Source organism: Miscanthus floridulus, chromosome 6, assembly GCF_019320115.1.
Source record: "Miscanthus floridulus cultivar M001 chromosome 6, ASM1932011v1, whole genome shotgun sequence".
NCBI classification, from domain to species: domain Eukaryota; kingdom Viridiplantae; phylum Streptophyta; class Magnoliopsida; order Poales; family Poaceae; genus Miscanthus; species Miscanthus floridulus.
This window is the reverse complement of record NC_089585.1, coordinates 122,589,405-122,660,568: the sequence shown is the minus strand read 5'-3', so window position 1 is coordinate 122,660,568 and position 71,164 is coordinate 122,589,405. Positions and strand designations below refer to the sequence as shown.

General features: G+C 44.8%; 3 protein-coding genes across 4 annotated transcripts; 1 reads left to right on the top strand and 2 right to left on the bottom strand.

Annotated features, from left to right (window-relative positions):
- The first annotated feature begins 16,107 nt into the window (after nt 1–16,107).
- On the top strand, nt 16,108–18,746 carry LOC136459409 (protein PSK SIMULATOR 1-like). Its single transcript, XM_066459271.1, has one exon. The coding sequence runs from the start codon at nt 16,858–16,860 to the stop codon at nt 18,325–18,327; it is 1,470 nt and encodes a 489-aa protein (XP_066315368.1). The 5' UTR covers nt 16,108–16,857; the 3' UTR covers nt 18,328–18,746.
- A 16,445-nt stretch (nt 18,747–35,191) lies between these two features.
- On the bottom strand, nt 35,192–37,917 carry LOC136459408 (transcription factor PCL1-like). Of its 2 annotated transcripts, none has more exons than XM_066459270.1 (2): nt 36,762–37,917; nt 35,192–35,589 (listed from the first exon to the last, which is right to left on the bottom strand). In XM_066459270.1, exons 1-2 carry the CDS (start codon nt 37,502–37,504, stop codon nt 35,547–35,549), a joined length of 786 nt encoding a protein of 261 aa, XP_066315367.1. In that variant the 5' UTR covers nt 37,505–37,917; the 3' UTR covers nt 35,192–35,546. The 2 variants fall into 2 exon arrangements, with proteins under 2 accessions (XP_066315367.1, XP_066315366.1); XM_066459269.1 differs by having other exon boundaries at nt 35,192–35,595; nt 36,762–37,915.
- A 391-nt stretch (nt 37,918–38,308) lies between these two features.
- On the bottom strand, nt 38,309–46,463 carry LOC136456810 (pumilio homolog 1-like). Its single transcript, XM_066456794.1, has 10 exons — nt 46,070–46,463; nt 45,305–45,983; nt 42,953–44,469; nt 42,449–42,590; nt 42,212–42,319; nt 41,851–42,063; nt 41,664–41,774; nt 39,674–39,868; nt 38,950–39,124; nt 38,309–38,839 (listed from the first exon to the last, which is right to left on the bottom strand). Exons 2-10 carry the CDS (start codon nt 45,971–45,973, stop codon nt 38,802–38,804), a joined length of 3,168 nt encoding a protein of 1,055 aa, XP_066312891.1. The 5' UTR covers nt 45,974–45,983; nt 46,070–46,463; the 3' UTR covers nt 38,309–38,801.
- Nucleotides 46,464–71,164: the final 24,701 nt, after the last annotated feature.

The window sequence follows — 71,164 nt, the reverse complement described above, 5'->3', positions numbered from 1 at the left end:
GATATGCCTTAAGTCATTTTTTAAGTTTGACCAAATTTATAGAAAAGGGACAACAATACTTATGACTCAAAATGAACACATTATGAAAATATATTTCATGGTGTATCCAATGATACTAATTTGGTGTCATAGCTCTTGGCACTTTTTATAAATTTGGTCAAACTTAAAAACATTTGACTTAAAACCACTCTAGAAATTGATTTATTCAGGGACATAGAGAGTATGATTTAACATTAGTATGCAACTCACAAACTTACCTTTGTTGATTGCATAAATTAAGAACAATCGAATTACTATAATACAACTTAAATAAGATAACTTTGTATGAATTGGTTTGTTCAATCATCTCATGATTACTTGGCATTGCATAAGATCATCTACAAAAATAAATGTACTGGACCTTAACTCTCCATCCACATTAGCAAACAATGGCATGGCAACCGAGTTAATACTATGAAAACTATAATAGTTTCAAGGGTAGGTCTAACCTACGAAGGTGTACTACCGAAGTAAGAAAACGGTGGCATTGAAATCCCGTTTTGGTAACTGACTGAATTCAGTTGTTACACACTACCATTGCTCCTAATGGCATCGCGCCCAACACACTTCACGTTCACATGCTTATACAAATCACCGCAGATTAGTAGTTGTAGGAGGCCATAAACAAATTGCTAGTTCACTGATTAGGCGTGCATAAAGAAGCATTATTTCTGAAGGCATCTCGAAAGAAGCCTACAAGCAAATAAAAAGAAATGCCCCCCTGCCGCCGCCCTACTCCGAGGCGGAATGGCGTAATTCACATGGCTCGAGAAACTAGATTACAATACTTTGATTAGGGCAGTCTCAACGCTAGAAATTATATGTAGTTTTATATCTATTAATTTTTATAGACACTATATATAGAAATCATAGTTTCAATGGATAGTTTTCAATTAATTTTTTTTATCTAATCATATGCATTCTCTCTCCATTCTCTATCAATTACATCCCTTCATATCTTGGTTCTCGTGTAGACGTAGTTTCTAACTTAGACCCGATTTCTACGATTTTTGCTCTCTCTCTTTAATAACTATCTTGTTATATCAGTAAAACGTTTAGGTGGTAGTACAATTAATGTCTATAGAAACTATGATGATTTCTGTATTGAAAGTGTCCTTACTCTATTTCGCATTTGCGCAAACCATGCCTCAGAAACAAGTTAATTGCTGGTCAAAGCAGCAACAGCCTACCAGTAGTTAGTAGGTAGGTCGGGCCGTCGGCCTCAGGCTACTACAGCAGGGACATGATTTTTTAAACCCTAACAGTGACGAGCGGTCGCTAATCCTGTGCGTGCGAAGGCTTATCTAAGCACGCACATCGTGCAGCTGGGGTTTAATTTCAGTCAACCATCGTTATCTCTTCGTATTATTTTGAATATAATCCCTGGGATCGTCAAGACGCACTCGGCGCTGGCCGCATTTGGTGGCCACCGATCGGACGGAGACGGAGACCTATTGTTGTTGTTCTTGGTCGAGCTGTGCATGCAGTTGACGGCCAGAATGGATGGGCATGGGCATGCAGACGACTAGTATGAGGAGAGGAGGACAGGAGCAGGAGGCGACGACTCGGGAGAAACGTGCGCGTAGATGCAAACATGCGCATATGGTTAATTGGGTTCTTGATCCGTGTGCGCGTAGATGCAAACATGCGCATATGGTTAATTGGGTTCTTGATCCGTGCTTTGATCAGGGACATCCAACCATATATGGTTGGTAGGCCCCCAGCCACATAGCGCTATAAAAACACAGAGCTAGGGGCCGGCGGCTCTCTTCACGAGATTCACCGTGAGCAGCCACATCGCCCCACCAACAGACCCTAATCCGATTTAGAGGGTGCGCAGGCAGTGACAGGAAGCTCCATCGTCTCACCGCCATCGGACTGCGTCACCGGACTCCATTGCTACATCCCCACCGCCTTCACCGACTCGGACCGCACCACCGCTATCGACATGGATGGCTCCAGCAGCTCCTCCGCCAAGCCCTCTGACGGTCAGAGATCACTGCCCCTCTCCCTTCTCCTTAATCTCGTACTAGTAGATGTTTTAGGACTCGCTGATTATTCCAAATACAAGTACACGTGCTAGATCTATGGCTAGTGATCCTATGTTATGTCTATCAATGGTATCAGTCGCCTAACTAGGCGTAGATCTAGCGTATCGAAATAGAAAAAATCGAATAACAGCATTTAGAAGGAGGTGATAGATCCATTTCGGATCTAAGCAGAGGGTTCATTGAACCCTAAACCCAAATCGGGTGAAGAACAACAGTAAGAACAGAGTCCCGGCTTCAAGAGAACTCGAACCGAGCCCTAACCCGTGAAGAAACCGCACGAGGAAGCTGAACAGTAAGGAAACCCTAACCCTAATCTCGATCTTAACCCCATCCAACCCTAAATCGGATAGATCCGTGAAGAAAAGAAAGAAAAATTCAATTATAGAAGAAAAGGGGAAGGGGAAGAGGCCTACTTTGCTGCTGCACCGCGCTGCCACCTCGTCGGTGCGCGAGAAGAAGGGTCGAGCCGCCGATGCATGTTGAGCGGGCGCGTTCTCTGGCCAAGGGCGCCACGGGCAGGCCGCTCGATGGTGGCGCGCTCACCCGCTGGGGAGCGCACGCCGGCGACGGCGCCGTCATCCCCTCGCCTCACTCGGTGTTGTTGCGGGGCTGAGAGAGAGAGGAGGAGAAGAGAATGGCGCTAGGGTTTGAGGGGGCGCAGCCGGCCGGGGGTTTTTGAACACCCGAAATCGTTGCCTGGCCGTCAGATCTGGATGGACGGCTGAGAGCGCATTGGACCAGAATCGGCCCAAGCGGGAGAGAACTTTCCTAGCCCAGGCCCAGGTTGCGGCCTGGGAACGAGGGAGGTGCCACGAGCACATGCACGCGGGGCGCCGCCGCTGCCGAGCCACGCCCTGTTACTGCTGGGCCGCTCTTTGCTGCTGCAGGCTGGGCCAAAATGAACAACAGATGCAGTTTGAAGTTTATTTATTTTCAGAAGCAGATTTGAATGAATTTTGATGATTTTCGAAGGTTTAAAATTTCTGGTAAAATTCCACCACCGTGTTACTTTTTTCCAGAAAGTAGATATGAATATGAAAATGCTTCTGAAAAGTAGATAATTATTATTTATTCATGTTTCCGCTGAAAAATTAAAGTTTATTATCTTCTAATTAAATCCGAACCAACGGGAGGATTTAATTTTGAGGAGTAGATATAATTTTTCAGAAAATTTATGATTTTGCTATTTTCTGACCAAAGTTGTTGATAGCAATATTATAAATGTTTGATTTATGTGTTTATACATTAATTTTATTTTCTGCCCAACGGTGATATAGAATTAATGTAGAAGAAGTTGTTTGTTTTAATTTTAACCAATGTTAAATTATGGCATGCAATTATTTTGTTCTATTTTCTCACTTTCTCTAACACTATTTTTCAGGACTCCATCCTATGGCATTTATCTCGCATATTCTGCCTCTTGAAGGGGGCAACTACAGAATATGGCGAGAGAAGTATAAACTAGCACTTGCGCTGTCTGAAAATGACCTAGCGCTTATCTCTCTGTGTCCTACTGAGCCAGTGGACCCGATGAGGGAAGAAAATGAGTCTAATGCTGATTTCACTGCTTGACAGCGAGATCATGCAGAAGTGCGAATGAAGTATGGTCTCGAACGTAAGAAATGGGACATTTCAAACTGCAAGTGCTTGATGGTGGCTAAGTCCATAATTTCAGATGCTATAAGGGGGTCTATCCTAGACTGTGATACCGCCATGGAGTACCTTAAGGAGGTGGAGAGTCAGTTTATTGGCTCTTCAAAGGCTTATGCCAGTACATTGATCAAGAAATTGTTCAATGAAAAATATACTGGTGACGGTATCAGAGAGCACATATTGAAGATGAGTAACACGGCTTCGAAGTTGAAGCCAATAGATTTGGGGCTCAAGGATGAGTTTCTGATTCATTTGGTTTTTGCTTCCTTGCCAAAGAAATATGAAATATTTATTGTTAACTACAACATGCAGTCCGACAAGTGCGATATAGAGAAGCTCATAGCAATGTTTGTTTAAGAAAAGGAAAGACTGAAGTATTTACAGGGTGACTCTACTAACCTTGTGAAGGATAAGAAAAAGAACTTCAATAAGAATGCCAAACCTCAAAGGAAAGCCCCTCAGACTGAGCATCATCAGAAGAACAACAATGCTCAAGTTGAGAAGGATCAATGCAAATGGTGCAAGAAGCATGGATACTACCAGAGGGATTGTCCAGACTTCCTGAAGAGCCTGCTGAAGAGAGGAGAGAATTTCATTACATTCATAGATGAATCCTTGTATTTAAGTTATGTAAAATCTACTTGGTGGATTGATTCAAGTGTAACTGTTCATGTTGCAAATTCATTACAGGGATTCCGTACGAGGAGGACCCTGTAAAGAGAAGAAAGAAGAATTAAAGTAGCAAATGAAGTTGAAACTCAAGTTGAAGCCATTGGAGATCTTTCTCTACAGTTAGTTAATGGTTTTTTACTTAAACTTTCAGATGTTCTATTTATACCCTCTTTGCAAAGAAACTTAATAAGTGTTTTACGTTTATATGACGATGGATATGATTGCCATTTTGGTAATGGCAAATGTCATATTGTTTATAATAATAAATGTGTTGGTCTTGCCTTCCGACAAGACAAGCTTTATTTATTATCACTTTCTGAGAATGTGAATGATGTAAGTACTGAGAAAGAGAATGTTTTCTCGTCTATGAATGCAACAAATAAGCGGAAGAGAGTTCATGATGTATCTTCGAAATTATGGCACTATCGTTTAGGTCATATTTCGAGGGGGAATAAGGCATGCACGTCGGCGCTCTAGTCTCGTTTGAAAACAAACCAAAAGCAAGTAGGGCCGTTTGGATCGTTGGAATTAAATTCATTTTAATAATTATAATTTAGACATAGATTAATTAAGCCAGTATAGTTGTAATAGAATATGTTTGTATATTTATTGTTAAGCATACAAGGGACATACTTATATGTTGCATTTCTATGGTGGGGAAGTGAGTTGAAGAGTGTGTTATAAGTTAGAAAGTAGAATTATGGCACATTGATTTATAGAATCCATTTCCATCTTCCACCCCATGAATTTGAGATGGACTTATTTGTGGCCTTGGGAAAGTTATGGAATGTAAAATGCCAAGCCAAATAGCCTAATCCATTAAGTAGATTTCAATTCCTCCAAAATGAAGGGATCTAAATGGCCCCTTAGGGTACTTAGGGCAATTATATTGGTGACAAAGTCACCTTATATATAGACGGTATATTGATATTTTTTATAGGCTACATGGTGCCACCTAACATATCAAGAGTTATTCCAAAAAATAATAATCAAGAGTTGAGGCGACTTGGTGCATAACCAAAAGCAAAGTACCTTGTCTACTTAACGTATACAGCCTCTATGCTATGTTGTCTTTTAAATTGTCCCATACGGTTCTTTTAGTTTGTGTGTAGAACAAAGAAATGATGTGAGTTGCATATAACCACTCGTCGTACAAGGGTATAATAGTTGTCTAATACTGAATTTTTGCTCAAGACACTTGCACAACATTGAAATCGTTCTCTCACCTCCTCTCTCCTCATCACAAAAAATTGCTTGGCATTACATGAGATAGATTATGAGATCACTAAAGTGTACCATGCCAAGAACCAGCAGGTTTTAAAAAATGAATGTTGTGAAGTGTATCAATCTTGACCAATCCTTAGGAATGCAAGATGGGATTACAAGAGGTCCTGAATGGTGTAAGGTGAAGCCAAGCCGTCTCACGATAAGACCCTAACATTTTATCATACCCATTCTATGTTATCACACCCAACCTCATAACACCCCGTATGTGAAGTTTTTGCACCCGTCTCGTAGGGTCGCCCATGGGTTTCGAGCACCTATTGTATACATCAGTGGGACAAGGAATTTTCAGTCTATTTCACTAATTTTTTAGCGTGTTTGGAACTTTTTAGGGCCTTGCCTCACCTTGCTACACTGAGTAAGGAAAAGCTTGCCAGCCTAGACAAGCCAATTTGGCTCACCCGTAGGAGCAAGGAAAAGCTTCCTGGTGCCGAAACCGAGGTAAGCATGTTAGGGATCCAAACGCGTTGCCTAATTTAATTCCTAGCTCAGCAAGGTAAAATAGTGCTGGGCAAGAGTTCCAAACATGCCTTATAATTCATTGTTGATGTTGTTCACTGTGGTTTCATATCTATGAGATTTGTTTTAATGTTGTTATTTAGTTTTTCGGTAACATTTGCTATAGTTCATCTTTTGCACTTAAAGAATTTTGAGTCTTGAATGGTCTTTGCTTTATGTTATTGTTTAGTTTATCTATGAGATTTGTTTACACTGTTTTTGATATTGTCCACGGTGGTATCATATCATGAAAAAATGTGTACTAAAAGCCCATGGCTGATAAAGTGATATCCAAAGAACAATTAGATAGTATTCCCTCCGTTCCAAATTATAAAACTTTTTAGTTTTTCTAAATACATTGTTTTTACTATGCACTTAGATATATACTATGTCTAAATATATAGAAAAAAAGTGTATTTAGAAAAGTCAAAACGTTTTATAGCTTAGAACGGAGGAGGTAACAAATGTTCTTCTTGATTTTATATGCAGTACCTTCATATTTTGACATTTATTCAACCCATGAGAGCGCTAGCTGATGACGCAAAACAGTCCTCAAGGACACATGACCAAGGCAGGCCACAAGTTAGTCTGACCAAAGAAGTGGAAGGTTTCTGCCTTTACAAAATGAACGGACAACAGGAACCAGCGATTTTCCAAGAGAAATGTGCGTCGTACTGACTTTACACGGGTTATTATTGTCGAATTAATTGCCTATTAATAATGGGAATAAAACATGTTCTGGTTGAAATTTCCACATAGACGTGGGTAATAAAGGTGGATACAGTAGCTGTAGACTTGCATGTTCAGTCCTACCATCCCATGACTCGAAGTTGGTCGTCGTTAAGATAGATTGACCTTTCTTACGGTAAAGCAGATTGACTTTTATGGCTAAATAAACAAGATCAACCCAAACGATGGATTCCTCTAAGATAATTTTTTATGAGTGTTTGAAACTACAAAATAATATATCATAGTGTAGCAGGTATACAAGAGGAGCTTACTCTTTTTCTTTGCAAAACCTCACGGTGGAAAAATTCTCATGTGCAAGTATGTTGAAGCTAAATGATTACTTAATCTATTTTTCATTGTTCCTCTGGTCCTTCCAAACGGTAATGTGTTTTAGTTTTGTCTTTTGTCAAACTTCTATAGTTTCAACTAAATCCATAAAAATATAGATTTCATCTACAAAAGCAATTAAAGTATTTTGATATTGTAGGTGTTGATGTATATTTCTATAAAAAAATGTTAAGAGTTAAAAGAAGTTTGACTTACCACAAAACCAAAACACTTTATATTTTGGGAGTGAGTGAGTGAGAGAGAGAGAGAGAGCGTATACCTATCGCAATATATTTTGATTTTTACCTATCTCAATATATTTTGATTTTTAATGTTGAAATTTCTCGTGGAGTTATGTTGTAGAACTTGCCAAACAAACCCCATCTACAAAAAAAATTGGGGACGATGCCAGGGCGGGGGCGTTCTCCCCAAAGCCACCACCGCTTGGAGCATGCAGCCTCTTTTAAATGTCACCTACAATTCGCCCAAATTTTTTACATTTTAACCCTTTTTTTTGAAAGTTTCTCATAAATAGACCTCTGGCGGAAAGAATTAAGAAAATGGACCCTTAGCTCAGCGCCATTGATGCTGGCGCCGAGCTAACACGTCTCGTCGCCAACGTCTCTGGCGCCGAGCTCCTGCACACGGTAGATGACATGGCAGTGAGCTCGGCGCTAGTCACTCTGGCGTCGAGCTCGGCGCCAGAGTAACTGGCGTCGAGCCTTTAATACCAGTGAGCCCCGTGCCTCTCTTCCTCTCCCTCTCTCGCCCTAGCAGAGCCGAGCTCCGCCACCGCCCACGCCCTTGCCTTGCCTCCACCGGCCGCCCTTGCCCGCGCCGCGCCCGCTCGCGCTCCCCGAGCCCCGCGGCCGCCCCGCGCCACGCCCTAGCGAACAGCCCACGCCCTGCAGCTGCGTCGTTGCCCGCGGCTGGCCGCCCGCGCCGCGGCCAGCAGCCCTCCTCCGCCCTCCACCGCCGTCCTCACCTTAGCCTCGCCTTGGCCTCCACCGCCGGCCTCGGCTGTGGCCCGCCTTGCCGCCCTCCACCACCACCCTCGGCCACGGCCGTCGTGCCTCCAGCGCCCATCGAGCCAGACTCGCCGCGCAGAGCCCCGGGCATCCCACGCCCGCCGCGCGCCGCCGCTGTCGTCGGCCGCGCCACCGCCAACCCCGCCACCTGCAGCGGACGGCCGTGCCACCGCCGGCTTGGATTGTCGGCCTGACCCACGCCCATCGTCCGCTGCGACTCCGTCGACGTCCGCGGATCAGTCGTTGGAAAGGTAAAAATTATGAATATGCAATGTACCTACTTAGTTGGCATTTGTTATTTACTAGTTAATGTGATGACTTAGGTAGTTGATTTAGTTAGTGATCTAGTGAGATATATATGTCGATAGATAGAAACATAGATATATAGGTACATAGATATAGTTAGATAGCTACTTAGATATGTAGTTATATATTTAGTTCACTACATATGTGAAAGGTCCTTGTTTGGTTTTGGTAATTGAGTGACAACTTAGGTGGACTAATTGTGTTTATGTGAGATACATAGGTGATTAGTCCACAGGTACATGTGTGTGAGCAACATATGCCATGAAGGTGAAAATGGCTTGGAGATGTTGCAAAGCTCACACATGTGATGATGAAGGAGCTTAAATGCACATGAGACATGACATTGAGTCATGTGATCAAAGCGGAGAAGATCAAGACAAGACTTGGCTTGATGGACCGGTTGCAAGCGTGAAGGGCAAGTCGAAGGCTTTGGAGTGATGGACCGCGTGGCGGTGAAGCTTGAGCAAGACTTGGCGCCGATGGACGATGGCAACGGTAAAGAGCAAGTAGAGTCAAGATCGATGAACCAATATAATCATGTGATGATATGAAGTGGATCATATCATTGTTGATCGTGTTGGTGCATGTGTTGCATCGACATTGAAGGAGATGGAATGGAATGCGCAAGGCAAAGGTATAACCTAGGGCATTTCATTTTACCGGTCATAGGTGTGTAGAGAAGTTTATGACCGGGTTTAGGATAGATGGCCGTACTATCAAGAGGGGCAAACTTGTTTGCATATCGGTCATCTAGTGCCACTCGAGTGATCTAACTTTGCATTGTCGCTAAGATCGAGTGGCGTGGCAAGTTGAGTGGCTAACATCCTTTGGGAAATGATTGTGAAAATGCTAACACACTTACACATGGTGGTGTACACTTGGTGGTGTTGGCACATTTACAAAGGAGGTGGTGTTCGGCGCTTTCGAGAAAATGGAATGCCTATTTTCTATTGCGCCAGATGCAAATTCTTATGGTTAGCACACTTGAGCAAGGGTGAAGAGAATGGAGAAGATGCTGGTGTCGGTCAACTGACCGGACACTGGATCTGAATACACCGGACGCTGGCAGGCTGTGTCCGGTCACACTAACGTGGAGTGTAGCAGTAGCTGGAGAGTGACCGGACGCTGGCTGCGTCCGATCGCGTTCGACCGGACGCGTCCGGTCATGCTTGGGAGCTTACTGGAAGCGACCGGATGCTGAGGGTTCAGCGTCCGGTCAATTGAGTGCTGCTGCGTCCGGTCAAGTCAAATGACCGTTGGAACCGGGACACGTGGTCGTCTGCGAGCGACCGGACGCTGAGGTCTAGCGTCCGGTCAACACGATTAGAGCGTCCGGTCGGCCCGACCGTTGCCCAGTGAAGGGGTAACGGCTAGTTTAGCCCTTGGGGCTATAAATAGAAGTGGCCTTCGGCCATGGCTGGTGGGGAGCACCAAAGGGGACTTAGTGTCCATGCTTGTGAGTGCTTAGGAGCCCTCCATCACACACATACTTGATAGTGATCATTCGATTGTGTGAGTGAGCGATTCTAGTGCGATTGCATCGTGAGGTTGCATCGAGTGGCACTAGGTGATCGAGTTGCAAGCCGGTGGTGCTTGTTACTCTTGGAGGTTGCCACCTCCTAGACGGCTTGGTGGTGGTCTCCGTTGAAGCGCGCAAGAAGCTTGTGCGGTGCTCCGGAGAAGTGCTTGTGAGGGGCATTGTGCTCGCCCCGCGGGAGCCGCGAAGAGCAACTTTAGTAAAAGCGTGTCATTGAGCTACCCTCACTCAAGGGGTAGGTTCTTGCGGCACCCGATGTGCGGGCTTAGCGGGGGATGCTAATTAGCCGCTGAACCACCAAGTGAGCGGTCGACACAACGGGGACTAGCGTGTTGGCAAACACGTGAACCTCGGAAGAAAAATCATCGTGTCAACTTTGTTCTTCCCGTTGGTTTGCATCCCCATTACACAAGCTTGCAATTACTTTTATACATGTTAAGCTTGTGTAGTTGCTCTTGTAATTAGATAGCTTGTGTAGCTTGCTAATTACCTTCTTGCTTGTGTAGCATAGAAGTAGCTCCCTTGCGTGGCTAATTTGGTTTTAGTAACCTTGTTAGTCACATTGCTTAGTTTGTGTAGCTAAGTATTTACGCTCTCTAATTAGGCATTGGTTGCCTTCTTATTGAGCATTGCTAGTGAGCTTAGTTAGCTTTGTGCTTTTGCTTACTAGCATGTGTAGGAGCTCCTTTGTTGCTTAAAGTACTAGTGGCATAGGTTTGTGTAACCTTGCTCCTAGAATTGTTTAGGAGAGCTCTAGTTAGCCCTGCACCTTTGTTGCATAATTGTTATCTTTGCAATGTGCTAGTGAACATATATAGTGGGGTGTAGTCTTGGCTAGACCGTTAGTTTAAATTCCGCATTTGTATCGGTTAGCCGACGCGATTAAGTTTTAGAAAAGACTATTCACCCCCCCTCTAGTCGTCATCTCGACCCTTCAATATGATCTAGCTATTTAGTGAGTACACTATATATATATAGGTAGTTATTATCTTATTTACTTAATTTGTAGTTAGAAAGTACTTATTAGGTATTATCTATCGTCTAATTTAGACTAAATGACATGTGTTTCGTTACGTGTTTGAACTAGATGTACAACTTAGTCACCATATATTATGGAGGCACCGTTGAAAGCGATATATTGAGTTTATTGACATGCAAAGCGTGCCTGTGCTATTCAATGATAGGCCTTCATTTAGTGAGATGGTTGCAATGGCTCGGGAGAAGCTGCATTGCCTTGAAGATGATGGCATTGTAGTTGATGGTGTACTGCACCTAGGTTCTCCTCCCAACATATTCAGGCGAATGATCTCAATTGGTTGTGCGGATCAGTGGGAGAACTATGTGAGATCGGCTATGAAGAGACTGCTGCAATGTTTGGACGTGGTTGTACGTCGGGTGTTAGTTGATCCCATCTCACATGCCATTTCATTTGTTTCGTGTGTTGAATTATATAATGTCGTACGTCGTTAGGTTTTATTTGCAGCACGTGTTCACATTTCAATACGTCCGTATCATTAAGTGGAATATTAAGACCATAAATAATGAAAACGACCACATAATGAAAAGTTCAATACTATACCACATTACACAACATATTAATACTAGAAGTACATGCCGACAGTAGACATAGGGGCAAATGCACTTTTAAATCCTCAGTCTGAAATGTACTAAGTAAGCAACTCATCATCTGAGTACCAGTCCTCTACTACAACCCTGTTGCCGTGGCTAGGCTCACCTACGTTTCTCTGACCTGCCTGTCGCCTGTAGTAAGCGGCCTCCGCTTCATCTACGGCCGTTGCGGCCTGAGTGAAGAACGCGTCATCTTCCTTCTCCACCTGTAAGCCCGTCTCTACTAGACCGATGAACTTGCTCAGTCTGCTAGTGTCTTCCTCTGCCTGCTCCGCTTGCAACCCCATCTCTGATAGAGCGATGAGCTCGCTCAGTCTTCCAGTATCGTCCTTAGCCTTCTGCGCCTGCAAGCTCGCCTCTGCTAGAGCAATGAGCTCACTTAGTCCGCCAGTGTCGTCCTCATCCTCGTCTCCCTCATCAGACAACACAATCGATGAATGAATAGTGCGACCAACTCAAGATCTATGCTCATCTAACTTCTTTTCCTCATACCTTGCACGAGCCAGCTCTGCGACATGTTCCTCGCTGCAATCAATCCCTTCATGTATAAAATACAATCAGTTAGCAACGTGATTATATTTCATTTAAAATCATGCAACAAAAAAAATACTTTCAAGCACTCACTGCCACATAATGCAACAATATGCTCGTTCAAGACCTGTATCTGTACTCTTGTATCCTCCCTTGCCGCATTCCTTGCCCTCTCCTTCTCTAACGTCATCCGCCTTTCCAATCCCCATTTGTTAAGCCCAACATCGATCAGGTTACATATACCGCGCTATCTAGCAAACTCACGCATCTTTTTTTTGTGATGTTTAACGAATAGGTTGATGTAGTCAGGTGCATATCCCATCTTTCGTACAATTACTTACCTCTTCTTCAGTTCATCCAAGAACTTAGCTTGACCATCATAACATTCCCACCTGCATTTCCTAGTGCTCTGTTCAAACAACAAATTCTATCATATATGTCTTAGTAAAAGAAACAAAATACGATTTCATGTTTACCACAAAAATAACCAACCTCATCATACTCAACCATATGGCCGTAATAATGGCTTATTCCAAGCTCCGAAGAGACTAGGCCATAGTTGGATTTAACACCACATTCGCACATGACAGGAGGTGCTTTGTAAATTACCCTTTCTTTCTTCTTTTCCTTAACCTTTCGTGGTTCTTTCAGACATTAGTTCTTAGGACCATACAACCACTCCTTGAAACGACACTTCACCATTGAAAACATCTAAATAAGTAGACATTAGTACATGAACACATATAGCTCAACATTTCAACACATACACTTTGCACTTACTTCATACTTATTTGGACACATAAACTACAACGTATTGTCAGGGTTTATCACAGCTCGATCTCCACAATCGCGCAGAGGAGGTTCCTCGAGTTGTCTAAGTGCGACTAGGTGCTTCTCCTTAGCCGTCATTGGTGGAGGGTTAGGGGGGTCGAACCCACCGCTTGAAGTGCTCACGTGGATGTCTCCCTCTAAACCAATCGTCGAAAAGGAGATACCTAGGATCAAACTTGTCTGCACCGTCGATTCACTGAAAGAAAAAGCACCTCTCATGGTTCTACACAACGAGATTCCAACAAAATATTAGTAGCATACTTACACAAATAAAGAAAAAGGATAGTGAAAACAATTTCTTATATTAAAACGATTGCATGTGTAGAAGCAACGCGCCACTATGTCTGGATGTTTCAATTGAAAAACATGGACCGGGAAACCACAGTCACAGTTAGGTATAGGGAGGTCAGGAGGGATGGGGATATCTTTGCTAGACGCGTCGGGGTATAATTCTCGAGGATGACCCCGTTTTCGCCAAAACTCCTCCTGAAATATTTCTTGCATCTAACAAAATAGATGTAATTTAACAAACATAAATCAAAACATCACAAATAAATGTCAATGAGAACCATAACTACAATACAACCAATTTCGTTCTAAGAACCCAAAGCAGTTAACATTAAACCATATACATAGGGTTTCTCATTTGATGCACAACAATGAACACATAACATAACTACATGCGTCTAGGTTTGCTAGCTTTTTCACGCCTTGGCATCATCCTACGGTTGTATAATACATATATTGATGGATACAATGAAACCCTAAGTGATGATGATTATTACGTTCAAAAATCCGACTAATACATACCGAATCGATGCGAAAAAAACTAGGAGGGGAGCGAGGATACCTTGCTCTCGAAGATCTATAGATCAAATCAAAGTTTTCAAGGTCCAATATGCCGATTCGTGAGGTAGGGTGAAGTGGGGAAAGAAAAAACATGAGAGGGAGGTGAAAGAAGAGGAAGAACGTTTGGACAGGAAGGTTGGCCGGGGTTAAATGGCAGGAAGCTCGGCGCCAGTCACTCTGGCGCCGAGCTCACTGTCGTGTCATCTACCGTGCCCAGGAGCTCGGCGCCAGAGACGTGTTAGCTTGGCGCCAGCACCAATGGCGCCGAGCTAAGGGTCTATTTTCTGAATTCTTTTCGCCAGGAGTCTATTTGTGAGAAACTTTTAAAAAAGGGCTAAAATATAAAAAAATTCGGTACAATTCACAGCTATATAAGTTTGGAAAGGAGAGTTTAGAGGTAAAAGATAATGAGATCCTCGTAGCATATTTTTCTAAATTTTCCCCTGTGCTACACAGTTTAGGCTTACTAGGGTCCCTTCTTTTTTACAAGAAAAATGGAACGGTATTAACCAATGACAAAAATTATGGCGCTTTATATTAGACTTACAAATTACCTTGGCACTTTTCTTCGAAGCAGCTATACTAATCGTCCAACTTAGGGCCTGTTTGGCATGGCTCCAACTCTAGATAGAGCAGCTCCACTCCAGAAATCCAGGTGGAGCTGGCTCTGAGTAGAGTTGGAGCTGTCTGTAGGGGGTGTTTGGCTAGAAGGGTACTCTCAACTCCAGAATGGTGTTTTATCAGTATGGATTGACCACTTTGCCCTTGGTTGAACAGACCCACATGTCATCCGCAGCTCTCCCCACTCAACTCTCTCCCTCTCTCACTGACGAGCTGACCCTGCTCGTCAGCACCTTCTTCTTCCCACTGACGAGTTGACCGAGCAGAGCCCTCGCCGGTGTCGACCGCCAGCGCCAGGGTTGGGGCAGAGGCTGCGCCTCGCCCGCTCCCGAGCCTAGGCAGGGCGGCGCTTCCGCGTCCATGCCGGATTGCCGGGGTTGCTTGCAAGAGCCCGCACCGAGGCCGTGACGGGGCAGGTCGAAGGAGCCCACGCCGAGTCCGCGCATCGAATCTTGCGCCGAGGACGCCGCCGGAGGGGAATGGAGACGAGGTGGCAGCGGCGCGCGCGCTGCTCACGCTGGCCTTGGACTTCCGCAAGCGGGGAGTGGAGTGGCTCACGCTGCTCACGCTGACGCTGGCGCCGTGGAGTGGCTCCACGCCCGCCAGTAGCAGGAGGGCGGCGGCGTTCGGGGGGGCTCGGCGGATGGGCGGGGCTCGGCGGACGGGCGGGGCTCGGCGTTCGGCGGATGGGCGGGGCTCGGCGGATTCGCGGAGAGAGAGAGGGAGGGAGAAGGAGTCGGCCGCACGTGGGTGTGGGAGGCAGAGCGAATAGAAAGAAAAACGGTTCGAGTTGTGTAATCAGTGGCAATTACGGGTAATTTCACCTCAACTCCACGTCTAGATCTATTTTGGCCAGTTCTAGAGTAGGAGAAGAGGTGCTCCGAAACTCCACCTCCATTTGCACTACAGCTCCATGGAGTTGGCAGCTCCATGAAGTTTTGGAGCTGGGGTGTTTGGCTGAAAAATTAGTTGGAGTTGCTGGAGTTCAGCTCCAGAGCTATGCCAAACAGGGCCTTAGTATATCGGAGCTTAATTCTTAAGCAAAACATGCACTTGCTTAGGTGCCTTTGTGCATATGCAAATATTCAACCCAAAGCTCGTTCCGGCCATGTGCTCTGGCTTCCAGAGATTTAGGCCATATTCGCTTGAGCTTATCAGAGACCAGAAGGCATGGGCGATCATATTACACTATGTGAACGCAGCTATATAAATTCACTCACGAAGCAAGCGATGTCCACGCGCATTCGGGTTTGAACGAACGCATAGTAAAACCTCCGATTTCCCGCCGTTCGTTCTTCCAGATAACGGTCAACCGCAACCATGTGTCATGTGTGTTTGTGTTCCAGCATAACATTTCGTTTCATTAAAGCAGGACCGAAATGCTTTTGGTCTAAAGAAAACAAAAAGAAATGGTAGTAATATCGCAAAGCCTGTGAAATGAAACGAAATGAAAAAATTCCGCCTGAATCGGCCCCCCTGAATCCTGGTCTTATACTCCAATCAGAATCTAAGTTTTGGTCGCAAACAGAGCATCATTGTTTTGTAGTGGTAGAAACTCTCAAATCCTGTGGGTTACGCGACTTACTTCGTCCGTAACCTCGGACTGAGTCAGGACAAACCGATCCCGGGCCTGCTCTTAAAATAACAAAAATAACACACGAGCTCGCGAGGAAATAAACAAATCCGGCGCTCCCCAATCAAACGCTTCAACCAACGCTGCTGCGTCTTCTGGTAAGCGCGCGCCTACCATTCGGGCAGGGCATTCCCACTCGGCGACCGTGTCTTCCTCCTCGTGCTTGGCTACTTACACACACCATCGCCGTCGCCATCGCCACCTCTGTCGACTGTCTCCTTCTCCGTCTGTTATTATATCCACTCTCCACAGGGGCAGCGGCAATAAGTTCGCGGGCGCCTTTCTCTCCTCTCTGCCCCAGCCGCCAAAGAGCTAGCAGCTAGACAGAACAGCACCACCAGCAGCGCCGGCGGTATATAAGAGGCTGAGGCTCCGTCACCCATACCGAATTACCAACCCAACCAGACCGCACCGGGCGCAAAACCGCGTGGAGGGATCGTGGAGTACCTGCGAACAGCACCAGCGAGGCCTCGGCCGACAGCGCTGAAGCTCTACCTAGATGCCTGCCTAGCGGAATCTCTTCTTCATTTCCGGTGGTATAACAAGCCATTGAGGAGAGCAGGCGGGGAGCTTCGATCAGGCAGGCAGGGGCGTTGCAGGAAAGTGAGCTGAGAGAGCTTCATTCATCATAGTTCACCCATGGTTGTGCAGAAGCCGTGGCTGCCCGTGGACCTGCGGCTGCCGGCGGGGCCGCAGGCGTCGCTGGGGATCCTGGCGTTCGAGGCGGCGGCGGCCATGTCCAAGCTGCTGTCGCTGCACCGGTCATTGTCGGACCAGGAGGTCTCCCGGCTGCGCTCCGACGCCATGCGCTCGCCGGGCGTGGCGTACCTCAACTCCACCGACCAGGCGTTCCTCCTCAGGCTGGCCTGCGCCGAGCTGGTCGTGTCGCTGGACGCCGCGGCAGCCGCCGTCGCTCGCCTCGGCCTGCGGTGCGGCCTCGACTTCGGCGGCGTCTACGCCTGCCTCAAGGCCGGCGCGCCCGACGCGCGCCTGGACCCGCTCGTGGCAAAGGGGCTCAGGGTGAAGGCCAAGAAGATGGAGCGCCTCGTCGCCGCCACGGCCAAGCTCTGCTCCGAGATGGAGGCGCTCGACGAGCTGGAGTCCGCCGAGCGGAAGATGAGCGTCCGGGGATGGAGCCGCCTTAGCGGCCCGATCCCGCAGCACCCACAGGCGGCTGCGGCGGCGGCGGCGGCGGCCCAGCAGCAGCAGCAGCAACTGGCCGGGGATTCACCCGGCGCGGAGTCGCTCCGGCAGGAGCTCAAGACGCAGCAGCTAAAGGTGAAGCGCCTCAAGGAGGAGTCGCTGTGGAACCAGAGCTACAAGAAGGCCGTCGGGCTCATGGCCCGCGCCGCCTGCGCGGTGTTCGTCCGCATCTGCTCCATCTTCGGCCCATTCGTCCCTGGCCTCCCGCCGCCGCTGCCGTCGGCCACCACGGACAGCGTCCAGACCCGGCTGTCGAAGCTGCTGCACCTGCGATCGGGGAAGGCGAAGGCGTCGTCCGGGCCGATCACGCGTCGGGACGGCCCGTCCCGCGTGCACCCGCCGGTGACGAGCAACTCGTGCCCGATCATCGGGCGTCCCCCGCCGGGCCAGCACAAGTCCCCCACCAACTGGCGCAAGCTCCTGGACGCGCCGCCCAGCACCGTCGGCGGGGCCGGGCTGGACCAGCAGTACGCGAACGTGATCGTGTCCGCGGAGGAGCTGCTGCGGATGGAGGCCGAGGGCCGCCAGGAGGAGGCCGCCGCGGAGCGCGCCGAGATGTACGAGATGCTCCCCGCGAAGCTCCGCGCGGCGGTGCGGTCCAAGCTCCGGGAGTGGTGGCGCGACCCGGGCCCGCTGGACGAGGCCCTGGCGCGCGGGTGGAAGGACGCCGTGGACCGCATCATGGCGTGGCTGGGGCCGATGGCGCGCGACACGGTGCAGTGGCAGGCGGAGCGCAACATGGACCGGACGCGCCGCTTCGACGGCGCCCCGCTCGCGTACGTGCTGCAGACGCTGCGGTGGGCGGACAAGGACAAGGCCGATGCGGCCATCGTGGAGGTGCTCGTCGCGCTCAGCTGCGTCTGCTGGTACGAGGAGCGCCGGCGAGGCTCCGTCCGTCTCGGTTGAATTGAACCGTTCAACGCCTTCTCGCCCTCGCTCGCTCGATCGGATCGGACGTGGTGGTCCGGTTGGGCGTTTCTTTCTTCTTCCTCTTCGCATGCGTTTGTCAAAGCTTTGATTTGAAGAGTTGATTTTTTTGGGCCGGTAGTAGAAGTGTAGAAGTTAGAAAACGTGGTGGTGCGTTCAACGGGTTAGGAAGGAAGGAGACAACACACGACTGTACTGTAGTAGCAGCAGCAATAGTTGAAACGGGAAATCGTTGATTGGTTTGCACGTTAGGGTTGCTGTCAGCGGCTTGACGCCGACACGTGGGGTCTCGCTCCCCCCTCTCCCGTCGGTGTCATGCCGGTGACAGAATCCGGTGTACAATACATAATGTCAAGAGAAAGTAAGGATTGTGTAATATATATTGATTCTTTGAAATTCATCTGGTCTAAGGCCCCGTTCGCGTGCCCTTAAATCTGACTTGATCCACTTTTTTTTTATCTAGAACAGTGTTTTTCTCTCACAGATTCCTCCAGAATTCCTCCAAACAAACGGGGCCTAAGTTTGGAACCAACCGTCCTTTCCTTTCCTGCCTCCCAACAAAGTGTCGTCCTAGCCTTCAAAATCTGTCCTACAAAAGAGTAGTAGTACCAATAGGAGTATCACTTCAGCTTCTTATTATTATTTTTGGACTAAAGGCACGAGATAGTGCCAATTTCTATTTATAAAGGAAGAACTTTAGCTTCTTAATAAGATAGGTGTGGGTGTGGCACATCTAAATTTACACCATTTGTAGCTGGTCGTGCTTTATTTAATTTATTTACCGAATACAACAACTGACCTTAGTGCATGCAAAATTCATTAGAGGCGAAATGGCGATTACACACAAAACGCATGCAAATGTCAGTTACCGCTAAAGAGGCGCATCTACGTCATGTTTCTTGATACTCATCTACACGGTAAATCAATAATGGCTAGATGATACTCTTTTTGGAAGTATGGAATACACTATATTAATGGTAGTGTGATTATCAGCATGTTCGTTGGTTGGTTTTCTGGACTGATAAGCCCGGCTGTTGCTGGTTTGTTGTGAGAGGAAAATATTGTACCATGGCTGAAACCAACAAGCGAACAGGCTGTATAGTTTCACTGACAACTGTGGGTCCGTGGCCTCATTGGATTTTTTTTCCTATTCCCTCTGTTCAAACCTAATTGAAGAATCGAACTTAAGATTTTTTGTTTTTTCTCGGTTCGGTAGCTCTAGTGTTATAATTGAACCATATTCCTTAGGGTCACTTTTGCACTGACTTGAGAGAGTGTACTACGTATATGTATCCAAATGCTCTCAACTCTAACTCTCATAAATCTTTTGTCTTGGACCTCCGTTAGTATGGTCAAACATAAAAACAAATACCGGAGTAACACTGCATCAAGTGCTCCAAGCACCTAGGTCCCACTTTTTTTGAAAGAAAACCATGGGGCAAAGTCCCCAGCCACCGAATAGATTAATTAAAGACCAAAAACAAAGGGCAAGTGTTACAAATGTTAGCCAAGGACTAACCAGAAGGACTTATCTCGAGCTAGAAAAAGGAAGATTACAACTTTCGTAGCCAATTCATAATTACAGGGTGTAAAGAGGGCTTCAGTCTACATAAATGAAGCTTAACTTCATTTATAGAGTTGCTTCCAAGATAAACCTAGGTCCCACTTGACCCTACAGTATCTTAAAATTCACGAATATCCTTGCATTCATACTTGAAATCCAACTATGAGACCAAGATTAACCAAGTGACTGCAATGTGACTAACCAATGTCATATATACACCCTGCGAAACACATGCTAGTCATAAACACTTACAAAACCCTAAATTCGGAATTGGGGCCTAGATGTGTTCAAATGCTTATTCTTGAGTGAAGGGACTATGTGGTTTTGCTTCTTGACATCATCAGAAGCCTATCTACACGTTCGGGTGTGAGGAATAGCTCATTTAGGCGGTTTTAACCATGTTTAATTTTTCATTACAAAAAAATTGAGTATCCGGTTTTGCAAAAGATGATATTCAAATTTTGGGTGGTTTTGTTATCAGTTCATTTAAACTGCAGGAAATGCCCATTCGACCCCTCTTAGGTGACACCTATGTCCCTTTCATGAAGGTTGCATGTGAGGCAAAGTTTTCAAGGAAAAAATTGGATCGTGTGGGGTACACGACAACGCGAGCATTGGTAGGCGAGCATTATATATGCGCAAGGAGCAGAGGAGCGCATGAGAGCTAGAAGTAGATCCGGTAGGAAGGGGAAAAGGTGTGGATGGAAATGATGAGGCCGCTCCAACGCTAAAGCGGGAGTTTCTTGGTACGTTGGTGGATTAGCCAACTTGGTGTCTTGGATGAGAATGATTTCCATCGTTTTCTCTTTCTTAGAGCAGGTACATTGCTACGTGTCAGCAATTTCAAAAGCCGTCTCATGCAATAGCACATAAAATTTTTGATGACGCGAAGGAGAGAGAGTAAGGTGAGAGAAAGAGGCGGTTGTTTTGTGAAGCAACCATCTCATGGGCAAAAATTTAGAACTATGAGACACCCTCCGTCTCTCTGAATAACTCAATTCCTAGATATGCCTTAAGTCATTTTTTAAGTTTGACCAAATTTATAGAAAAGGGACAACAATACTTATGACTCAAAATGAACACATTATGAAAATATATTTCATGGTGTATCCAATGATACTAATTTGGTGTCATAGCTCTTGGCACTTTTTATAAATTTGGTCAAACTTAAAAACATTTGACTTAAAACCACTCTAGAAATTGATTTATTCAGGGACATAGAGAGTATGATTTAACATTAGTATGCAACTCACAAACTTACCTTTGTTGATTGCATAAATTAAGAACAATCGAATTACTATAATACAACTTAAATAAGATAACTTTGTATGAATTGGTTTGTTCAATCATCTCATGATTACTTGGCATTGCATAAGATCATCTACAAAAATAAATGTACTGGACCTTAACTCTCCATCCACATTAGCAAACAATGGCATGGCAACCGAGTTAATACTATGAAAACTATAATAGTTTCAAGGGTAGGTCTAACCTACGAAGGTGTACTACCGAAGTAAGAAAACGGTGGCATTGAAATCCCGTTTTGGTAACTGACTGAATTCAGTTGTTACACACTACCATTGCTCCTAATGGCATCGCGCCCAACACACTTCACGTTCACATGCTTATACAAATCACCGCAGATTAGTAGTTGTAGGAGGCCATAAACAAATTGCTAGTTCACTGATTAGGCGTGCATAAAGAAGCATTATTTCTGAAGGCATCTCGAAAGAAGCCTACAAGCAAATAAAAAGAAATGCCCCCCTGCCGCCGCCCTACTCCGAGGCGGAATGGCGTAATTCACATGGCTCGAGAAACTAGATTACAATACTTTGATTAGGGCAGTCTCAACGCTAGAAATTATATGTAGTTTTATATCTATTAATTTTTATAGACACTATATATAGAAATCATAGTTTCAATGGATAGTTTTCAATTAATTTTTTTTATCTAATCATATGCATTCTCTCTCCATTCTCTATCAATTACATCCCTTCATATCTTGGTTCTCGTGTAGACGTAGTTTCTAACTTAGACCCGATTTCTACGATTTTTGCTCTCTCTCTTTAATAACTATCTTGTTATATCAGTAAAACGTTTAGGTGGTAGTACAATTAATGTCTATAGAAACTATGATGATTTCTGTATTGAAAGTGTCCTTACTCTATTTCGCATTTGCGCAAACCATGCCTCAGAAACAAGTTAATTGCTGGTCAAAGCAGCAACAGCCTACCAGTAGTTAGTAGGTAGGTCGGGCCGTCGGCCTCAGGCTACTACAGCAGGGACATGATTTTTTAAACCCTAACAGTGACGAGCGGTCGCTAATCCTGTGCGTGCGAAGGCTTATCTAAGCACGCACATCGTGCAGCTGGGGTTTAATTTCAGTCAACCATCGTTATCTCTTCGTATTATTTTGAATATAATCCCTGGGATCGTCAAGACGCACTCGGCGCTGGCCGCATTTGGTGGCCACCGATCGGACGGAGACGGAGACCTATTGTTGTTGTTCTTGGTCGAGCTGTGCATGCAGTTGACGGCCAGAATGGATGGGCATGGGCATGCAGACGACTAGTATGAGGAGAGGAGGACAGGAGCAGGAGGCGACGACTCGGGAGAAACGTGCGCGTAGATGCAAACATGCGCATATGGTTAATTGGGTTCTTGATCCGTGTGCGCGTAGATGCAAACATGCGCATATGGTTAATTGGGTTCTTGATCCGTGCTTTGATCAGGGACATCCAACCATATATGGTTGGTAGGCCCCCAGCCACATAGCGCTATAAAAACACAGAGCTAGGGGCCGGCGGCTCTCTTCACGAGATTCACCGTGAGCAGCCACATCGCCCCACCAACAGACCCTAATCCGATTTAGAGGGTGCGCAGGCAGTGACAGGAAGCTCCATCGTCTCACCGCCATCGGACTGCGTCACCGGACTCCATTGCTACATCCCCACCGCCTTCACCGACTCGGACCGCACCACCGCTATCGACATGGATGGCTCCAGCAGCTCCTCCGCCAAGCCCTCTGACGGTCAGAGATCACTGCCCCTCTCCCTTCTCCTTAATCTCGTACTAGTAGATGTTTTAGGACTCGCTGATTATTCCAAATACAAGTACACGTGCTAGATCTATGGCTAGTGATCCTATGTTATGTCTATCAATGGTATCAGTCGCCTAACTAGGCGTAGATCTAGCGTATCGAAATAGAAAAAATCGAATAACAGCATTTAGAAGGAGGTGATAGATCCATTTCGGATCTAAGCAGAGGGTTCATTGAACCCTAAACCCAAATCGGGTGAAGAACAACAGTAAGAACAGAGTCCCGGCTTCAAGAGAACTCGAACCGAGCCCTAACCCGTGAAGAAACCGCACGAGGAAGCTGAACAGTAAGGAAACCCTAACCCTAATCTCGATCTTAACCCCATCCAACCCTAAATCGGATAGATCCGTGAAGAAAAGAAAGAAAAATTCAATTATAGAAGAAAAGGGGAAGGGGAAGAGGCCTACTTTGCTGCTGCACCGCGCTGCCACCTCGTCGGTGCGCGAGAAGAAGGGTCGAGCCGCCGATGCATGTTGAGCGGGCGCGTTCTCTGGCCAAGGGCGCCACGGGCAGGCCGCTCGATGGTGGCGCGCTCACCCGCTGGGGAGCGCACGCCGGCGACGGCGCCGTCATCCCCTCGCCTCACTCGGTGTTGTTGCGGGGCTGAGAGAGAGAGGAGGAGAAGAGAATGGCGCTAGGGTTTGAGGGGGCGCAGCCGGCCGGGGGTTTTTGAACACCCGAAATCGTTGCCTGGCCGTCAGATCTGGATGGACGGCTGAGAGCGCATTGGACCAGAATCGGCCCAAGCGGGAGAGAACTTTCCTAGCCCAGGCCCAGGTTGCGGCCTGGGAACGAGGGAGGTGCCACGAGCACATGCACGCGGGGCGCCGCCGCTGCCGAGCCACGCCCTGTTACTGCTGGGCCGCTCTTTGCTGCTGCAGGCTGGGCCAAAATGAACAACAGATGCAGTTTGAAGTTTATTTATTTTCAGAAGCAGATTTGAATGAATTTTGATGATTTTCGAAGGTTTAAAATTTCTGGTAAAATTCCACCACCGTGTTACTTTTTTCCAGAAAGTAGATATGAATATGAAAATGCTTCTGAAAAGTAGATAATTATTATTTATTCATGTTTCCGCTGAAAAATTAAAGTTTATTATCTTCTAATTAAATCCGAACCAACGGGAGGATTTAATTTTGAGGAGTAGATATAATTTTTCAGAAAATTTATGATTTTGCTATTTTCTGACCAAAGTTGTTGATAGCAATATTATAAATGTTTGATTTATGTGTTTATACATTAATTTTATTTTCTGCCCAACGGTGATATAGAATTAATGTAGAAGAAGTTGTTTGTTTTAATTTTAACCAATGTTAAATTATGGCATGCAATTATTTTGTTCTATTTTCTCACTTTCTCTAACACTATTTTTCAGGACTCCATCCTATGGCATTTATCTCGCATATTCTGCCTCTTGAAGGGGGCAACTACAGAATATGGCGAGAGAAGTATAAACTAGCACTTGCGCTGTCTGAAAATGACCTAGCGCTTATCTCTCTGTGTCCTACTGAGCCAGTGGACCCGATGAGGGAAGAAAATGAGTCTAATGCTGATTTCACTGCTTGACAGCGAGATCATGCAGAAGTGCGAATGAAGTATGGTCTCGAACGTAAGAAATGGGACATTTCAAACTGCAAGTGCTTGATGGTGGCTAAGTCCATAATTTCAGATGCTATAAGGGGGTCTATCCTAGACTGTGATACCGCCATGGAGTACCTTAAGGAGGTGGAGAGTCAGTTTATTGGCTCTTCAAAGGCTTATGCCAGTACATTGATCAAGAAATTGTTCAATGAAAAATATACTGGTGACGGTATCAGAGAGCACATATTGAAGATGAGTAACACGGCTTCGAAGTTGAAGCCAATAGATTTGGGGCTCAAGGATGAGTTTCTGATTCATTTGGTTTTTGCTTCCTTGCCAAAGAAATATGAAATATTTATTGTTAACTACAACATGCAGTCCGACAAGTGCGATATAGAGAAGCTCATAGCAATGTTTGTTTAAGAAAAGGAAAGACTGAAGTATTTACAGGGTGACTCTACTAACCTTGTGAAGGATAAGAAAAAGAACTTCAATAAGAATGCCAAACCTCAAAGGAAAGCCCCTCAGACTGAGCATCATCAGAAGAACAACAATGCTCAAGTTGAGAAGGATCAATGCAAATGGTGCAAGAAGCATGGATACTACCAGAGGGATTGTCCAGACTTCCTGAAGAGCCTGCTGAAGAGAGGAGAGAATTTCATTACATTCATAGATGAATCCTTGTATTTAAGTTATGTAAAATCTACTTGGTGGATTGATTCAAGTGTAACTGTTCATGTTGCAAATTCATTACAGGGATTCCGTACGAGGAGGACCCTGTAAAGAGAAGAAAGAAGAATTAAAGTAGCAAATGAAGTTGAAACTCAAGTTGAAGCCATTGGAGATCTTTCTCTACAGTTAGTTAATGGTTTTTTACTTAAACTTTCAGATGTTCTATTTATACCCTCTTTGCAAAGAAACTTAATAAGTGTTTTACGTTTATATGACGATGGATATGATTGCCATTTTGGTAATGGCAAATGTCATATTGTTTATAATAATAAATGTGTTGGTCTTGCCTTCCGACAAGACAAGCTTTATTTATTATCACTTTCTGAGAATGTGAATGATGTAAGTACTGAGAAAGAGAATGTTTTCTCGTCTATGAATGCAACAAATAAGCGGAAGAGAGTTCATGATGTATCTTCGAAATTATGGCACTATCGTTTAGGTCATATTTCGAGGGGGAATAGAGCGATTGATTAAGAAATCAATTCTTCCGTCTTTAGAATTTTTAGATTTAGAACAATACATAGATTACATAAAAGAAAAGTATTTTAAGAAAATAAAGAAAAATATCAAATAAAGCGTAGGAATTTTAGAAATAGTTCACACAGACATCTGTGGTCCTTTTTATGTAAAGAGTGTGGATGGTTATGATTCATTTATAACATTTACAGATGACTATTCTCGTTTTGGCTATATTTATCCAATTAAAGAAAGATTGGAAGCATTGGATAAATTTAAGATATTTAAGGCTGAAGTAAAAAATCAGCACAACTTAAAGATTAAGATAGTAAAGTCTGACCGTGGGGAAGAGTAATACGGTCGACACACCTCATATGGCCAAGTTTCTGGACCTTTTGTAAGGTTCTTACAAAAAAAAGGGCATAGTAGCCCAGTATTCTACACCGGGCGAGCCTCAGTAGAATGGAGTAGCTGAAAGACGTAACCATACCTTAATGGATATGGTGAGAAGCATGATAAGTTACTCTACCTTACCGATAAATTTATGAATGGAGGCGTTAAAAACTGCTATTCATATACTTAATCGAGTGCCAAGTAAGTCGGTGACCAAAACACCATATGAGTTGTGGACAGAAAAGGAACCCTCACTAAACTATTTATGTGTGTGGGGTTGTCCAACTGAGGCAAAAATATTTAACACAAACATAGGGAAGCTGGACTCCAAGACAGTCAGCTGCCATTTCATTGTCTATCCAGAAAAGTCAAAAGGTTATCGCTTCTATTGTCCTAACAGACAAACAAAGTTTGTAGAAACAAGGCATATTGTCTTCTTGGAGGATGATATGATCAGGGAGAGCATGGTAGTGTGAGAAATTAGTTTTGAAGAGAAGCGGGTATACGTGCCACTCCTATGGTTCAGGAACCATTATTCATGCTACCTGTTGTTGTTGTACCAACGGTGCAAGATACTATAGTAATAGCACCTGTTGTTAGTTCTCCTGTAGCAACAATGAATGAACATGAGGAACATGTCCTTTAGGATCCCCAAGAACCCGTTGTCACACATGATGGAGAGCAACAACAGCTTTATGTAGAACAAGCGTCATCTAACGAGGCCCCTAGAAGGTCTCAAAGAGTCAGGAGATCTGTCATTCCTGATGATTATGAAATTTATGAATATGAGGAATTTTAAATGGAGGGTGATCCCACCTCATTTGAAGAAGCCATGAGAAGCGCTCACTCATTCAAGTGGCTTGAAGCCATGGAAGATGAAATAAAATCAATGAAAACCAATGGTGTTTGGAACTTAGAAACAATTCCTAAAGGAGCCAAGACAGTAGGTTGTAAATGGGTCAATAAAACTAAACATGACTCCAAAAAGAATATAGAAAGGTTTAAAGCGTGACTTATGGCGAAAGGTTTCACGCAAAGAGAAGGCATAGATTACAATGAGACATTTTCTCCAACTCATGTAAGGATTCTTTTAGAATCATAATGGCGCTTATAGCACATTATGATTTAGAGTTACATCAGATGGATATAAAGACGACATTCCTAAATGGGGATCTGGAGGAAAATGTTTACATGACACAACCAAAAGGTTTTGTTGTGGAAGTAAAAGGACGTATGTGATGCCACCTGAAGAAATCCATTTACGGATTAAAACAAGCTTCAAAATAGTGGTATTTGAAGTTTGATAGTACAATAAGAAAGTTTGGGTTTTAAGAAAATATAGAGGACAATTGCGTTTATGCAAAGTTCAAGAATGAGAAATATATTTTTCTAGTCTTGTATGTGGATGACATCTTACTCGCTAGCAGTTATGTTAATCTACTACTAGAAACAAAGAAGTTCTTGTCCTCAAAGTTTGATATGAAGGATCTTGGTGAAGCTTCGTTCGTCCTAGGAATAGAGATTCACCGAGATAGAGAAAATGGGGTCTTAGGATTATCACAAAAGGCATACTTAGAAAAAGTTCTAAAGAAATACAGTATACAAAATTATAAGTCTTCACCTGCTCCCATAGTCAAGGGCGATAGATATGGGGAATTTCAATGTTCTAGGAACCAATATGAGATCAATGAAATAAAAGCGGTTCCATATAATTCAGCTGTCGGAAGTTTACAGTATGCTCAAGTGTGTACTCGCCCTGACTTAGCGTTTGTTACCGGGTTGCTTGGCAGATATCAGAGTAATCCAGGAATAGAACACTAGAAATTAGTAAAGAAAGTTTTGTGTTACCTGCAAGATACGAAGGGTCTCATGCTAACGTACAGAAAATATGATTCCCTGCACATAGAGGGGTATACAGATTCTGATTATGCGGGAGATGAAAAAAAGTCCACGTTAGGATACATATTCACTCTCGCAGGAGGAGCTATATTGTGGAAAAGCTCAAAGCAAACCATCACTACATCGTCCATAATGTATGCCGAGTTTGTAGCATATTATGAGGCCACAGGGCAGGTGAATTGGCTAAAGAAATTCATACTCGGATTGAAAGTGGTAGACGACATACATAAATCACTCAAGTTATACTGCGATAATAATCTAGCAGTATGTTATGCTCACAATAATAAGTTAAGTGGTGCTGCCAAACACATTAACAAAAAGTATTATGTTGTGAAAGACAAAGTCCGAGATCATATAATTAGTCTTGAGCATATAAGAACAGAAAAGATGCTCGTGGATCCGCTTACAAAAGGCTTACCACCCAGCGTGTTTAGAGAACACTTAGCCGGTATGGGTCTAAGGGAAAGCCTATGATTCCTGAACAATAAGGGCCTAGTTAAGAATCTGTTTCAAAACAGAGATGTGCATTGTAGCTGATTAATCTAATGGCAACTGATCGTGATGATGAGGCACGCTCTATGCGCTGATTTGTGATGGAATGGGAACAAAATAAATTAAGTAAGTTGAGTTTAAGTAATAAGGTGAGATCAAGGGGGAGAATGTTAGATGATCTCGGCCAATTGGGTCCTTGGATCTGCGCCCTGACCGGGGGGCGCCCAACCCTACATGGTTGGTGGGCCCCCGTCACACTGCGCTATAAAAAACAGAGGTGGGGGCCGGCAGCTCTCTTCACGAGGTTCACCGTGAGCAGCCACATCGCCCCACCAACAGACCCTAATCCGATCTAGAGGGTGCGTATCCAGTGACGGGAAGCTCCATCGCCTCGCCACCATCGGACTGCGCCATCGGACTCCACTACTACATCCCCATCGCCTTCACCGACTTAGATCGCACCACCGCCATTGACATGGATGGCTCCAGCAGCTCTTCCGCCAAGCCCTCTGACGGTCAGAGACCACTGCCCCTCTCCCTTCTCCTTAATCCCGTACTAGTAGATGTTCTAGGACTTGTTGTTTATTCCAAATACAAATACACATGCTAGATCTATGGCTAGTGATCCCGTGTTATGTCTATCGCATACAACTCACGCACACAACACCCGAACCCACCAATCAACAATCATTATGCTGCCTACATGATTTGTTAACTGCTGACCTTTCTTTCTTTTTCCTTAACTTTTTTTCTGTTTGCCCTGGGGTTCTTCTCAATCGGAGGATCTCACCAAAGGACGGTGGACCTAGTTGGCACCGATTTTCGGTGGAGTATTTAAAATGTATTCATAAATCAAGTACAGCAAACATAAACCTATGTTAACGACTAGTCTAAAAAGTCTGCAACCTCAAGACCACATGATCGATAATGAAGCTCCACGCGTCGGTGCCACGAGGCCGTTGACAAAAAAAGTGTCAGATTTATATGTCAAAATAGCTGTAGTTTTTTTTTTTTTTGAAATAGGGCAAGTTATTTGGTACTTCTTGATTCTTCTAAGGGGGAAATCGACCTTAGCAACAACGTACAGCCAATTCTTAGAGAGTTTTCAGCTCCATTCTTGATTATCATTTAAAGGGAAATTGCACACTTTAATTATATAGAAAGCTAACAAGCAAAGTATATTAATCTATTATTGCTTTTACATCTATTCTTAGCCAGCATATCTAGAGTGACAACCTCTAATGCTTTGGACGTCTTCTGATTTCTAAATCATCTCCTTATGTCCTCACGCTGCAGCAACACCCATCTCACAAAAAATAATTAATGTTACAATAGCTGCAGGTTTTTTAATGTATTTACTGTTTCTTTGTTTACAACACCGGCCAAGTCAACTCATCAACCATCGATCTCAGAGAGTAACACTTCTCACTTCACAATCTAAGAAGGGCGTACCCAGTACAGAGAGCTCCCGCTCTGTGCGGGGTCTGGGGAAGGGTGTTAGTGGCGAGCCTTATCCTCGCCTGTGCAATGCGAGAAGACCGCGACTCGAACCCGGGACCTTCCGGTCACAGACGGTAAGACTCTACCGCTTGCACCTCACTTCACAATCCAAGTATCTTTAAATTTTGACTATGATTGGAACTCTAGAGATCAGCCTTAAAGGAAATCTATGTGCAGCTACTTGGCCTGTCAGCTGCCTTTGTAATTGCTTCAGTCAAAGAGTGGTTGAGCCATTCCAATCTTACAACAATGATTGGCTAAATATGATAAAGGTCGTACTGACCTCTTTATCTTTAAACACTAGCATGTTCGTTTCATCGTAAACGATCGTGGATTATTTACTGCTGGCTGGTTTGGTGTGAGAGAAAAATACTGTTTCAGCTTATAATCCATGATCGTATACGAGCAAACGAACATGCTGTAGATTATCTTACATTCATTTCCTTCCTTACGCATTGGGGTAGATCCCACATGATCTCATCCCACCCACGCAGTTCGACTGAATATTGCCAGGCAGGCACCCAGATCCGGGTAATTTGCGCTGATACGTGAACTAAAAGTCACGATAATAAGTTGCTTCAGGGCAGACGAGGACTAGTCGGCTAGATCTGATGAACTCAGGTTCAGTTCTGACTCATTTTTGCTTGTAATGTCATGCCAGACAGCTGGTTTCTGACGTTCACCTACACTATTCCATTCAGAATTCAACATGCCTAGCTGACTAGTAGCTGTGTTTCGGAGACCATACATAGATTATGCCAGGGATCGATCTAGCTTTCCCGTGATACTGGCTGGAAGTTGGCCACTGACCAGGGGCTCAAGGATAGATTGTGATCGCAGACAGCAAGTTTGCCACAGCCCACAGCGGCGGCTGACGAAACGCTCCTGTCGCCGCGCGGCGACAGGATTCGGCCAAGGTGGACTAGCGCCCGCTCGTCATCCGCAGACGGCGGCGCCCCGCTCCGACTGAACCCTCGACGGGTATAGGACTAGAGGTCACGGGGGAGGGGGGACTCAAGAGAATTAGTGGAAGCTAACGTGGTGCAGCTCAGCTCACTAGCTGCCCTTCGCCGCCTCATCCCCGAGCGGCGAGCGTAGCAATGCGCGGCGCACATGGTGCCAGCCACGCTTCGCCGCGCATCTGCCAACTGAAAGAGGCGTTGGAACTATTTGACCATGCAACTCTAAAATCAGAAATATTTGACCAGCAAACTATTATTTATAGATAAATATGGTCATCTAACTCGTTTCAAAGGTGGATCAATGTTTTTTGAAAATAATAATAATAGGTTTTCTCTAAAAATTCATAAATAATGTATTTTAATCAAAATCATAAAGCTAGTACTAAATATAAACTTGGACAATACTAGTTGAATAGCAAAAAAAAGAAGACTTCTTGCTAGTAAAAACCAACGCCGCACGATAGGCTGGCCTTGCAGCTCTGGCAGCCAGAATGGTCAGAGAGAAGGATAGATTTGCCCCTGGAGTATAACCTAGTAAATATGTTGGGCCGGGTCGAGGTCGAGTCGGACTGGAAAAAAAGTGTCAGGTCAAGGGTTTCGGCCCGTGCCCTCTAGACAGACACAGTAAGGCTGGGTTATGTCGGGCTAATTCTCAGATTCTCCTATGCTGGGTTCTTTTTTTTTTTTGCGTGACTAGCGACCGGACGCCCGCGCAGCCCGCCCCCGTCTGCCTTCGCCCCAATCCCATCAGCCTTCGCCCTGCCCCGCGCACGCACTTCGCCCCTGTCTCTGCGCCAGCCGGTCGCCCTTGACCCCCTCCTCTCTCTCCGCACGAGCAACACTCAGGACCCAGGATGAGCAACTGAGGACGAGCACGCCCCCAGCGTGCCCCGACCATAGCACCACCGTCCATCGGTCCCTCGGAGCGCCGCGCGTCCAGCCCACTCGCCCCCAGGCCGTAAAACATAAAACACTTGCAACATGAAAAATATTTGAATGCAACATACGTCTAAAAGTAGATGGACATTTGAAACATGCACTTGCAATATTTGTGTGAAACACATGAAACATTGAGATTTGCAACTTGCAATATGAAGCCACTTGCTACAACATAAGACTGAAACAGCTAAAACAGTTGGAACACACTATTGCAACATATGTGTGAAACATATGCAACATCCAGATAAAAAAAGATTGCAACAGACATCTGGAAACAGATGAAACATTTTGAACAAACGCTTGCAACATGCCTCTGAAACACTTGCAACATATGCAATATGTGCAACATCCCCCAATGTACTTTTGCAACATCAAGACGAAATATTTGCAACATACATCTAAAACATATGAAACACTTGAAACACACATATGCAACATATGGGAGGGGGGAGGGGAGGCCAGGCCAGTCGATTCCCGCCGTTGGGGTGGGAGCTGTAACAACCAGTCCCGACGTACATGGCCCAGGCCCACTCTTCCGAGGAGTGGTCCGACCCGCGTAGCAACCTGCTTGAACTTTCGTCCTCGCTTCGTTCAAAACGGTTAACCGAAGGTTACTACGTGGGTCGGACCACTCCTCGGAAGAGTGGGCCTAGGCCATGTATGTCGGGACTGGTTGTTACATTTGCGAAAGAGATTGATATGAAGTTCATGATCTCATTACGGATCATGGCAGATTCATATGTGGTACTTATAAAGTTTTACATTTGAAGTAAAGAATTTTGTTAAAGAGCTTTTACGCAAAAGAACTTTGATTATTGTTAAAGACATACCTTGAATCCCATGAGCCGGCATTCCTGAGTTCTATCAGTTTTATTTCGGTTAAGTCTTGTTGAGTACTTTTGTACTCAGGGTTCGTTGACCCTTGTTGCAGGTGAGACTCATGAGCAGATCTGTTTTGGATCGTGCTGCATGACGGTTGTTCCTTGTGATGACGATGAGAAGTAAATGTGTGGCCCTTGGGTAGGGCAGTTTCACTGTGTGTTTTGTATTATATTATAATGCCACTCCACTATTTCGTTTTGTAATAATCATCGAACTTAGTTATAAGGTTTGAAACTACTGTTTTGTAAATTATGTTATTGTAAGACTTCCGTTGTTTTTACTCTGGTGTAGATATTTAAATAAATGTTGTAATACTGCAATGACTCTGTAACGTGATCCTGCTCGGAAATCGTGGATGATTCGGGGTTCTCCGAGGACACCCGACAGTCTTCTTAAGTTATCGGAAACATATGCACAGATGCCAAAGGTCGTCGGACAGTGACAGGTGCATGTCGGCCCTATAATTTAGGAGGTTCTGCCACAGGAGCCGATGGCGAGCTGTGGCGCGCGAGCACCACTAGCACCGTCCACGCTCGTGGGTGCCATTGGCTCGGTCGGGGAAGACCTGAGGCGCCACGGCACGTGTGCCCCAGCGGGCATGGCGGAGTCAGCGGTGCGCCCAACGATGATGGGCGATAAATGAACGGTATGGGAGCGAGGACGCAGGTGAGCACCGCAGGGAACGAGGGCACCCCGCACGGCTAGCGATGGGGAGAATGGCACGGAACGGCAGCCCGACAAGTGCGCGCTGGGGAAGGGGCAGATGGATGAGAAGTCATGCGAGCGAGCGGCGCATGGAGTGAGGGCGCGCGATGCTGCCGCCGATGGGGAAAGGAAACGTGGCAGCAGCCCACGAGCGCGCATTGGAGAAGGGGGCGGATGGATGAGCAGCCACGCTACTTTGAGGCCGGGTGGATAAGCACAAAGGAGTGGGTGTGGGCTCAGGAGGGACAGACGGATATGCACAAGGGAATGGTGATTTGTTTTTTGTTTGGGGCCCGCTCCTAGGGAGCCGCGTCTGGACATAGTCACAGACGAACGTCCTACAAAAAGTATTTCCATTTTTTCCAATAATGTTACAATTAAGACGTCCAGATGGATGGACGCCTCCCTCCGCTCACCCCCCGCATGCGCCGCTCACCCAGCGAACCTATCTGCTCTTCCCGTCCGCGTGCCCTAATGCTCGCTCTGTCGTTTCCTCCCTGCGTCGCCGTGCCCATCCGCCCACCCTACTCCGCCTCGTCGCTGTCGATCCCCCGCAGCGCCACTCCCCATCCCCTGCGGCCTTCTCTGTGCTGCCTCCTCACCGTGGTGGGCTCACTCGCTGCTACCACTCCCTCCACCGAGCCGTTGAATCATGGTCGCCTCCACAGAGCCAGCGAGCCTCCACGACGGATGCTCCAACAAGCAGTCGAGGTGGAAGAGATTCGTGTGACACCGCGCCCGCCGATGAATTGCCCATGCCATTACTGCACAGCCAGGTCCATGCGCCGCCGTCGACCTCCGCGTCGACGTGCCTCCATTCGTCCAAGCAAATCCTATGTTACAAGAGTATGTTTCAAGTGTTTCAATGTTTCATTTGCATGTTGCGAAAGTAGATCGGAATGTTACACATGTTGCAGTGGCTATACCGTATGTTTCAAGTGTATGTTACAAATGTTTCATCTTGTTTTCCTAACATATGTTTGCAAGTGTTTTATCTGGATGTTGCATATGTTTTCACACATATGAAGTATTTCCAGGTGAGTGTTTCAGCTGTTTTGTTCGTATGTTGCAAGCGTTTCATCTAGATGTTTCAAAAGTAGATCTGGTGTTGCAGCTAGTGTTTCAGATGCATGTTTCATGTGTTTTTATCTGCCTTCAGACGTATATTGCAAGTGTTGCATCCGGATGTTTCAAAGGTAGATCGGGTATTGCATCTCGGTCTTCACTTTTCTGCTGCCTCACCTTCACCTCGGTGTCTCCTCCTCCCGGTGCCACCTAGGCATCCACCGCCCCCTCCCTTCTTTTGGATGATGGTGTAGCCACCTGTTGTAGTCACCTGCTGCAGCTGCTGGCTGCGTGCTTGCGCGTGAGAAGGGGAGGGGCGCGAGCGGGGACTCCCCGTGTGCAGTTGGGCAAGGCCCCGCATAGGTGAGCGTTTGGATCAGAATTTTTACGGATATATAGGTTGGTTAGGTCAAGTTGTCCATGTTCAAGTCTACTAGAGACGCACTCCTCGGTGGAACCGTGGCATAATGGTTTTCAACTTTGGAGGCTGTACAGAGTCACAATATTGCAGACACCGAAACTTCTCGAGTTTACCGAATCCATGTATGACATAAGCAATAATGGAATTTGTCAGCAGCTTAATATGAAAATACTAGCATTATGGTGTTGCATCAGGATACATGCACACTAGTCTCATACTGTAAGACGTGATGGAAAATTTACAATACTTGAGCCACACAATTTAACTTTTACATTCAGATAACAAAAGCTCTAGAAAATCTCACAAAACTTTACTCTTTCAGGTCGTTTTGTTTTGGTCGTCGATCTACCGGAGTACCGGTCGATGTTCCAATGATTTCGGCAACATCGTCATTTACTCATATTTATTTGCTGTAATTCACTCGCTCCACTTTGGACAATACCTCTTTCCTGAGAAACATCTTACGGGCTAACTGAACTTGGCGTGCTAGTTTCCATGAGCTCTTTCTCAGAATGTCTTACGCTTGTTTGGGCCGTTTCCATCCCACGGCCTGGAGCTAAGCAGTTGCCATAAAATCAAGGCAAAGAAAATCAGTCACCATATATGTTAGTTTCAAAAAAGAAATGCCGGCATAAGTGGAAAATTGTAAGAGTAGCAGGTAGCTGCGATGCCTTGTCTAGATCCAAGAATGTGAGGGGCATTGCTACACCCCTTTCAAAAGAAAGTGGACATTGCTGAACTAAAAGGGTTCATGTAGGCTCGTTGCCAGTAGTGCAAACAACAATACCAGAAATCCACTGCCTAATATGCTTTTTAATCCTATGAAACCAGCACAGCAAAGCATCTCTAAACATGGAAACCCTTCCTACACAAGAGTGCTCTAGTTTGTAACCGAAGCCCAAAACTGCAGAAGGAAGAAATCCAAAATCCTGAAAAATACGGGAAGTTGGAAAATCGAACCCTTCCTTGAGAAATCAGATACTGCCCTTTTCTGTTGCAAGGCCAATTTTTTCTGGTCACTTACCCTGGTACCACCGATACACACAAGTACCCAACACATCAGCATCAGATAAACAAAATCTCAGTATCTTACATTAAGGGCAACACAAGTTCCAAAAGAATTGAAATAACTAATCAAGTCTCTGAGGCAAGTTTGCAGCGCGGCAATAAAGTTGTTCCACTATCTGCCCACCACGAGATTTACTCAAAATTGGTACTACTAATTTCTGCAATCTAACTAATAAACTTTTGATTTGACAATGATGGGTCATCTATGCCAAACATAAAATATAGCTTTCAAATAACCCAATATAGAATGGTGTATTAGCTTTAGAGTACCAAACTGCCCATAAATCGCCAAAAAAATGTACAAAGTAATCAAAGCAAGCTTAATGCAAAGAGGATACTAGTTGTATCTCTGAACAGCCAATGCAAATCAAATAGAGACCCGAATGTAAGTTTGTAATGGAACTTGGAACAAACATACATGGCCACGGCCCACGGCTTGATAAAGTTGAGAAGAGAGTGTGGTTCATATCTACTAGATTTGCTAAAAAAAAATCTACTAGATGTCTGCACCTGTGTACTTGAATGTCTCAGAACAGGTTGGCTTGGACGACGAGAATATCATTTCACATTTCGAAATGAATCCAAATATTTTTCGAGTGGTTTACTCTTTTCTTGGTACGGTATGCATTCAAAATTGAAAACCATAGAGCTTACTGCTTTGTCGCGTTCGAGCTTCTCGCTGTCGCGGCAGGAGAAGTGGAGAACGCGCTGGAGGTGTCAGAGGGCTGTTGGGGCCTGAAGTGGGAACCGTATGCCGGCGGGAAGGTCGGAGGAGGCTGCTGCGGCTTTCCGGGGCCGCGCGTGCGCTTGAGGTAGATGCGGTACTTCTGGAGGTGGCTGGCGACGTTCTCGCGGGTGAGGCCCTCGACGTTCATGAGGCGCACGATGGCCTTGGGCACGGCGCCCTTGTCGCCGAGGTGCGCCACCGCCTCGACGAACCGGTGGTGCAGCTCCGGCGTCCACACCATCCTCGCCTTCTTCCCGGCCCTCCCAGTCCCGCCTCGGCACGAGCCGCCGCTTCCGGAGGTGGCGTCCTCGCTCTGCTCCTCCCCCTCCTCCTCATCGTCCTCGTCCTCGCAGCGGAAGGACAGGTGAGAGGTGGGGGAGTTGTGCGCGAAGACGGGGCAGTCGAAGGCGTGGGAGGGGAAGGCGGTGCCGGTGCCCCTGACGTCGATCCGGAACGCGGCGGCGAGCGTCGGAGGGACGAGCGGGTGCGAGAGCGGCGTCAGCTCCTCCTCCGTGGGGAGGCCGTGCTCCCACTCGAGCACGCGGCCGCACGCGCCGAAGCCGGCGCCGGCGTCTTCCATGTCCGTGTGGCGGGTTGACGAAGATGAGGGGAGGGCGGAGGGGGCGGGCGCCGTGGGGTCGTGGGGCCGGCCGCCGCGTGGGGATAACATAACATATTCCCCCGGGGTGGGGCAGGCTAGGCGCGGGCGCAGGCTTCTTCTGGGTTTCTGACGTTGTCACGGTGATCCCGTTGGCGCGTGGGTGTGGAGCGAGTCGCTCGGAGAGTGCATGGTGTTTTGCTTGGCAGGAGGGCATGAGAGCGACCGCAAGCGAGTCCTGACGCTGCGCGGCGCGGTGCCGTGACGGACAGACGAAGACGATAAATGGGGCTGGAACGCGGGACTGCGGGAGTGGTAGGCCGTAGGCGGTCCGCCGGGAGTTGGGGTTGCCTCGCTGGGGTTCTGGTTTGCTGTGTCAGCACTCAGCAGAGAACGGAATTGTCCGAAGCTCCGAAAACGAGCGCGGTTGCCAACCTTCACATGGCGCACTGGTGCCGTAGACGCAACTCGCCTCCGAGGACGGGTATAGGGTTCGAAAGTTGGAACGATGAAACACGAAAACTGTTTGGCATTTAGCCATGAGTATGATCGCCAGTGCCTTCCTAAATAGGAAAGGAAAAACGAAAACTGTTTGGCATTTAGCCATGAATATGATCGCCAGTGCCTTCCTAAATAGGGGAAAGGAGAAAAAGAAACAGTGCTATCATTTCCACTGATATCGCCCTCCCGGCTCCACCGATAGATACTGATAGCATCGTACCACCAAGCAAGCAGTATGGCACATCCAATCAAATACTGTAAGGCTACAAGCAATTCTGGCACGAGTTTTACAACTGCCTCGTATTTGAGATCAACAATACACGACCAATTTAAGGATGGTAAATGACGAGCTCAGCGCTTAAACAAAACCCTGACACCCCATGAAACGACGACTGAAAAACGAAAATTGGCATGCTGCTGAATCAGGACCCGGAACATGCAGAGTCCCACAAAGAGCAGTTCCATACAAAGCACGCAACTGGCTTCAGGAGCTGGAACCGTTACATCAGTTATTCAGTGTTACAAACATCCATTAGTGATAACAAGGAGGGCAATAAAATTTTATCCTAAGCAGATGCTAACTCTCGCAGGACTGCAGATTTGTACAGTCTCGTCACAAAATATAGACTTTCCTCCTCTCTTTACACCTACAACTTATACAGAACGCCTATTCTCCGCAGCTGACATCTGGTAAAATTAAAACTGTCTGAGCCTCATCTTGGCATGACTATAAGCTCAAACTACAAAATGTACAGACTTCTTAGTACAACATGTTTATTTGTAAACTTGGCTTGTAGCAGCCCAAAGCAGAAGGCAGAAGGTAGATCTGTCTAGCCATGGTTAGCTGTACATGGTCATCTTTACGCCATTAAGAAGGATTTTGCGGTTGAAGTGCAATCCTCCTCTCTGGATTCAGATTGCAATTAGAATGGTTAGATATTACAAAAGAATACCAATTAATCAAAGAAATATTCAGCAAATTCTTTCAATGAATGAAGTTGGATGGGGAAACTTACCACCAGCGGCAACAAGTTTTTCTACACGAGCAACTATGTGCTTCCCATATGTATATTTCTTCAGAGCATTTAAGTGAACCTTTACCCGTGACAGGATCAACTCACGTTGCTGGTCGTCACAAGTCTCGAGTACTTTCTGTACAACATAGTTACCAAACTGATCCTTCATCATGGCCTGTAATAGGTCGAGAAAGAAGGATTAGACTGTGTTGAGTTCTTTTTTTTCAGAAGCAAATAAGCTGAATTTTTTAGCAAACATGATATGTAACCCGACAAAAAAAAATGCAAGGTTATTTAGCAACAATCTAACTATCGAACTTGTTTATGCAGCGTTTGCTAGATTATGCATGGAGCCATGGAAAACTGACAAACTAGAATCGAAAATATCATATCTTTTCAGATTTCTACTTTAAAAAAGCTTTAGATACATAATAAAACCTATTGGGTTTCATATGCCATCCAAAAAGGACTAAAAATCCCCTTGTGATCAGCTGAATATATTTTATTCAAAAACTTATGATGTGAACAAAATTATTATGTCTGGGACCACGTGCCAATTACTATGCTCATCACATGACAGTATTCACAAGGTGGCACAACCACACAAGCAGTTTCAAGGACTACACTAATTTTTTTTCACACCGAAAAAACTTGCAATTTAGAATTATTAAACATTTAAACTCCAAGTCATAATCATATTAAGAAATAAGAAAAAAAAAATCACCTGTAGAGGCTCATTCTCATCAGTGGTCCCAAGCATTTCATTTATGAGAACTTCTCGCTCTGTAGGTCCCCCGAATGTTAGACACTTCTCAACCACGTTCGAGGCAAATTTCTGTTGGCTCATCTGAATGATCTGTCCAGCTAATTTCTCAATAATGATGGATCTTTCATGAGGCTTCCCGTGCTCTAAAACATGCTGCATAAGAATGGAATCTCAGTATGGTAACTCATTGGTGGTAACAACCACAGGAGGTTTTTCTAACAGAATGTTTGATCTAACGGCAACAAATCGAATAAAAGTAGCCATGTGATAGCAGATATTCTTGGATTAGTGTCAGTTCGCCCAGAGAGATCATAAATACTCCCTCCATATCAAATTATAAGACGTTTTGGTTTTTCTAGATACATTGCTTTAGCTATGTATCTAAACATAGTGTATATCTTAGGTGCATAGCAAAAACTATAAGGGCGTACCCAGTGCAGAGAGCTCCTGCTCTGTGCGGGGTCAGGGGAAGGGTGTCAGTGGCAAACCTTACCCTCGCCTGTGCAATGCGAGGAGACCTGTATCTAAAAAAACTAAAACGTCTTATAATTTGGAATGGAGAGAGTAAAATGCAATTTACAATACCCATTCAATCAACCACAAAATGTATCCAACCCACTTAGTGAGATGCCGTTTGTATCAGACAACCTGGTAGATTAGTATCATCTTCTAAGGGGAAAAAAAGAACACCTTTTTTCCACACTAACACGATGCCATCAACATTACCAATCGTTAGCAGGTTTCAGGCGAAGAGAATACATCCTGGAGATATCCACTTGATAACCTATCAATCATATCCGGAAGTTGCTTAACACTACCCTCGAATGCAAGTCAGCTCTTCTATTCACGAGAATCGGGGTGGGCCAGGTGATTATTTGGTTTCCAATAATAGCACCCTTCCTCAGACTAAGGATATTATGTTGATGTAAAAACAGCGATCGAGGAGAAATAGTTATGTTCGATTTACATGCTTCACCAAGAGCGTGCTTCAACATGCTAGCCAAGCATAGCTGATTAAGACCATAAACGCTAGCCAAGATGGTCAGCACATTCAAGTGCTTATGCCTAATTTTACAACAGTGGAGAATTGTTTGTTCTGGATTATATGGATCACTTACAGGTCTGAATTATACTGAAATAACTCCAGAAAAGGTTAGCTAAATAGTCACTTCAGTTGCATCACTCAAAACTTTTCAATTTATAAAAGATATAGAAACATGTCAACATAATTCTCTTCAGTTTCTAGCTGTAAATTGACACAATATATGTCAACTTTACCATCAACTGGTTTCAAATACGAGAGTGACTGAGGACTAATTAACAGAAAGAATCTGTTAGGCAATTGTTTTCCTTCAGTAGAAAGACGTTCAAAGAGCACATCCCTCTGGAGTTTTGGCATCTTTATTTCCAAAGGAACATGCATCTTTGACAAAGTTACCCTAATAAACACAGTTGGAAGAGAATGATTTTAGGCAGATGTGCATCTGCTGAAGGAATGATGCCTGCTTGAAGTTTCTGCTCCATCTACTTGGCTACTTGTGTGGATCAAGAACACTGATTATTTGTATTCTAATGATTATATCTCTATAGTTATTACAATCTTTTCCTTTGGGCCACGTAGAACTTGTGAAGCTTTGTTATTCTGGCCCTGGTTTACATTGTCTTAAAAAAACAGTTAACAAAAAAATAACAAGGCCTCCCCTGTAGTGCTTAAAAAGGAATGTAAGTCAGGTTGCCAATTGAAACGCTGATGCAAGCCTTCTCAAGAACTAACTTTTCAAATAGGATCTCAAAACAGAAACAAAACAACACACACATAATGATGGTTGTATGCCACAGATATTGTAAATATTTATTGCAATACAAGTACCCAAGGTAAAAATATCTATAGCTATTCATGATTGGGAATAAAAGTGCCAGTTCAAAAAATTGGAAAGCAGCACTGAACCTGGACAACATAATTTCCATATTGATCCTGTGCCAACATGCATACAGATTGCAATATCTCATCCATAACTATTTGCTGTGTTTTTGGATCAGCACAGTGCTCAAGTACTCTCTGCATAGAGAAAAGAAAACTGTGAATCTCATTAACACAAGGGATAGAACACTTGCATGTAGGTGCAGAACCTCACCTGTATGACTCTGCAGCCATAAGGGTGGGTTGATAATGGAACAACATGACCATAGAATGTCGATATTATAAACTCGATAGAATCTTCTGGGACACATTCAATACATTTCTGGATAACATGGTTTCCATTTTGATCGCGTACACATTTCATGATATGACCATCAAGCTCAGTAACCATCTTTGTTTTTTGGTCCAGATCAACCACCTCTATTGCCTTCAGTGATGTGCATATAGATTGGATCAGGTAACCGAAGTGTGTGTTTTAAAAGGAAAAAGGTCAGAGGGAGAGGCCCCACAAGAAAGAACTCTTTGCAGTGATTATATCAAGTGGCTAGCGAGTACAGACGATAATCATTTAGTACCTTTTGGATAACTCGGCATCCATACATCTGAAGACTGAGAGCTAATACATGTCCAAATAGTTTATCAGCCAACTCCCTCCGTTGTTCTGCACTCCCATGCTCAAAAAACTAGGAAAATAGGACATGTAAGTCATGAAATACTTGATCAACATTGAAACATGCTTGGAGAACTGGTGAAACAATAAGGTATCCCCATCCTAACAGAGAGATGCTTCATAGAGTGTAGGAGAAGAATACCTTCTGTACTACATAATTTCCAAATACATCAGTCATCAATGATAGTGCATGAGGCATGATCTCCTCAAAGACCATGTTCTTTTCTTCAACTGTGGCAGTTTCAAGTTTTTGCTGTATGAAACGACTTCCATATTGGTCAGCACTGCAGAATCAATGCAGATCAGCAAATGTCACACATCCAAACTAGTCCTGAACCTTAATCCTTATACAATTTTTTTTTAAAACAGTGACCAAAGCATCTTCCACTATCTATGAAGTATTGATGCACAAATTAGTGTACACAAACTGTGTTGTGTGTGTGTTGTTGTTGTTTTTTGGGTGTGTGTGTGTGTGTGGGAGGGGGGGGGGGGGGGGGGTGCAAGTTCCACACCATTATTACTGAACATGTAGATTTGTGGAGGGAACAAATACAAGACGTTGCTCATCAGGATATTAGTGAGCCATTGAACAAATCTGAGATATTTATATTAGTATTCCGAAAAGGTACAATGAGACAAGGCATACCTAAACTCAACCACATGCCCAGCGATCTCAGCAAGCTCAAAACTTCTGGCTTTGTTACTTTTAAATTCATCCAAAAGCGAGGATGGGTAGTTTTCATTCATGTAGCCACTTGGATCAGAGTTCCAGCCACCAAAGTTTCTCAAGTTAGACGGAAACCTCAGATTTCGCTCACCAAGCCTAAGTGGACTGCCAGGACCAGACTGAGAAGCAACAGGACTGCTCAATGGGCTTCCTGGGTATGCCATGCCCATGCCAAAAGCCAAATTGCCATAATACCCATGATTTGAAGCGGTTGATTTACCAAGAAATGGCATTTCAAATTGTTTCTGCTGCTGAAGCAAGGCTTCAATATAAGCTTTTTGAACTGCATTTAAATTAGCATATGAGTTACCCATGTAACCTCTTTCCAAGGAGGGATCACCATAGCTGCCAGCTCCCTGTGCTGCATACTGAGTTGCCTTCAAGTATTGGACATAAAAAGGGTCAGAAAGAGGAGACTGCAGACCTGTGGGAGCTTGATTACCACCCCGACCAAGGTTATGCGCATCAGTTAGGCTCAATGTAGGTGAAGATAAACTATTGTTTCCAAGGTTTCTTGAATCTGCACCAAGTGAGGCTAGAGCAGATGCAGCAGCAGCACTCTCAAACAAAGGGGGCATCACAGAAGGCAATCCTGGGCTGAGTGGGTATCCACTGAGCCCATAGTTCAAAAAGGCTGAATTTATACTGTCAAAACTGTGATGTTGAGCAGGAGAACCACCTGGGCTTTCATTAGAAGAAGATGGGGACTTCTGGTATGAACGAGCAGACAAATTAGAAGATCTCTGCATTTCCAAATGTCCATCTAACCTTGTGTTGGTACTATTTCTAAACTCTGCTAGACCGGCAACACTGTTATTAACGTCTGCAAATGAAGAATTGGATGATTGTGACATCGATGGTATACCCAAATATCCATCATCAGTTTCTAACATCACAGAATGCTGCTTATTATGGACTTGAGCTGCTTGTGAGTCAAGTGAAAATTTCTGCTGATCACTTATATCTCTCTGAAAGTTCGATCGACTGATGTTATTATCATTCAGAGAACCACTTTTTGATAACTTCATGTTTGACAATGCAGATAAAATATCATCAGTCCCAACTGCTTTTGAAGATACAGTGTTGAATGGCGATGAGGAGCAGTTCAGTTTCTTATCATTGGAAGTGATCCTAACACCAACAGGCGGAAGGCCAGGGCTAGGAACCCTTGCAACATAATGAGGATCTGGCGTAGCATTTCTGGAAACAGATGAACCCATAATAGATGCAAATGTTTGAGATGTGGATGTGTTAAGGTTGTGAAGACCACTGACATTATGCATGTTTCCAATAGGATGATGCACATCCAAAATATCATTATGCACAGAATATTGGTTGTCAGCAGGATTCACTGGCTCCTGATTGTCAAGAAAAGAATTGCGACTGGCCGTGCGGGAGGGATGCTCTGAAGTAGGTGTTCTGCGGCCAATATTGTCCTGAAACAACCCATAATAAACTAAATAAGATGTCTGAACGATAAAAGGTGTAGAAAGGCACAGGTAGATGGAAGCATAAACCAATAAAGTAGACATGGTAAGAATGCACATTGTAGTATAAATTCAAGCTTGCACACTCTAAACAGAAAGAGAAAAAAAATGATAATAGTTGTCTAGTACCAATATTATATAGACACGCGCAAGTATCAAAGATATGCTTTATCCTGTCTTGAACCTTATGAGGAAACTTGTTAGAAAATTCTACAAAAATACAAAAAAAAAAATCCCAAGATGATGCTGAAAGCATGCACTTTGACACAAGACCATCGGGCATGCCCATTACAATATTTATACCACCTGGCTTTTTAGGTGAATCTGATTCACTGTCATCCCCAATGCATGAGCTTGAACTGAGGCATTCAAAACTTACACAGACTCACAGAGAAATTTCTAAACCCATAAGGGCTACTGTTACCCAGATTAACCTGAATGGTCAAGTGTGTTGATTCGTCAGAACTGTGTTCACTTACCAGTTGAACCAAAAGTAAGAAAATACCCACACTACTCCATATATATTGTGAGTAACATGTACCAGAAACTTATAGCAGCCCAAACCATCTAGAAAACAGTTTGGATAAAACTGCACATCCAAAAAAACGAAACTAAAATTGAACCTCAATGGGATAATAACACTAAAATAACAAGTTAACAACTAATAGTAGTGTAGCTACCAGAATAGTGCACCAAGTAGAAGCTATTAAGACTAACCCTTCTTCAGAATTAAAATTCAACATAAAAAAAGGAAGCAAGTTTTGCAACCCAAATAAGATCAAACCTGCAGTATATCTGCAAAGCTACGCTGCCGCCCGAGTGATAAACCAATGAGTCCATCCCCTCCACCATCCACCCACTCTGCAGCACCACCCCCATCATTCCTGGCTTCCTCCTCCCGCTCAAAACCAGGGTGCAGTGAGAACAGAGACCTCCCTACTGCAGTCGCCGGCCCTTGTCCGGCGTCCTCCTGAATAGGCTTCCTCTTGTCCCCAATGCCCCCAACCCCCCCAGATTTCAGGCGCTGGGTTGACCGCCAATCCTCCTTGGACAGCACCGGTGGTGGCAGCCTCGGGTTAAGATTTCCATGAGAGTAGTAGTAAGACAGGTAGGCTGGATCGGCCCGGAGCTCCTCCTCCGAGAAGAGGCCACTATGCCCGTTCACCGCTTCAGCAACAGGAATCGGGGCAGCCGTCACCGCCACCTCCCCGTCACCGCGGAGCAGGCCGCTGATGGCGTTCAGAGAACCCTCTATGGTCGGCGGCGCCGAGCCGCTCCGGAACATGCTGAGCTCACGCTCCCTCTCCCTCTCGCTCCAGTCCGCTGGTCGCCGCCGCTGGCCACCGCCGGAACTGAGCAGCGCTTCGAGCTCGTCCTCCAACTCCTCCTCCCCTCCCTCGCCGCCCCCGCCGCCCATCTCCCCACGCATAGCCACGGCGCTGGCGCTCATCATTCAACAAACCCTAGGAACAGAAATCACAAAGAATGAGACAATGAACACACCGAAACCCCCAATGGAAATCACGTACAGACGCCGCACCCCAGTTACCTCCTTCCGGCGCAAGGCGCCGCTCTGCACGGTCCAATCCCGCGCCAACCAGCACCAGAAGAACAGCTCAGTCACAGAAGACGCGGCTCTCCCGACGCCCCAGACCAAAGCACCACCGAATCGAGCGGCAACAGCCCGATCGGTGCGGAGTCCTCCATTCCAACACCGATTTCTTCGGGATTCCGGAAGATCGGGACGGGGAGGCACGATTCGGGGACGCCCAGGCTCAGATTGGACTCTGATCGGGCAGCGATTCCGCCATTCCAGGCGCCGGAAGCTTCGAGCTGCTCGGAGAAGAGGATGGGGAGAGGAGAGAGAGCACACAGTAATCAGCAGTGGGGAAGCGAGCCCGAGGAAGGAGACGGCGGAGTGATAAGCACGAGCCTCCGCGGCGCAGGAACCGTTGGATCTAGACGCCGACGGTGGAGATGTAGACTGACGCAAGAACCCCTAGGGTTTTATAACTCCAAAACTTTTATTACTTCAGCGCAGGAGATGGCACCGCAGTTATTTCTGCCTGACCTGCGGGCCCCGCCGCCTGTACAGAATTTACTCTTTTTTACCATTTTTAGTGAAGGGGTTAAGATTTAAGATTATCCATTAATATGCATGACTGTTGGTGAGTAAAATTGTTTGCGAGGTTAGTAGGTGGAGTAGTCCTTAGTCTTCTCTTTAATTTGGATTAGGGTCAAGGTGGGTCCCACGGTAAAAGAGAGCCAAGAGGGCCCCGAGCACATGGATGTGCATGCCACGTGTCTGGCCCTAGATTCGCTCGTTCGAGCTGCGAGGACGGGGCGGGTTGGCATGCGGGCATGCGGCATTCTGACGACTCCATGAAAAGAAAACGCAACAAGCTTCCATCTTGGGGTGTAAATTTTGGATAAGCCCCCGTCAAGGGACACTTTGTAGTTTTCTAGGAAATGGAAGGCTGTGTTGTGCAGGCTGTTCGTTTGGTTGTAGCTTGTTGTAAACGATCGTAAATTTTTAGCTGGAGCAGTATTTTTCTCTCACACAAACCAGCCAGCAGTACTTCTTCATGAACCAGCAACGATACGAACCACCCAACCGAACAGGCTGGTGATCTGTGTTCATGTGCGGCTTGCCAATTTTGTACTCCTACATCACAAGCAATAGGATAAACAGGATAAACGTAGCTCGTGATAATGTTTTTCTAAGGAAATATCATGGTAAATTACTTTTTCAAAAAAATGAATCCTAATAATTTTAAGGCATGTTTGAGACTCCCCCGCTCTATGTTTTTAGCTCCGCTCCATGTTTCACTACAAGCAAAAAGTAGAGTTGTGCAAGCATCTAAAGAGATGCTCCAGAGAATCCAGGTTTTTTTAGATGCTCTCCGATAAGTTCGTGGAGCAGAGTTTGTGGAGCAGTCTTAAACACACCCTTAAAACATTGAGTTTGGGAGCACTTCTTTAAGTGCTCTCACAAAACTATTGGCAAAAAAATACAATGTTGGGACTAGCTTATTAACCAACTTGGCATCTTGTTTTATTGTTTATTTTGCATGATCTTACACTAATAGTCCACCAGTGATTATCAAAAGGTGCGAGATTGTATGAAAAACAAGATAGAAAATTACTCCCTTCGTCTTAAATTATAGGTTGTTTTAGTTTTTTTCTATATACATAACTTTTTGCTAGTGCAACTAAGATATACATTGTGTCTAGATAAGACAAAATGGTTTATAATTTGGAACTTAATATAAAACAATTCATCTCACTATCGATCATCAAATCAAGTCAGTGGACAATAAAATAAGAAGTTCTAGAAAAACATACCCAGTTTAGGGCATGTTTGGTTCGCCTAGTAGCTACTAAATTTAGTAGCTTTTAGTCACTTTAGTAACTTTTTAACCAAACGCTATGACTAAAAGCTACTAAAAGGGCTTTAGTCCTCTCTAGTAACTCTGGAGTTACTAAAAGTGATTAAACCGTTTAGTAGCTACTAAAGTTTAGTAGCTCGAACCAAACACCCCCTTACTTGCAAGTATAGTAAAAATGACTACATGGCCTAAGAGAGGAGGTGAATTATGCTCTAAAAATAATACAAAAACATTAGATTACGCAAAACTATTTACGTATTGTACACAAAAGACTTGTGACTAAAAAGATCATACTAAAGGGTCATTTGGCAGCGAGAAATGGTTTTGATTCGAACTAGAAGAGAAAGAGTCGTTGTCAAACAATCAATCCCAAGAAACATTTCAACCAATTGCTTCAAAATGATTATTGTTTTCACACTGTTCGATCAATTCATTAAAAGACTCAAGTCTCTATTAGGATCATTACACTGACCACATAGTATCGCGGCTAAGTCTAAACTAAAATGAGAACAGTTTCACTGGATGATCCGTTGGGCGGTCTCAATCATTTGGTGCATGTTTCCAACCCATATTAAGTTTGAAGTATCTTGATCTCGTTCGATTAAATTGCTTTGAGATCCTCGGCTTAAAACATATCCATAGGGGCCAGTTTTGCGATGAGTTGATCAGAGTATACCACATGCATCCAAATGCTCTCAAGTCTCGACTTAGAGCTTATCAAAGTACTAGTCTTGACCCTTAATGGTAGAGCCAAAGATAAAAACAGGACATAAAACATTACGTCAAATGCATTTGATATCCAAGATCACAATAGTTATTTAAACCTTATAACGTCCTTAATGTTTGCGAATATGCTTCCGGACATACTCGAAAATAACTCTAGGGTCAAGAACCTCCACGCGTGGGCACAATACGACTAGCTCAATGTGATAAATATGTCCTACAAAACATACATTAGTCATAGGCACCTGTCTTCATCAATTGCCAAAACCCCAAGTACGAATTTAGGTCCTAGATGCATTCATATAACCAAATACTACAAAACCTCTAAAGTAAAAAATAGCTTACTTAACTAGGTGCCTCAGCTAATATGTTTTTGTGGACCTTGGAGGTTTTTTTTTGTTTTGATTACTAAATCGATACTGTCGGGGACCAATACTAGGGTACCCGAAGAGAAGGAGCTAATAATCATCAACATTGATTCATCCGAGCAGTCAAGAGCGCGACTACAGCTCCAACCAACTGCTAGGTGCGCAAGCTCCACCTGGCCCGGCCTCTGAGGGCGGACTCTGCCTCGCTCGACCTCTGGGGGCGGGCTCTGCCTCGCTCGACACCGAGGCCGTGGGCTCCACCTCGTAGGACCTCTGAGTGTCGACAGAATATCGTCGGCAGTCCTCCGAGGGGTATCCCATGAAGATAGATTGATCGACAGAGAGACGTATAATCAAGAACAAGAAGGCAACAGAGACACACGAGTTAGACAGGTTCAGGCCGTCAGTATGATGTAATACCCTACTCATATGGTCTGTTGTTTTGTACTGGCTATCGTATGATATTGCATGTGTTTGGAGGGGGTCCCTGCCCGTCTTATATAGTCCAGGAGGTAGGGTTATAAGTTGGTTAGATCTAAGAGATAATCGGAAAGCAATAACAGATTACAGGAATCATGGGATCATACGTATCCTAACAGATCTCGTAGTATCTTCAGGATATCTTCCCAGTGTCTTGCAGGAGGCGCCGAGCAAAGTCGTGCCCCGTAAGACTTTATCTCATGGGCTGGGCCGCCCCTAGGGCACAACCCATATGGTCTGCCGTGGGTATCCGGGGTCGTACCCCCCACACTGAGGGCTGGCTCCGTCTCGCCCGATGGAGACCCATACCACCGCCAACCACTCTAGGCCTAAGCGTATGGGCCTAGGTCAAAATTCTGACGGTCAAAACTCTGACACCAGGGAAGTGACCAGCACGCCCCGATATAACCCATGGCCATGATAGGCTATACTTGGGGAGTCACATCCGGAACAACATCAGGCGTACTGGTGCTGTTCTACCTAACTCCCGTACGAACACTGATGGGCGCGTCAGTTCACCACGACGTCCGCCAGGACGGAGTGGAGCGTCACGATCGGCAGACAATGCGTGCGCATGGCGCTAGTGATGGACAGGGCCACGACGTGAAACTGTCCCTATTGACGTCTACAGGGTCGACGGGACTCGTATGAAGGAAAAGAAGGACTCAGCGATCCTGAGGGACTTTCTCTCCCTCTCATTCTCTTCTCTCCCTTCGCTGTAACCCGTGGTTTCCCTTGGCCTATAAAAGGAAAAAGCAGGGCGTCCCATTAAGGGCATCGGACCATCGATCGACTCATCTAACCAACGAACACATCGAATCCCGAACTAATCAGAGCACACAAAGCACACAGCCAAGAAGCGACCGAGCTCTCGGCACCCGTTCGCTCCCTTCACTAGAGACTTGGGACATGTCCCTCTCTCGCCCATTTGTAACCCATACTACGAACTTCCAGTGCTAGTAACGCGAGCAACAACAACGAACTGGACGTAGGGACATTCTGCCCAAACCAGTATAAACCTCATGTCCTCTAAGTACACCATCCGAGTCAGACGAGCAATATTAGAAATTTACTAGCTGGTGGCAACTCAAAACACCGATAGATACGATGCGTTGTCCATCTAAACAAATCATCCTAGTTTGGTAGTTTGGAAGCAAGAGGGAGGCAAATCTAGAGATTGAGAGCGTTCTACGTCCATCGAGGACTTCCCCTTCATCACCACCGAGACCAATGCCGCCTTCGCTATCCTCGCCCACCTGGCCGCCTCCCTGGTACGCATCCATTTGTGGGCGAGAGGGAGCCAGAGCAGCACTGCGACAGCGGGTCTAGCAGGGCTTTAATGTACAGGTACGGGCGAGCTATGAGCTAGCGCCAGGATGGATGCGGCAATGAGCATCAAAGCAGAGAGGAGGGGTGTGCGGGGAGGGGCACCGGCAAAAAAAGGTCACGGTGGAAAAACGCTAGCCCACAATCACAATACAAAGAAAGCAGACTACTACTGAAACAATCGATGCGCTTGGGTGGGATTTTCACTTATTTTTATCTAGAATTCAATTTTAATAGAAATCAAACAAGCCTTAAGGTAGCATTTGGTTGGGAGTAAAGGTGGAGTGGGACGATCCTGTCTCTGATTTATGGGACAGGATGGCTCCATTTTCTGTTTGGTTGATGAGGGACGGGATCGACCCATTTTGTGGTTGGTTAAGAGACATAAAAAGTGGGATAAGCTACCGACAAGTGGGACCCATTTGTAAGTTTTTTCTTTTTTTATCTTTTCCTTCTCTTCTCCTTATCTCTTCCTCTCTCTCCTTGTTTCTTTCTCCTGAACCTCGCTCACTCTTCCTCTTCCCCCCTGCTCCGCTGGGCCTACGCACGCCGTCGCCTCTTCCTCGCCCGTGCGACATGGCTGGCGGTAGAGATGAACCGCGCGGCATGGCCGGCGCCAGAGCTCACCCACATGCGCCACCTCTCGCTGCCCGTGCCTATCTTCCCCATCGCGGCTCATCCCAGGGGCGCTGCTTGCCCGCCGGAGTTGGGGGCGCTGCTCGCTTGCTGGTGCCCACTAGAGTTAGGGGCGGAGATAGGGGTGCTGCTTGCTCGGGCGCACCTGCTCTCTGCCCAGCCGCGCTCTTTCGCCTGGCCGCGTGTCGGAGCTGGGGCTGGAGCTCACCCGCTCGGCCACATGTTGGAGCCAGGGCTAGAGCTCACCCGCCTGGCCACGTGCCGTAGCCGGTGGCGAAGCTCGCTCACCTGACTTGCGCTACCGCTCGCCATCTCGCGCTCGTATTGCATGCGCCCGCGAAGGCCGTCCAAGGTGGGACAGACTCTGTCCGCCAAAAAATGAGGGACGAGAGTCACGGCATCTAGCGAGAATATTCGTTGGTGGGATGGTCCTATTTCTAGTTCGCCCCTGAACCAAACAACAGCAAAAGTGGGATCATCTCACCCCATCCCACCAACCAAACACTACCTAAGTGTCTAATTGAAATTTCATGTCCATAGATTACCCATAGATTTGCTAGGACCAGGAAAAGTCCCAAATCCCAAGAAAATTAGTGTCGGTGCAGAAAGTGATCAACTAGTGAATATTTGTAGTTTTGTTGTACGTTGTGATCGAAGGTGGCCTAGCACTCAATGACATAGGATTTATACTAGTTCGGGCAATGTGCCCTACGTCTAGTCGGGGTCGGTCGGTGACTTTATTCCTAAACCCAGGTGCTCGAAGTTTGCAGTGGGGTTACAAACGGGAAGGAGAAAGATGGGGGTGTACAAAAGGTCCGATCGGCTCCGGTCGAAAGGGCCGAGAGTGACAGGAACTTCGCTATGAGCTAAGTGTTCAAGCAGGTGCTTGAGGTCCGAACCTGGTGGTTCTGTGGTTGTGAGCTATCGATCTAAGGAACTCTAGCCTACTGGAATCGGTCTCCCTTTGTTGGAGGAAGCGCACCCCCTTTTATAGATGAAGGGGACGTCTTTACAAGTGAGAGGGAAAGGGTGCGTATGCTACCGAGCATTGTTGTCCATGCCTACCGAGCCTTGTTGCCCACACCGGCGGGTACCAGATAATGGTGGGCGCCTACAACACAGTTAATGTCACTGTAGAATGTCAGATGCATACAGGATGGTGGACGTCGGTACCTATAAATATTGTTTGATGCCTAGAGGCATGTGAGGAGTCTCGCCATGTTCACCCGGTATGGTAAATCCTGGCGCCCATACCGCTATTGATGCCTAGAGGCACGTGGAGGGCCTTACCATATGGGAGTTTTAGCGGCCCCTACAATAATACTATTTGTCAGGTGGCTGTAGAGTACTGTTCCGTGCAGGGTATGGTCCTGGTACAGTGGTTTTGACTTGCGAGCCTTGCCTTGCCTTTCCCCGCACGTCTTCTGGTTCCTACCGAGCGGGCGTCCCCGGTCGGATGGCTCCAGTCTTCTCTGAGTGCGCCGGTCGGAGAAGAGCGGTGAGCAGGGTTCCTATGAGCCCCAGTTGGAGGGACGCGGGGTCAGAGTCGGAAGTAGCGCTTTGGGCCAGGCCTTCCAATTGGAGAGGGCATCTGGAGGTGGCTGGAGGCCGAAGAGAGTGCTCCGATCGGAGTGGTGGGCCCATGGGGTCGACGAGTGGGCGCCGCTCCTTTCGGTCTAGACCTTCTAGTCGACGACTGGGCCGTCCTTCCGGCCTATTGTATTTAGACTCTTGGGCCGAGCCTTAGCGTGGAAGCCAGTCCCCGAGGGACCCCGGGTTTATGAACCCGATAGAAGCCCTCGAGCCCTTGGGCGATTCGGGTTGAATCGTTCAGGGGATTTTTGTCTTGCCGACGGGTGCGCGCGAGCGCACCCGCGGGTGTAGCCCCCGAGCCCCTGAGCAGTTTGGGCAGAACCGTTTGGGGGTGTTGTTCTGGTGGGCGTGTGTGCATGTTTTTAGTCTGAGACGGAATTTTGTCGCCCGAGGCGGTTTTTTAGTTTGTTTTGAGAGATTGGGTGAGAGGGAGCTTGTGGATTCCGGCATCGGTGCGCTCCGTGGGATCGAGCGAGGGAGTCAGTCAAGGGTTTTGGACAAGATAGAGCTCACTAATCCTAGCGTCGATGCGCGTCGTGGGCTCGGGTGAGTGAAAGGGTCGAGATGACGACTAGAGGGGGGGTGAATAGTCTTTTCTAAAACTTAATCGCGTCGGCTAACCAAAACAAGTGCGGAATTATAACTATCGGTCTAGCCAAGACTACACCCCTCTATCTATATTCACTAGCACCTTTCAAAGATACTAATTAAGCAACAAAGGTGCCGGGCTAGCTAGAGCTCTGCTAACCAATTCTAGAAGCAAGGTCACACAAACCTATGCCACTAGTACTTTAAGCGACAAGGGAGCTCCTACATATGCTAGTAAGCAAAAGCACAAAGCCAACTAAGCTTACTAGCAATGCTCAATAACAAGGCAACCAATGCCAAATTAGAGAGCGCAATTACTTAGCTACACAAACTAAGCAATGTGACTAACAAGGTTACGCAAACCAAATTAGTCACACAAGGGAGCTACTTCTATGCTACACAAGCAAGAAGGTAACTAGTAAGCTACATAAGCTAACTAATTACAAAAGCAACAACACAAGCTCAATATATATGAAAGTAATCGTAAGCTTGTGTAACGGGGATGTAAACCAATGGGAAGAACAAGGTTGACACGATGATTTTTCTCCCGAGGTTCACGTGTTTGCCAACACGCTAGTCCCCGTTGTGTCGACCGCTCACTTGGTGGTTCGGCGGCTAATTGGCATCACCCGCCAAGCCCGCACATCGGGCACCGCAAGAACCTACCCCGAAGGTGAGGGTAGCTCAATGACACGCTTTACTAAAGTTGCTCTTCGTGACTCCCGTGGGGCGAGCACAATGCCCCTCACAAGCTCTTCTCCGGAGCGCTGCACAAGCTTCTTGCGGGCTTCGACAGAGACCACCACCAAGCCATCTAGGAGGTGGCAACCTCCAAGAGTAATAAGCACCACCGGCTTGCAACTCGATCACCTAGTGCCACTTGATGCAACCTCACGATGCAATCGCATTAGAATCGCTCACTCACACAATCGGATGATCACTATCAAGTATGTGTGAGATGGAGGGCTCCTAAGCACTCTCAAGCATGGACACAAAGTCCCCTAAGGTGCTCAGCTCTAACCATGGCCAAAGGCCACTTCTATTTATAGCCCCAAGGGCTAAACTAGCCGTTACCCCTTCACTGGGCAACTGTCGGGTCGACCGGACGCTCCAGTCGTGTTGACCGAACGCTGGACCTCAGCGTCCGGTCGCCCGATGATAGCCACATGTCACCTGCATTCAACGGCATACTTTCGATCTCAACGGTCATCTTCTGACCGGACACAGCAGCTTTAACTGACCGGACGCTGGACCCTTAGCGTCCGGTCGTTTACAGTAAGGTACCGACCCCGACCGGACGCGTCCGGTCGGACGTGATCGGACGCAGCCCCAACGTCCGGTCACTCTCCAGTGACACTGCTTCGTCCGACAATAGGACCGGACACTGCCTCCAGCGTCTGGTCACTTTCAGAGCCAGCATCCGATCGACAGACCGACGCTGCACGTTGACTACCGCTACTGACCGGACGCTGAGCCTCAACGTCCGGTCACTGCGTGACCAGAGTCCGGTCCACTCTGTGGGACCTTTCTCATCTCCGTTTCTTCACCGAGTTGATCCACATCAACTCTAACTTCATCTCCTTTGTAAATGTGCCAACACCACTAAGTGTACACCATCATGTGTATGTGTGTTAGCTTTTCACAATCATTTTCCAACGGATTAGCCACTCAACTTGCCACGCCACTCAATCCTAGCGACGATGCAAAGTTAGATCACTCGAGTGGCACTAGATGACCGATATGCAAACAAGTTTGCCCCTCTTGATAGTATGGCCATCTATCCTAAACCCGGTCATCAACTTCTCTACACACCTATGACCGGTGAAATGAAATGCCCTAGGTTATACCTTTGCCTTGCGCATTCCATTCCATCTCCTCCAATGTTGATGCAACACATGCACCAACATGATCAACAATGATATGATCCACTTCATATCATCACATGATCATATTGGTTCATCAATCTTGACATCACTTGCTTTTCATCGTTGCCTTCGTCCATCGGCGCCAAGTCTTGCTCAAGCTTCACCACCACGCGGTCCATCGTTCCAAAGCCTCCGACTTGCCCTTCACGCTTGCAACCGGTCCATCAAGCCAAGTCTTGTCTTGATCTTCTCCACCTTGATCACATGACTCAATGTCATGTCTCATGTGCAATGAGCTCCTTCATCATCACATGTGTGAGCTTTGCAATATCTCCAAGCCATTTTCATCTTCATGGCATATGTTGCTCACACATATGTACCTGTGGACTAATCACATGTGTATCTCACATAAATACAATTAGTCCACCTAGGTTGTCACTCAATTACCTAAACCACACAAGGACCTTTCAATCTCCCCCTTTTTGGTAATTGATGACAACTCTACAAAGATATGGAAATTAATCTCTTTTGGATTCATGTTGCTTGCCCAAGCAATTTTACCATGTGAAAATGATTTTTGGACAAGTATCACAAACCCGAGATAGTAGTATTAGCTCCCCCTACATATGTGCTAGAGTGGTTGATTTTAAACTTGCACACATGCATAGATTAAAATTGTGGGAGAGTAATTACTACTAAATGATGCTAAGGTGTATAGAATAAACCTTTGAAGCGTGTACCAATCGGAGTAGCACCTTTAAGTTTATCCTTAGCACCATGGTTAGCTAGATATCAATTGGAAATAAAAGCACTAGATACCTTTGTGAGATCAACATTAAAAGCAAAGTGCTAGCATTACTTGAAAAGCATACCAAGTGTCTAGCTATCATCTTATGCATACTAGTTATCAAATCATCATTCAAGTTCTACAATTAGCATACACCACACAAGCATGCATATTGAATCTGAAAGCTTATGTAATGCAAGCAAGCACATGAATATGCACATATCAAATGCAATCAATCAAAGTTCATGAGCTTGCTCCCCCTTCTTGTGTGCTTCTCTTGTCCAAGAAATTTTGATCCATCTCTTTTCTTCAATGTCGCTCCTTCTTTGTCCATGTCCATGTCCAACCTCTTAAGCTTTCATATCTTATCTCTCCCCTTACACAATTTATCTCTCCCCCTTATAAAAGTTTTCATATCTTTATACAATCTCTCCCCCTTTGTCATTAATTTCCATAAAAGGTGAGTTTCTCATTGATGCAAAGGTATACGTTTGGGGTAGATGGTTGAGGCTTGAATCTTGCATTTTTTATGGGCATCACTTGATTGTTGGAATGACACCACTTGTAGATACCACTTGTAACTTGTACTACTAGTATCTTGTGTAGGACTTCTTGAGATACCACACTTAGATTCTTTGATCTTGTTATCAATTTGTGTGACAACTCCCCTTTGTGATAGCATGGGTTATCCAATTGATACACTTGAGCTCTTGTAGTTGAGGGATGTATTCTTCATTTGATGATCACTTAAAGTTGAGGATCACTTGTGGAACCATTTTCTTGCATGATTGATATTATGTGTAGATGTGATAACACTTGAAAGAATCTTCTAGTATGGAACCACTTGTTGGATTTATCAATAAAACCCACTTCTTGAACATTTGCTATCTTCATGAGTACCACTTATAGGATATCACTTGTGAGTTGATCTAGACATAACTTGTAGATTCTTGATGAAATACTTGAGTCTAGATACTATTTAAAACAAACAAACTAGATATCCATTTGCATTGTTGTCTTGTGCTTGTACTCTTATCACTATCATGAGCTTCTATGATTGACTTGAACTAAATTGATTTGCCTAAGCTTTCAAGTCCGGTTTGAACCAATGACAAGCTTCTTCACACCTCTTACAAGGGTTATCTTGCCAATGTTGTACTTGTCACTTGTTAGCAATCCAAATTGAGTCAAGTACTTGGGTTCACTAGCTCATGAACAAATTCATGTACTAACCACTAGATCAAGTAATCATTCAAACAATAGTGGTAGGCTATGAATTTAAGCATTTCATTTGTTATGCATGATCCTATGAAGCATGTACTATATGCACTAACCACATACTAGTAAGGGATAAAATGATCATGCACATTACAATAATACCTTTGCTATGTTGGAGTAGAGGATAGTCACATAGATTCCAATTCATTACTCCAATAGCAATGTGAAGTCCAATTATAAGCTTGGTGAAGACCAATAGATACCATTTTGAATTTCATTCTTCATCCATATGAAATGAATACCACTTATGATCAAGTGCACTTTCTTGTTGTGGTTGGCTTGCTTCATCTTTTGATCTTTGCTTGCATGAGAGCATTAATTTGAGAATACCACTTGAAATATCATGACTAGCTCTCTTTTGGGTGTTGCTTGCTTTTCTTGATCAACCCTTTTGATTGGTTCAACTAAGCATCTCAAATGTTCCTCGGATCACCACTTCCATGTTAGCCTTCCAAGTACCACACTTAGTTTACCTACACATAGGCGGCAAGCCCCTACACTAGGGAGAAGTGACCTCTCTCCAAAAATCATTCTTATACTCACTTGAAATGACTTGATTGATTGATCCAAGTGATGGACTTAACTTGATGAGTAACCATGATTCCTTCTTTAAGTCATTTTCTTTCTACCAAATGATCTCCAATAATCACTAGAACTTAACCTTCAACTTCATCTTGAGTTTGATCTTGATCTTCCAATTTGAGTACCAAATGTATGCAAAGTACATTCTACAATCAAATGGCCTTGTACTCTTTGCTTGTCATGCTTTTAGATCATCTCAAAACTAAACTTAGGTACCTCAAACACTTGTAAACATATTTCCAACTTGAGGACCTTTCAATCAAAGTGACTCTAGATCAATCCAACATTTGTCACTTTTCTGACAGATTTTGTACCCTTCAAAGAAATAAGCATATCTCCCAAAGTACAAATCTAAATACCACGAAATGTGGTGGAGATATTCTTTACTAAGTAATTTAGCAGCTGTAAAAATTTGAGCTTCATTTGACTTCTAGATTGCTGCCATATTTCAATTCTTCCACCACTGCTACATGCTGAAAACTGCTGCACTATAGCTGACAAGATCCACTCCAAAACTGAAGCATTTCTTATCCAATTCTCATGAAAATTTTACAGAGTCTTATCCCATAAGTCTAGAGCATGTACACCAATTTTTATGCCAATCCAATAAGTTTTGATTTCTCAAACATGGCTAAGATCACAGCTCACTCAGATTTTCAATATAGGACAGATTTTAATCACTTGAGCTATACTTCATCAAATATGAATCAAACTTGAAATTAACTTGTTTGAATACTTCCATAAGACATAAATTCATTCAATCCACTTACTAAATGTCATCTTATGAATTTATCCAACACAAATCAATCCAAACTTGATTACTAAGCAATTATCCATTCAATCAACTTATAGCAAGCAACATTGCATATTTATCCAATTCAATCAACTCATATGCACCCAAATAAAATGATCAACAAGAGATATACCTTGGTTAGCTTATGATCATCCAACTAGCAAGCTTTCAACTTAATTATTTGTAAGTCATCAAATATATCCGTTGATTCACCAACAACTTGAATTATAGCACTTGTATATTTATAGCACATTTGGACTTCACTTAATTTGTCATGGCATTGGGACAATGATCATCACTTAGCAATACTTGGCTCAACTATATGATCAACAAGGTGAATATCATTTGAACCAAGCCTCCAATACCGATGGTACCTATAATCAATCATCCACTTTTGATGGTACCCAAACAAGTTTGGGTCCTCTCAAGTTAGGAGCAACATACTTAGGCATAGCCTTAGTACGAGTAGCGGGATGTTTTGCAATAGCAACCATAGAGGTACCATTACCATCCTTTCTAAGCATATTATTATCAACAATTGAAATAGGCTTAGAAATGTCACCTATGGGACATGAATGTGCCATATGTCCCCTTTCCCGACATGAGTAGCACTTTCTCTTTGCTTGAGCCTTCTCTTCTTTGCTCATGTGGTGCTTCTCATTGCCTTGCCTCTCATGGATTGCTTGAGCCTTCTTCTCAAGCTTGGTAGGACACTTAGAGGCAAAGTGTCCCACACTTCCACACTTGAAGCACTTGATGTGAGCATAATCTTTCTTCTTATCTTCATTTTTGCTCATCATCTTGGCATCTTGAGTTTGCATTGGATGCCTTGCCTTTTCACCCCTTCTTATTTTCTTCTTCTTTATCATCAAATTACCACCATCTTCATGGTTGATCTTAATTTGCTATTGAGGTGTCTTCTCTTGCTCAACTTGTGGCTCTGGTTGAGGCTTCACTTGTTGCTTCACCAATTGCTTGGTTGGGCACATTGAGGTGAGATGACCCCAAGTACGGCACTTGAAGCACTTGAAATGCTTGAGCCTCTCTTCTTCTTTTATCTTCTTGAGCTTCTCAATGTTAGGGCAACCATTTGCAAGGTATCCTGCTTCATGACACCGGTAGCACATGGTATGAGAAAGCTTTCTTTGTTGTAGCTTCTTCATCTTTCTTTCTCTCTTTCTTTCGCCCTTTGTCATCTTCTTCTTGAAGCAAAGGCCACACTTGTCACCATAGTTTCTTTGAGTCTTCAACATGTGCTCAAAGGTGACTTTTGAGTTGTAGCACCTCTCTAGCTTGTTGCTCAATTTCTTCACTTCATTTTTGAGCTCATTGTTCTCCTTCAAAAGGTTAGTTTCACAAGACATAGAAGTAGAGCAAGCATCTAATTGTGAATAGCATGGCATATCTAATAAATCATCACAAGAGGTGGATACATACTTCTTGCCTACATCACAAGGGTTAGCAACATTTTGCAATTTATCATTTGATCCATGTGATGAGCTCTCATTATTTTTAAGTTTCTTTGTAAATACTTTAATGAGAGAAGCATGTTGTTCTAATAATTCATCATGAGATGCAAGTAGTGTCTCATGATTCAATTTAAGCTCATCATGTGAAGATTTATAAGCATCAAGTAAGTCTTTATGTTCTTCACAAGAATTCTTTAGAAATGAGTTTTCATTTTCTAATTTTAATGTTTTAGCTTTCTCATTTTCTAAAGACATGGTCATGCTAGCAAGTCTACTAACAAGCTCATCATATGAATCAACATGATCAACCACATTATCATTTGATACCTTGGTGTCACCTTGTGACATGAGACAATGTGGTGTGGTTGGAGAGCATATAGTAGCATCTTCATCATGGCTTGAGCATGAACCATCATTACCATCAAGTGTGCCAGGGGTAGCATCATCACTTGCAACACTTGTGGCATCATCATCAACCTTGTCAAGTGAACTTGTAGTTGATCGATCATCATCATCATCACTTGACCATGAGGTGGAGCAATCTTCCACAATTACCAAATTGTGGTTATGCTCAACACACTCATGTGCCTCCTTCTTTGGTTCATCCTCCTTCTTGAATTTACTATCATCCCATGTGGAGAAGTCACCGTAAAAGGCTTGGAGTGCTAGCCACATATCATGAGCACTCTCCAAGTCCCACACACGTCTAAAAATATCATCATGTATAGCACACGTTAGATAATAAAGAGCACGATGATCAAGTTGTAAGCAATCCTCTTGCACTTGGGTGAGGTTATCCTTATCCAAGGCATCACGTGAAAAATCAACAACAATGATCCACCATGCCTTGGGACCCAATTCATGAAAATGATCAAGCATATGACATTTCCACCGTGCATAGTGTGTGCCATCAAAAATGTGTGTGTCACAAACAACTTCTAGCCCAAAGTTCGCCATCCTCTCGGGTCGGTGAAGACCATAAATGAGAGACCTAGCTCTGATACCACTTGAAAGGGTCGAGATGACGACTAGAGGGGGGGGGGTGAATAGTCTTTTCTAAAACTTAATCGCATCGGCTAACCGAAACAAGTGCGGAATTATAACTATCGGTCTAGCCAAGACTACACCCCTCTATCTATATTCACTAGCACCTTTCAAAGATACTAATTAAGCAACAAAGGTGCCGGGCTAGCTAGAGCTCTCCTAACCAATTCTAGAAGCAAGATCACACAAACCTATGCCACTAGTACTTTAAGCGACAAGGGAGCTCCTACACATGCTAGTAAGCAAAATCATAAAGCCAACTAAGCTTACTAGCAATGCTCAATAACAAGGCAACCAATGCCAAATTAGAGAGCGCAATTACTTAGCTACACAACCTAAGCAATGTGACTAACAAGGTTACGCAAACCAAATTAGCCACGCAAGGGAGCTACTTCTATGCTACACAAGCAAGAAGGTAACTAGTAAGCTACACAAGCTAACTAATTACAAAAGCAACAACACAAGCTCAATATATATGAAAGTAATCACAAGCTTGTGTAACGGGAATGCAAACCAACGGGAAGAACAAGGTTGACACGATGATTTTTCTCATGAGGTTCACGTGTTTGCCAACACGCTAGTCCCCATTGTGTCAACCACTCACTTGGTGGTTCGGCGGCTAATTGGTATCACCCGCCAAGCCCACACATCGGGCACCACAAGAACCTACCCCGAAGGTGAGGGTAGCTCAATGACACGCTTTACTAAAGTTGCTCTTCGTGACTCCCGCGGGGCGGGCACAATGCCCCTCACAAGCTCTTCTCCGGAGCGCCGCACAAGCTTCTTGCGGGCTTCGATGTAGACCACCACCAAGCCATCTAGGAGGTGGCAACCTCCAAGAGTAACAAGCACCACCAGCTTGCAACTCGATCACCTAGTGCCACTCGATGCAACCTCACGATGCAATCGCACTAGAATCGCTCACTCACATAATCGAATGATCACTATCAAGTATGTGTGAGATGGAGGGCTCCTAAGCACTCTCAAGCATGGACACAAAGTCCCCCAAGGTGCTCAGCTCTAGCCATTGTAACACCCTAGGTGTTAGCCTTGCATAACTTGACTTGCATAGCATGAGCATGATCATCAAGCATTCATAAACAAGCATTTACAATTGAAACATTGGATTAAAACATATGCAACATTTGCTTGTTATTGCATGTTTCCTTGTACATATGCAAATGATCATGAGTGTAAACATGTACTTGGTGGATGTGAGTCACAAAAACATTTAACAACACATAGGTTAGCAAATACGACATTGTTCATGAAGGTCACCTTTCATGACCAAACACTTAAGTAAGATTTCATGTGTTAACCTAGATAGCACTATGTGTGACTAATACATGAAATGATTGTATGACCTTGCAATTTGCTTAAACATGTTTAGAGTATCATTATGAACAACTTTGATATTCATGGTTAGGGGTAATTAGGTCATTAAGCCCTAGTTTGAAGTGTACCACCATTTAAATGTGACATGTTTGACCAAGTTTGAACTAGGTGTTAGAGACCTTGCATGGAGGTGGTCACTAAAGCAAAGTTGTAGTATTTGATATAGTGAACAACTTTTATTTTTGGATCATTGACTGGTTTAGCTCCTAACATGCTTGAATTTGGATCACAAAAATCAGCAAATTCACCTTTTCAACACTAATCAAAATTTTTCTAAGTTCTTTTAACTGACAGTGCTGATAGCCCTACTTTGGGAAGACATAACTCGATTTTGGTTGTGAATTAGAGCATGATTCTTTAACAACAAATGAAGATGGTACATAGGTCTACCATTTCGATTTAGAGTGTTTACACGTTGGAGCCACATATTAGCAGATACATCGACGTGAAAACTCACTGTCAGGCCATGCTCGTGTGACTGAATGAACCGAACGAAGCCATTTCAGTGGCCGACACCGGCAGTCTTCGCGCGCCGCGTGGTGGCCAGCGGACGCCGTGCGTCGCCGATGCCCCGCCGCGTGTGGCCAAGGTAGGCCAGCGCGTGCCTTAACCACCCCTAGCACCGCCCACACTAAGCCACGCCCTCATTTCCAAATTCCCGCTTCTCCTTCGCCTGTGCACGTAACCGTAGCGGTAGCCGAGCTCTTCCCCGCCTCTGCCGTCGCCATAGCCAGCGCAAGCTCGCATCGAGCCGCCCATTTGCCACCACAATAGCTCTTCCATGATCCCACCGTCACGCCACACCCGTAATCGCTTCCTTAGCCACGCTGGTAAGCTCTAGCGCCGTGCACAGCTCGCCGGAGCCCCGGCGCCGACTCCGTCGTCGTGGCCACGCCATTCCCGTCCACCACTGGCCATGAAATCGTATGCGCTAGGTTCTCCAATGTTCGTAGATGCTCGTCCGAGCTCTAGGTTGAGCCGTCATGGCCTCCACCGGCGTACCGCCATCGTCCCTCCTCGCCGTGCCGCCATGGCCGCTGCCGTCGTCGCTTGTGCCGACGAGAGGCTCAACCAAGTAGACTAATCGAGGCGCTAGGTCACGGGGATCACGTGGTGAAGATGTCACCACCGGCAAACTCACCGTCAATGAGCTCTGGCTGTGCAACCGTCACGCAGCGCCGCCTGCTCTGTTCTCGTTTCGCTGACGTGTGGGGTCACTGGTTCGCGGGTCCCACCGGTCAGCGACAGTAGGGATTAAGATAGTTCATTTTGATTCCAGATTTTATGTGTTTTGTAATATTTAGATCTCTAGTTGTATAGCTTCAAAAATTGTGAAATAAATTTGGTAGTATTCCTTAGGAAGTGTAGTATTTAGGAAAAATATAGTCTTGACACTTACAGTAGAAATTTTGGAAGATTTAAATGGAGATTTGAAATGTGTTTTTGAATGCATGCAAACTTGTTTATTTTATATCTAGAGTTCCTGTGCTCCAAAAATTATGGCATTTTTGTGGTAAGCTATTCTTGATATGTATGAGCTTTGGTAAAAATTTGAGGATCAGTGCATGTATAGATTTGTAGTTATAGATTTTTCTTTTATAAATAGGTAATCCTTGTATGAATTTTTATAAATTATTTAGGAATCCAATATTCATGAAATTTGTTGGAGGTTATCCTAGTACCATAAGGATGATAAAAAAAATAGGAAATCTGTTGCTTGACACTTTTCACTAGGGTTTTCTATTTTTGCTATTGTAAGCCTTTCTACCTTGTCTTTTTTGTATAGAATGTTTTACCGTATAAAATGGCATGAAACTTTTGCAGTAGTCTTTTGGTAGCATTAGTAAGGCACTGTAAATTTTTAAGAATTTATTATGCACATTTGGTATATGTTTATTATTTAACCTATGTATCTAAGAAAAATAATAAAGGCATGTAAATAAATAGTTTTGGCTTTTCCATTAGGTGTTCTTGAATGTTTTTGGTATTCTTAAACTATTGGTAGACTTTGTGTTGTCAATCTTTGAATAATTACATGAAGTAGAAGTATTGTTAATTTATAATGCGAATTGGAAGGATTCCGGACAGATTCTGGAGTTTGATAAGTTGCATGATAAAAATGATGTTTACTGTAAAAATGGTTAATAACAAAGTTGTAGATAACTTCATCATATGTCTTGTGTTAAAATTTCAAGACCATAGGTCAAACGGTTTAGGAGTTACAGCTATTTAAAGTTAGCTTTTCCGAATTACTTGCTCTCTGGAATTTCTGGACAGCACTGATATGATTGTCTATTTTGGCTAAAATAAGTTGTGAATTAGCTTTTGTGAGTTAAATAAGAGTTGTAGATAATTTTGTAAGCTTTCCAGGAAGTCTAGGATCACTGCATTTGGATAATTAGAACTCCAGTTATGAGTAAAACAAGTAGCTGCTGTTTGTGAAATAGTTGATGAATTGTTGAAGTAGTTAATTACATAATCAAGAGAGATATGCACCTACTCAGTAAACGCGATGCACTTGTTACTTAAACCACATGCTGTTAAGAATATTTGCAAGAATGCATTCTTCATGTATCATCATACCACACTTGTTAACATATATGCATTCACAATATCTTATGCCATATTCATGCATCTAGGATCAGAGGAAGAAATAACGTTGTTGGAATTCGACGAAGTAGAGGAAGGGGACCAGCAGGAGAATCCTCAAGTCGCAGCTCCCGAAGGCGAGGAGCAGAATCCTGAAGAGCTTTCGGAGTGTCCTAACCACCGCCCCACTTCCTTTCTACGAGGCAAGCCCCAGAGCATTTTAAGTCTCCCAGTATTTTACAAATGATTACTTAAGTACTTATGATTGATGCATTAGGTTATAAGAGTTGAATGGAACCACTTGATGCATATAAATTCCTTGTCCAGATATTACACCTTTAACCGGTATAGGTCTAGGATCAAATATATGCTTAGCCATGCTTAGACCGGTAGAAGTCGGGTGATGTCCTGTCACCTGCGAGATATAGGTGGATACCGGAGCACGGTTGGCTATATTTGCTATCGTGGAACAGAACCATAGGGTAAAAGAAAATCGAGGCCGGGCGGAGTCTATGCATAGGATGACTCATGTGATTTCGTCTGAGCCAATTAAGGACCGTACCGTTGTTGGTGCTTCTGACAAGATTGAACACATGCCTATCACTTAGCTGGCTGGATAACTCGTTCCGACCGTAAAGCTGAGTAGCTCAACTTAGGCTAGGACCCGTTCTGTTGTGCGCTCCTTGCGGGGGACGATCAGACTGAGCCTAAGGGCAGGCTAGGCATGAATGTCCTGGCATCTGGTGTCTCAGATTATGTGGCGCGGTACGGACCCGCAAAATGTGGACCTGAGTTGTACTAAAGGTGACCTAAGACTGCCTTCACGCGGTATGCCTGGGTTTGTGTTAGGAATAAATTCCCAGCTGGTTGAAATCGATTCGAATCGTCGTCTCTCCCGGATAGTGAGAAACTTGGCTAGTCCCAACATCATAGTAAATGTGTTATGGAACATGATGGTTCGAATGAATATGGAATTACAATACATGCTATGGTTACTATTGTATTCTTTGAAATTGATATAACACATGTTTTGCATAGGATAGTTGCTAATCTAGAGATGGATAGTTATAATTAACTTGATAAAGGAATCATAATTGTACAACTAAGTCAATTGCTTTTATGCAAAATGTTGTCAAGCTATCTCCACTTATATAGCCTTGCATAATCCTTGGAGTCATTTTATTTCTGGTTTATGACGGGTAAGTCTAGCTGAGTACCTTCTCGTACTCAGGATTTTATTTCCCATTGTTGCAGATGGCACTGTGTATCATGGTTATTGCAAGAGTTGCTTCTATCCCGCCGTGGATGAGGAGTAAACCTTGGGCAGGCTTCTTTATTAATCCCTATCTTTGCTTTTGTGGACCGTGATCCTACTTGGCACTGTATCAAACTATGTTGGAAACTTTATTTTCGAACTTAATTGCTTCCGCTTTATCTATCAAACTCGGTTTGTAATAACTTTTATTCGTACTCTGATGATGAAAATGTATCTGTGAACTTTATGTAATATGTGGCATGTATGTTGAATCATGTACGATCTTGGTTGTTGTAAATCGTTTTTGAGACCCGTCGTGGTACTCGACGGACTACCGGGTTTATATGGGTTCAAGTATGATAGTGCGACCACTTGCGGGCTGCCATTGTACTTGTACTCTTATAAATTGGTCGGTTCTGCGACAGCTGGCATCAGAGCAAGATTCAACGTTAATTGTCACATGTGTATTTAAAACAAAAGTTTTTTGTTTTCTAAAACCCTTTCTAGCAACTAATAGCTATATAAATAGGTGTTTGAAATCTAAAGTGTGCCAATGATCACTTTCCTTATGCCCAAATTAAGGACTATTAGGTGACTATTTAAGTACTAACATGGGGGTTTTTACTTCGTCGTCCATACGGCGTGCTATTGTATGGATGTCATTCACTTGAATGGTAATGTATGGATCAAATGCCTCTACGCCAAGGTAAGTTGATGAGTGACATGACCGCAAGATGTGAGCATGCGGTCGGGGAGAGTTAGCTTTGGTACGGCTATGTATGCATGCTTGCATGTGTATATGGTACGTATTTAATTGTGGGTTTAAATTATTATCGGGTAGCTTGATACAGAAGTATATGTATGGGTATACATATATGGAAGTATTTAAATTACATTCTGCATATTTCATTATGGGTTTGGGCTGAAATAAAATTCTTATGCAGGTACACTAACAATGAAACGTGTAGCTCGACTAGTTACGATATATATGAGAGAACATGTGTATGCCACCGTGTCTACCGTTAGAAACAAATTTTTCCTAAGTTTGTGAGGACGTACGGAACGAGCATGCATCATGATAATTACCATTCACATAATTACATTGTTCCTCCCCTTATAAATTTCTTACTCGGTTATATAACTCTTATCCATTATGGCCTTGTCTCACCAAGTGTACATGTGATGGTACAAATGGCAGCACCCGTCGGAAGTGAGAATTTCCTGATGGTTTTTGGAACACCTACCCTCTTGTGGAGAGTTCTGCACTTTGCGGGGTACCATGAACTGCCCCTTTATCATTGGATTGAAGAGTACTTGGAAGGACAGCCATGGTACGAGGTGCAGCTCACTATACCAGCCCGCACACAACCGCCCTTCTGGCAAGAGTGGAAGGTAGAATCAGAAGGGAAGACTCCTTGGGAGGCTGCCCAAGTTGTGGCCTTTGAGGTTCTAAGGTAGATCTACCAACAGCATGGGGATGCACTCACTGGTAGTGCAGCGAGTATGTTTCCTTGGGTGGATCCATCCACCACAAATTGGGAACAACGTAGCCAAAATGCTTTGATCAGAGATCGGGATGAGCGAGCAGATAGCTCTAGTCCCTCCATGAGTGCAATGTTTGCCGTGATGAAGATGTTTTGTGCACGCCAGGACACTAGGGATTTCTGGCAGGAATCATACACCACCTGCATGGACAAACTCATGAGAGCTGAAGCCACGCAAAACAAGCTCAACAAGTGTGTGCGCAAGCAAAAGAAAGCCGCAAGTAAAGCCCGATGGGAATCTGACCAAGCTTATGCAGCTTTGGGCACTCTTCATGCCCAAATGGAGCAAGTGGATCAGTAGAGAGCAGCAGCTCAAGAAGCTAGAGCTAATGATCAAGCAGTACTTGCAGGACTACGGGAGCAGTTGGAGACCGCCCGTGTGGAGGTGTCCACAGCTAGACGTCAGTGTGATGCAGCAGAAAACCGTGTCGCTAACATAAGGATAGAGCGAGATAGGCATCGCGACATGAGCCACGCTCAGGATCGTGCTGAAAGGGGCCTACATCAACAGCTTGCACAAGCTCAACTTCAAGTAATGAACCTTCAGCATGAAGTGCACTATTTGAACAACCAGCTGAACCCTAACCTTGATGGGGAAGAGGATGGTCCAAATATGGAAGAAGATGATGATGAGGAAGAAGAAGAGGTGGAGCCTAAGGAAGGAGATCATCCTATCTCTGACCTCGATAGTGATCATGATGAGGATTAGATCATGTAGTACTTAGTATAAGTACTTAATGTATCATCGTTGGTTATGTAATAGACCTGTAGTTTGGATTTGGTATTGGTGATTTGAACTATCATGTAATATTGTTATTTGCATGACTATCGCATGTACGGTTAAAACTCTAATTCCAGTTGATCTATCTGAGCTCATGATTTGGATATTAACGTGCTATGAGTCCGATGAGTGATCAAATTAGTGATGTCATGTTGCGAGAATGAATTGTTATGCCTCTGTTTTTATTGTGAATTTGAGAATTTTCTCCAGTAATTTTAGTTTGGCATGATTATGATTCATCTGCAATATTGTGGCATCAACCAATAATCGCTTATTGTTGCAACTTCGCAGATGACGTGCACCCATGTAGGAGCTAGTAGCAGCCATGATGGCAATAATAATGACTTACCACCACTGCCGCCGCCGTCCGCTCAGGAGTTCTTTGCCCAGTTCTTGGGAAGCCAAAGGACAATGGAAGAAGCTCTACGCCTCATCGCGCAAAACACCGCTCGTGGCCACCCACATCAACCAGGGGCCAAGCCAAATCAGCATAGTACATTCAAGGAATTTCTAGATACGAAGCCTCCTATCTTCAAGGTGGCTGAGGAACCACTATAGGCTGACGAGTGGCTCAACACCATTGAGCAGAAGTTTCGTCTGCTAAGGGTCACCGAGCATCTGAAAGCTGAGTATGCTTCTCATCAGCTGCAAGGACCAGCAGGGATCTAGTGAACACATTTCTTGTCATCTCTACCTGCTAATGCGTGAGTGACATGGGAGTAGTTCAAGCTGGCTTTTAGGGGATATTCCCCTGGGCCTAATGCGCATGAAAGCGGCTAAATTTACAAGGCTCACTCAAGGAACGAAGACCCTCATAGAATATATGCACGCATTCAACAACCTGTCTAGATATGCTCCATGTTTTGTGGATACTGAGGAGAAGAAGATAGAGAGCTTCAAGCGGGGTCTGGGTACCAAACTGATGAAGACTATGGCCAATTCTAGGTGCACCACATACAATGAGTTTATTAGTGATGCTTTGACCCAAGAAAACCACAATAACATGCATGCGGTTGCTAAGGGTCGCAAGAGGGCATATGAGGCAGGTGCCTCCGGATCATCATAGGCAAGAGCGCCTATCACAGCTAGGCCACAATTCCGTCCACCTGTACCCAAGTTTAGGCCTCCACCACCTAAAGCTCCAAACAGCAGACCTCAGAAACCATTCCGTAAGGCCTTCACTATTGCCTTACCAAAAGGGACTGGCAGTCAGGGGAGCTCCACAGGACCTAGGAATAATCAGCCATATTTTAACTGCAATCAAATGGGTCATTGGGCCAAGGAATGCCCCCACCCCAAGAAGAATGGCAACCCAAATTAGAACAATCAGAGGCAGGCGAACACAAGGGCACGTCTGGGATACGTGTGTTATACCACTGTTGAGGAAGTGCCCACTAGAGAAGTTGTCACGGCTGGTATGTTTCTCGTCAACAAGCATCCCGCTGTTGTTTTATTTGATTCGGGAGCTTCTCATTCATTTATGAGTCAAGCATTTGCATCTAGACATGATCAAGAAATAATTGAAGTAAGCAAAGGGGGTTATAATATAAGTTCAGCAGGGGCAACTATTGCTACAAATAAGATAGTCAAAGATATGCTCATCTCTATACAAGGGAGGGAGTACACAACGGATTTGATAATATTGCCGGGGTTATTGATAAGTGTAATCTTAGGCATGAATTGGATGAAGGATCATGGTGTTCTTATTGACACTAGCACCCGTACTATTATGTTGAGAGAACCCACAGGAGGGAATGCTTTTCTAGTACCACTCTCCCACAATTTTGAACTCCAACATTTAGTTTGTGCTATCCAAACCACCACACTTTGTGATATCCCAGTGGTTTGTGAGTTTCCGGATATATTTCTAGAGGAATTACTAGGCTTACCCCTGATAGGGATGTGGAATTTAAGATTGAGTTAGTGCTAGGTTGTGGCAGAACCTCCTAAATTATAGGACCCACATGCACTTGTCACTGTCCAACGACCTTTGACAACAATGCATATGTTCCTGGTAACTTAAGAAGTCTGTCGGGTGTCCTCGGGGAACCCCGAATCATCCATGATTTCCGAGCAGGATCACGTTACAGAGTCATTGCAGTATTACAATATTTATTCAAATATCTACACCAGAGTAAAAACAGCAGAAGTCTTACGAT

Excerpts from the sequence above, each read along its gene's own strand:
- LOC136459408 (XM_066459269.1), bottom strand. The coding sequence starts at position 37,504 with ATGTTATCCCCACGCGGCGGCCGGCCCCACGACCCCACGGCGCCCGCC. Across the intron at positions 35,596-36,761 it reads AGCTCGAACGCGACAAAGCA|CTCCAGGCCGTGGGATGGAA; the intron begins GTAAGCTCTATG and ends GCAACTGCTTAG.
- LOC136459409 (XM_066459271.1), top strand. The coding sequence starts at position 16,858 with ATGGTTGTGCAGAAGCCGTGGCTGCCCGTGGACCTGCGGCTGCCGGCG.
- LOC136456810 (XM_066456794.1), bottom strand. The coding sequence starts at position 45,973 with ATGATGAGCGCCAGCGCCGTGGCTATGCGTGGGGAGATGGGCGGCGGG. Across the intron at positions 44,470-45,304 it reads GCTTTGCAGATATACTGCAG|GACAATATTGGCCGCAGAAC; the intron begins GTTTGATCTTAT and ends GGGTTGTTTCAG. Across the intron at positions 41,775-41,850 it reads ATGGCTGCAGAGTCATACAG|AGAGTACTTGAGCACTGTGC; the intron begins GTGAGGTTCTGC and ends TTCTCTATGCAG.